At 32.2% G+C, this 72089-nt stretch overlaps 7 protein-coding genes and 1 long non-coding RNA gene across 11 annotated transcripts in view; 5 read left to right on the top strand and 3 right to left on the bottom strand.

Moving 5' to 3' along the window:
• LOC109346353 (chaperone protein dnaJ 15) overlaps positions 1–5143 on the top strand; it is a 5696-nt gene extending 553 nt beyond the window's left edge. The window contains exons 3-12 of the mRNA XM_019585864.1: positions 725–848; positions 1888–1970; positions 2047–2158; positions 2245–2349; positions 2459–2509; positions 3225–3314; positions 3391–3499; positions 3601–3749; positions 3829–3882; positions 4641–5143. Coding sequence (XP_019441409.1) covers positions 725–848; positions 1888–1970; positions 2047–2158; positions 2245–2349; positions 2459–2509; positions 3225–3314; positions 3391–3499; positions 3601–3749; positions 3829–3882; positions 4641–4841 — 1078 coding nt within the window. The 3' untranslated portion in view covers positions 4842–5143. The remainder of the gene's footprint in view (positions 1–724; positions 849–1887; positions 1971–2046; positions 2159–2244; positions 2350–2458; positions 2510–3224; positions 3315–3390; positions 3500–3600; positions 3750–3828; positions 3883–4640) is intronic.
• Positions 18137–19211, top strand: LOC109346352 (zinc finger protein 6-like). The gene has a single exon (XM_019585863.1). The coding sequence runs from the start codon at positions 18228–18230 to the stop codon at positions 18942–18944; it is 717 nt and encodes a 238-aa protein (XP_019441408.1). The 5' UTR covers positions 18137–18227; the 3' UTR covers positions 18945–19211.
• Positions 26327–27047, bottom strand: LOC109344885. The gene has a single exon (XM_019583610.1). It carries the CDS (start codon positions 26942–26944, stop codon positions 26495–26497), a length of 450 nt encoding a protein of 149 aa, XP_019439155.1. The 5' UTR covers positions 26945–27047; the 3' UTR covers positions 26327–26494.
• LOC109346351 lies at positions 28957–30797 on the top strand. Of its 4 annotated transcripts, none has more exons than XM_019585861.1 (4): positions 28957–29735; positions 29766–29895; positions 30018–30095; positions 30431–30797. In XM_019585861.1, the coding sequence occupies exons 1-4, from the start codon at positions 29206–29208 to the stop codon at positions 30434–30436; spliced, it is 744 nt and encodes a 247-aa protein (XP_019441406.1). In that variant the 5' UTR covers positions 28957–29205; the 3' UTR covers positions 30437–30797. The 4 variants fall into 4 exon arrangements, with proteins under 4 accessions (XP_019441406.1, XP_019441407.1, XP_019441405.1 ...); XM_019585862.1 differs by having other exon boundaries at positions 28965–29373; positions 29407–29895; XM_019585860.1 differs by having other exon boundaries at positions 28997–29895; positions 30431–30439; positions 30474–30797.
• LOC109344884 (A-agglutinin anchorage subunit-like) lies at positions 33165–34297 on the bottom strand. Its single transcript, XM_019583609.1, has one exon. The coding sequence runs from the start codon at positions 34098–34100 to the stop codon at positions 33291–33293; it is 810 nt and encodes a 269-aa protein (XP_019439154.1). The 5' UTR covers positions 34101–34297; the 3' UTR covers positions 33165–33290.
• On the top strand, positions 44186–52909 carry LOC109346349 (glutamine--tRNA ligase-like). Its single transcript, XM_019585858.1, has 23 exons — positions 44186–44508; positions 44599–44649; positions 45030–45101; positions 45272–45371; positions 45605–45700; positions 45980–46041; positions 46146–46244; positions 46357–46449; positions 46688–46840; positions 46949–47004; positions 47651–47741; positions 47815–47901; positions 48164–48361; positions 48492–48590; positions 49941–50072; positions 50175–50311; positions 51133–51232; positions 51315–51410; positions 51606–51706; positions 51784–51889; positions 51984–52073; positions 52168–52297; positions 52450–52909. Exons 1-23 carry the CDS (start codon positions 44368–44370, stop codon positions 52542–52544), a joined length of 2385 nt encoding a protein of 794 aa, XP_019441403.1. The 5' UTR covers positions 44186–44367; the 3' UTR covers positions 52545–52909.
• LOC109346350 lies at positions 52624–53062 on the bottom strand. The gene is made up of 3 exons (XR_002107510.1): positions 52863–53062; positions 52821–52822; positions 52624–52781 (listed from the first exon to the last, which is right to left on the bottom strand). It is a non-coding gene; the product is annotated as an uncharacterized LOC109346350 (long non-coding RNA).
• LOC109346348 (glutamine--tRNA ligase-like) lies at positions 53147–55952 on the top strand. The gene is made up of 8 exons (XM_019585856.1): positions 53147–53301; positions 54123–54222; positions 54305–54400; positions 54596–54696; positions 54774–54879; positions 54974–55063; positions 55158–55287; positions 55440–55952. Exons 1-8 carry the CDS (start codon positions 53219–53221, stop codon positions 55532–55534), a joined length of 801 nt encoding a protein of 266 aa, XP_019441401.1. The 5' UTR covers positions 53147–53218; the 3' UTR covers positions 55535–55952.

Here is a 72089-nt window from a genome sequence, read left to right as displayed (position 1 = left end):
TGCTAGGTCCTTTTGTTACTTTATTTTGCAAATGAGATGCTTAATTCTCCACATATTTTGATTCCAGAAGTTTTTTTATTTTTAAAATGTGGCTTCAAACATTATCATAGTATTCTTAAGTGAGGTAGAATAATTGAAGAACCTTTGAAGGTGATTAACATTGTTAGTTGATAAAGCATTGGAAGCAGAGTTAGGATATTGATACGCTATGACATGGAAACAGGGATACAAAAATTTAGAAATTGCAGGACACAAAATGGTTGATACAAAATATAAAATTAATAGAGTTAATATAAAAGCTCAATCTTAAGGTAGAATAGAGGAATTATGTTTTCAAAGTTAGCATGGGTTAGTGTTACAATAACATGCCAACAAATTTCTAATTATTGTGGTATTCTCGTTTATAACAGTATAGAATTCAAAATTTAAGGTAGAGAGTTAAAAACTATATTTACGAGTGTCTGATATGGCTATGTTTGTGAGCAACTATTTTGAAGTGTCTATGCTTCATAATAGAACTTCGTGAAGGGAATCAGGTGCCGAGAGGAGGATCAAATCAGTTAAAGCAATATACAGATACTCTAGTCAGTTTTCTGTTTTGGTTTTGTAGAATCAAGGAATTTGTGTAGTTATCTAATGCATAAGAAAGACATTATGAAAATGATGATAATGAACATATGTTTGATGACTTTGATCTATTTACAAATATTTGCATTATTGATAGGTATCACCCTGACAAGAATGCCAGCAATCCTGAGGCTTCAGAACTATTTAAGGAGGTTGCATATTCTTATAGCATCTTGTCTGACCCAGAGAAGAGAAGGCAGTATGACAGTGCAGGATTTCAGGTCACTTTTTTCCTATATGAACCCAAAGCTCTGTTTTCTCTCCTTTTTTCTGTTGTTCTTAACCGATTCTTCCTACAATATAAAAATGAAGAATATGTCTCTGACATTGGAGTATTTGGCTGGGCAAACATATAAGAAATGCATTACTTAACTGCATGACTTATTTTCTATGGGGAGCATGCCATTTTATCATCTTATTTTTCTGGTGTCCTAAAATTGAACCCATGTCTCATGCTTTTCAACCTATGAAGCATGGAGACTGCAAAAATTGTCACTGTGTTTTTGGATATTTCTGACACTTCAGTAAACTACTGTATATATTTTCACCTTTCTATTGTGAATCTTTATACCAATATAGATGATGTTGGGTTTATTCAAGTGTGAAGTCCCACATTAGATATGCGGGGAGGACTGAAAAAGTTTAAAAGTGTAAAAAGCCCATGGAACTAATGTCTTAAGGTTTTGGTTCAAGACATAGTGTTTTACTTGTAGCTCCTCACTCTTCCCATACCCTGTGACAATGGAACTCCCCGATCGCAGTTTGATCCAACAAGTGGTATAAGAGTTGATGGTTCGGCTGGGACATGGTGGACTTAAGGGGGAGTAGACCGGTAAGTGTGTGGTACCCACACTTGGAGGAAGATTGTTGAGTTTATTCAGATGTGAAGTCCCATATTGGATATGCAGGGAGGAGTGAAAGAGTTTACAAGTGGAAAAGATCCATGGAACTAATGCCTTACGGTTTTGGTTCTAGACATAGTGTTTCAGTTGTGACTCCTCACTATTCCCATATCCCGGTAACAGTGGAGCTTCCCGGTGTTTGGAGACTCCCCAGTCGCAGTTTGGTCTAACAGATGAAAACATCACAGTAATTAAAGAAATGGTCATATTTTATTATGGTTACACTGGCTCATGCTAAATTTTAAAATGTCATTTCTTATTTAATTTTAGATCTGTGTCTTTATGTTAATTTTAGTTATTATACTATATACCATGTCATGTCTAATATTCTTTAAGCTATTGGGCAAATACATATCAGGCACTTGATGCTGATAGCATGGACATGGAAATTGACTTATCTAATCTTGGGACTGTCAACACAGTGTTTGCAGCTTTATTCAGGTATGAATGCAGTACATAGCCACTTGATTTTCAAAATTGTTTATTTTTGCTTTGTTTCTTATCCACATGGTTATAGCAAGCTGGGTGTCCCTATAAAGACTACTGTTTCAGCCAATGTACTTGAAGAAGCTCTTAATGGCACTGTTACAGTCAGACCCCTCCCCATTGGAACATCAGTTAGTGGAAAGGTTATTACTTCCTCCATGTTGAATAAAGCAATAAAATGGTTTTCGTGGTGGTGTATTTGTTTCACTTAAGTCACAATTTGTTGCAGGTAGAGAAGCAATGTGCTCATTTTTTCGGCGTGACAATAAATGAGCAGCAAGCTCAGTCAGGGATTGTGATAAGAGCTACTTCTACTGCACAAAGCAAATTCAAGGTATTGCTGATGCCTTTATTATAAGAATTTTTGTGTCTGTCCATCACTTGCAAATGTGCTTTTGGTTAATATGGTATTGGATTGTATTATTGAAGACTGATTTTTGCAGTTGCTCTACTTTGAACAAGATGCAAATGGTGGTTATGGTCTGGCATTACAGGTAGTTTTTATTCTTCTAGTGCTTCTACATTTACATTCCCTCCCCCATTGACATGTTGCTTTACCAAACTAATGGATAATAAATTGAAATGACTGTGGACTTGGTATTATTAATTTTTTCCTCAATTGTGATTGTGTCTCTAGGATGTTGGATTATGAAAATATTATCCATTAACATATAGCTCAATTTGTCTATCTCTTTCTTCTCCTTGTCCCTTGTAGCATAATACTGATAGTCTTCAGCATAAATATCATTTGCTGTGATGTGAATTTAGAATAAATCTAAAATAAAATGGGGTATGATGGAAGGAGTTTCAGTACTATGATGGCTGCTATTAAGCCTTTAACCTTGTGGTTCCTTTGTCTCTCATTTCGATGAAATCGAGTAATCAACTCCAGATGATTGTCAAAAAGTTTGCAAAATGTCTTGCAGCTGGATTATGTAAACTAAGTGGCTGCTAGGCTCAAAAGTCAAAGAAACACATTAAACAAACATTAGGGGAGTGCAGTTGATGTGGTCTGCAACCTGTAACCAGTCATTTGTATGTAACTGTGTATTATGTTCAGATACACTATTTAAGTTGCTCTTAAGCTATTTTTGATTGATTTGTACATTGCAGAAATTGCAATTAGTCATTTGTTCATGCAGTACTTCTGCAAATTACAATTGGCTGTGTATTCAGTTCATGTTGTATGTAATTAATGTTTCTGTACAGGAAGATAGCGAAAAAACTGGCAAGGTGACATCGGCAGGAATGTATTTCTTACATTTTCAAGTGTACAGAATGGATTCAACTGTGAATGCGGTATGGGAATTATGTTAATTTTCCTTTGTTGTGGGATTTTTGGAAAGTGGTATTTACCTTTAGTTTTGTGGTGCAGTTAGCAATGGCCAAGGATCCTGAAGGGGCTTTCTTTAAAAGGTTGGAAGGTCTTCAACCTTGTGAAGTCTCAGAACTAAAGCCTGGCACTCATATCTTTGCTGTTTATGGTCTGAATGATTTATTCTATTGTTCTTCTGTTTGTTGGGCTATTTTTTCACATAAAACTATGTACATTACATTTGCACTTATTTAAGCTGATATTATTTAGGGGATAACTTCTTTAAGACTGCTAGCTATACAATTGAGGCAGTATGTGCAAAATCACATGAAGACATCACCCAAAAGCTTATGGACACTGAGGCTCAAATTTTAAGAAAGAGGAGTGAACTACGCCAATTTGAAACAGAATATAGAAAGGTTAGTGTTGGTTTTGGTTGTCCATGGCTTAAAGTTTGCTTAGAGGCACTTACAGTGATGTTTCTCTTAATACTTTCAGGCACTGGCACGCTATCAGGAAGTGACAGATAGATACACAAAAGAAAAGCAGTCTGTACGTTCTTTTAACTTGTGCTACAGTTACAACAAAAGTACACATCTGAAAATCCACACACTAGCATTTTTTTCACTACTTAAATTTTGCCCACAACTTGGTTAAAAAATAGTTGGAAATATCGTATATGTTATTGAGTCCATAATCTGTACCCATCACAAATGTATATAGCTTAAAAGGGGAAAATGAATATGGTTCAATTACATTATCATGTGAATATGATGCCAAATGTCAGAGAAACAGCTATTCTAAAGGATAACCTATTAGGTGTAGGTCCAAGAATGGTTTAAATCACTAACCCTCCCTTCATACAAGATTTACTTAGCTTGATGAAACATGAGTAAAGAACATCAACTGAAACCTTGGGCGCAAAAATTTATCCAAAAGAATGGGGTGGCAAGTGTCAGTCTCAATCCCTTAGTCATAGAGACTGCAATGCCATGTTAAAGAACCAATACTCCTAAATACTTACGAAGCTCTTTGGGTGCAGGCCCATGAATGGTTTATATCTCTAGCCAGAATTAAATTGTCTAGCACCATCAGTGAGTGACTGACCCAGATGACTTGTAGATTCTCACAAATGCAATGAGAAATTAATACTTTTGCAGGCTATGCTTATGCATCCTTGCAACAAAGTTTTCTTCAAAGCTCAAAAACTTCTATTCTTTAAAGAATGTAATTAAATGGTAGCTAAACTTGTGTTTGGCTCAAGATATAATTTATGTTTGTGACCATGTTGAGTTTTATTTGCTACTCAGGTAGATGAACTTCTGAAACAAAGGGATAGTATCCATTCTTCTTTCACTGTTGTCAAGTCAACCACTAGTAATTTAGGCAATGGAAGTTCTAGCAAAATTTCTGGCGAAGGGAGCCCCGAGGATGGAGGGTCAGATGGAAAGGATAAATCCGCCAAAAAGAAATGGTTTAACCTCAATCTTAAGGGTTCTGATAAGAGCTAGATATAAAATTCACTTGATTTCTCTGGTCTCTATCAATTACAGTCATGACATCAAACTTAGCACCCAGCAGATTTTCCGCTTGCATTATATGTCTGCAATATTCTCTTTCTTTGCTTGGTTCCACCAAGGTTGTAAACTGGTTTGTTAGTCTACAGTATATGGTTGCACTCTAAGGTATATGTCTCTTCATGTTTCAATTTTTTGTCATCCAATGATACTCATCCAATTCCCTTGTAGCATTCTGAACATAATATAGTTTTGATACTGTAATGATACATTCATTCTTGTAGCAGTTTTGTTCATCATTGCTGTATCATCTATGACGCCGCTTACTCAACTTTTGAGGATATTTCATTAATCTGCATGTGTAATAATTTCATAACCTTAGGATTGTGGTGTTTTTCGAGCCGACCTTACCTAGTGGGATAATTGTTTGATTGCTGGTATAATAATTGCATAACCTAAGAGATTCATTGAATATTCGTTCAGCTTTACTCGTTAGGTTTTGATTGGGCCTAAGGCGATCTTTAAAGCCCGACCTTAGAGCTTGGGAATTATCCCTGACCCATAAAATTTGGAATGGGCTCTTTATGCAACAGGAAAATTATAACTATAAGTAGATCAGGTCTTTTTTAATTACTAACATGTTTACCATCGGTTGAATGGAATGAATAAATGTCTCTTTCATTATATTTCATTTATCACAATTGCTTCTGAATCCTGCCAAGCTAGAAAGAAGATTTTAAGTTTTAAAATAAATGAAATAATTAGATGGATGTCATTTCAACTTGTAGTAGTATTCTGAGAAAGCATCTCCATGTATAGAGTTCACATAGTTGTGGTTGGATTAGGTTTAGGTGGACATGAATGGGGTTGCACAGAGATGAGTTGCATATAGCTTCGTGCAACTTATACATAAAAGTATCTTCAATTTTTTTCGGTAAAGAAAAGTATCTTCAATTGATTAGTGTTGTGCAAAGCTTTTTGCGGTTATTGCACAAAGACTTGCATTGTTAGACAAAAAATACATTAAGTTATATGCATCTATTGTATAGCTAAACAACTGTTACATAAAGTTATATACAGCGACGGAACTAGGTTCAAGAAAAAGTGGTTGTCAACTGAAAAACAGTCTTGCCATATGTAACTTTTTTTGTACTACTAAAGATATTTTTTTATCATTTAGATAAGTAACTAATCATTTTCGAAGTGCATGACTATTCAGCACCTCCCAACAAGTGCTACTCCCAATCATAAATAGGAAATTTAAATTTTATTTAGCTGTGTTAAATTCTTGCGGCTCATATCCATTCCCCCATCCGGCCATCCCAATGCAGGCATAAGTATACAAACATCATTTTCATAGAAATTTTTTGAGCCTATAATTGCATAAATGAGAATAGCGACAGAGTTATATTTATAAGCAAATTTGGTTGGATCCTACAATTTATATAAATGGTAAACATTTATTGAATAATTTAGAGTTGTATAAAGTGACTACTAAATCTGAAAAAGACTTGTAAGTTATAAAATAATAAGAAATGATATCAAATAATCAAACTTTTATTTCATTATGTGAAGTGTGTAACATAAACGAAATGATCTAATAATGATCTATCATATAGTGCCTATTGACAACAATGATTTTCCTAATAATTTCATATATATTATTTTAATTGATATAATATATTTTTATTGTTGCGAGACAAAATTTAAGACATGATTTAAGAGAGTGTATTCCAACTTTAGTATAACAAATAAATAGGAAGAGTCATCATTTATCCAACTATTCAAATAAAAACTTAACTTACTTACCAAATAATAAAGCGACACAGTGCGCTAGTCCAATTCCACTTGGGATTGAGAATCTAAATATAAAATGTAACATTTTAGTAGTGTTAGAAGGAAAACAACAAGAAAGGAAAATGAAGAAGAAGAGTGTATGGAGAAGAGGAGAAAAAGAAGAATATTGAATGCTATGAATAATTGTGTAGAGAGGAATGAATTGAATCACTTAAATTCTTACACAAACTAACCTTCCTTTTATAGCATAAAGCAATTACCTAACTTTCGATAATCATAAAGGATTGCAACTAAACTAACTGAATTACAAAACTATCTAACAATCCTCCTTAATTCAGTTTCCATTCAGCCTTAGAATTCCCATCTCCGATCTCAGTTTTTCAAACCTCTCCTTCTTCAATGGTTTGGTAAAAATATCAGTAAGTTGTTCTTCACTTTTGCAGAAAAACATCTTCAATCTTCCATTGCTCACTTGGTCCCTTAGAAAATGAAATCTATTCTCAATGTGCTTGCTTCTACCATGTGCCACTGGATTCTTGATAATATGTATAACTGACTTATTATCAAGCAATGACAGTAGGTTGTCATCTTCTTTCTTCACCTTTAATTCTGCCAACAAAGTATTCAACCAAAGAGCTTGACAAGCTACCATACACAAAGGTATATACTCTATCTCACAAGAGAACAAAGCAACCACATCTTGCTTCTTTGAGCACCATGAAATTGGAGCATTACCAATCATAAACAAATACCATGTTGTGTTTTTCCTATCAAGCTTATCACCACACCAATCAACATCACTAAAACCAACCATGTCATGACCGAAGTTGCTGATTTTATTTGGTAATAACAGGCCAAAATCCATGGTTCATTGGACATATCTGAGCAATATTTTTGCTTCTAGAAGATGAGACCTTTTTGGTGCTTCCATAAACCTGCTAACCAGCCCTACACGATATGTAATATCAGGTCTAGTGTTGCATATATACCTCAAACATCCAATTATTTGTCTATAGATGGTTTTATCTGCCACTGATTCATCTTCAATTATTGAGCTTCCTACTTCAACAGGTGTTGAAGCATAATTGCATCCTTCCATGTTGAATCTTTCTAAGACATCAACAATATATTTCTTCTCATGTATGACAATTCCCTTCTTGATTCTAGTAAACTATATCCCTAAGAAGTAGGACAAGTTTCCTAGATCACTCATGTCAAACTCATTCTTCATGTCTTGCTTGAATGAGTTGATTTCATCAACATTTTTCCTATTACCAATAGATCATCTACATATAGATAAACTGTTAGTAATTGTTTATGCTCTACACCTCCTATGTAAACACCATATTCAGCTGTGCATTTTGAGAAACCAAGCTTCAACAGAAAACCATCAATTCTTTTGTTCCAAGCCCTTGGTGCTTGTTTGAGGCCATAGAGAGCCTTATGCAACCTGTACACCAAGCTTTCATTCCCTGCTACTTCAAATTTGGGTGGATGAGTAACATACACTTCTTCTTCTAATGGACCATTTAAGAATGTTGACTTGACATCCATTTGGTGAATACACCAACCCTTATAGCTTGCCAATGACACCACCAATCTTATGGTTTTCATTCTTGCAACTAGGGCAAAAACTTCATCATAGTTTGGGCCATGTTTCTGAAGGAAGCCCTTTGCTCCAAGCCTAGACTTGTACTTGGTCACTTCTCCCTTTGGATTTATCTTTACTTTATAAACTCATCTTACATAAATGATCTTCTTTCCTCTTGGTAACTGAGTGAGCTCCCAAGTCTTGTTCTTCTCAATTGACACAAGTTCTTCCTGCATAGCATCAAACCAGTGACCCTGCTTGACTGCATCTTCAAAGTTTATTGGTTCCATTCCAGCCAAAAGAGTCATGTGAACTAGTTCCCCTTCAACAGTGATCTCTGAGTCTGGAAAGACTTCATAGTCACTCAATCTTGATGGTGTTTGTCTAGATCTTTGTGATCTTCTTTGGTTTTGATTTTCTATAGTAGATGGTTGATCAACAAGCAATGGTTCTCCTTCTACTAACCCTTCATCAAACTGCATCATTGTGTGTTTTTTTGAGTCAGTGCTTGTTCCTCTCCAATTCCAGCCTTGTGTTTCATCAACTTTCACATCTCTACTCAACATTATCTTTTGACTTAGTGGATCATAGTCCCTATATGCTCTTGTATGGTGGTATCTAAGCAATACAAATTTCTTGCTTCTGTCATCTAACTTCTTCCTCTGAACTTCGGGAAGATGAACATAGCAAATCGAACCAAACACTCTGAAGTGATCCATCTTTGGTTTTGAACCTGACCAAGCTTCTTCAGGAATAGAATCACCAAGCCTTCTGGTAGGACTCATATTCATGATATACATTGCTATTGAAACAACTTCACCCCAAAATCTCTTTAGCATTGACTTTGTTCTAAGCATGCTTCTTGTCATGTTAAGAATGGTCTTGTTCTTTCTTTTTGCAGTACTATTGTGTTGTGGTTATAGGAAGCAATTACTTTATGAACCAGTCTTTCTTTAGCACATAACTCTTTCAATTCACTTGACATGTATTCTCCTCCTCCATCAGTTCTTAGTGTCATCAATTTTTGTCCACTATGTCTTTCTACTTGAGCTTTGAAGTTGATAAAAACAATGAATACCTCACTCTTCCTCTTGATCAGATAAACCCAAGTCTTCCTTATGAAGTCATATGTAAAGGTCACAAAGTATTTGTTGTCTCCTAATGATTTTTTTTCAAAGGGTCCACATACATATGAGTAGATCAATTCAAGTGGCTTTGTTGATTTAGTTGGTACATGTGACACAAAACAGTTCCTGGTTTGATTACTTGACAAACACTCATCACACAGCTCACTAGGACTACTAATTGATGGTAATCCAATTACAATTCCTTTTCTACTCAGAAGTTCAAGGCTTTTAAAACTCAAATGGCCATACCTCTAGTGCCAAATCCAATTCTCATGAGCTACCTTAGACAATAAACATTTGTGATTGTTTACTTGAATCCCAATCTTGAAAGTTTTGTTTTTGGATAGTGGAACCCTCAAGATCAGATTCGTGTCACAATCATATACATTCAATAACTTGTCTGCCATAGTCATTGCATACCCTTTCTTAAGTATTTGACCAAGGCTAAGTAGATTGTTATTCATCTTTGGAACATACAAGACATTCTTGATGCTAACATTCTTTCCATCTTTCCTCTTGATTGAGATGTCTCCACGTCCTTCAGCATTGATGGAGCTATGGTCTGCAAACTTCACTTTACTCTTGGCATTCTCATTAAGTCTCTCGAACCAATCCTTGTGATCTGACATGTGATTAGAACAATCAGTATCAAGATACCAACAATCATCTTTGACCTCCTTTTCAGATGTGACTATGAGCAGAACCTATTCTTCCTCAAATTCTTCCCCTTGAGCCAATCTAGCGTCAATTTCTGGTCCATTGCTATGAGCAGCCTTGAATCTACACTCAGATGCAAAGTGCCCAAAGTTCTTGCAGTTAAAACATTGAACTTTCTTCTTATCAAACTTCTTCTGACTTCTCCTTAGCACCTGATCTTGTCCATTGCCTCTGTTTGCTGAGAAGGAGTTAGATTCTTGTCTAGTTCCTTCACAGTTCCTTCCTTTGTCATTCTTCCACTTTCCTTTAAACTTCTTTTGGGGAAGTTTCCTTGGCCAAATGACCTTCTGCTGGACTGTGCTTGGAATGCTTGATCAGAATTTTTATCTGAGTTTGTCTCCTTGATTCTTTGTTCAGGAGCCTCTAATGAACTTTGCAATTCTTCAATCTTGAACACTTCAAGATCCTTAGACTCTTTTATGGCAACAACCACATAATCGAACTTGGGGTTCAAGGTTCTCAACACTTTCTCTACCACCAACTGATCTTCAATTACTTCACCACTTCCCTTCATCAGATTTGTCAATGATCTGATTTTGGTGAAGTAATATGCAATTATGTCACCATCTTTCATTTGAAAGAGTTCATACTCTCTTCTCAATGTTTGGGGCTTAACTTTCTTCACCTTCTCTGCACCAGTATAACATTTCTCAAGATTATCCCAAGCATCTTTTGTTGTTTTGACACGGGAAATCTTTTCAAAGTTGGATTCATTCACACATTGATAGATCATGAACAAAGTCTTGCAATCTTTCTTCTTGTATTCCCTGAAGGTGGATCTTTGAGCCTCGGTAGCATCCCCCCACTGATTGGTACCCATTTTGAACTATCTCCAACACTTCTCGATAGCCAAATAAAACCTTCATTTGAATGTGCCACCTCTCGTAGTTTTAGCCATCCAGTGTAGGTAATGACATAGTGAATATTGTTGTGAATATGGGGATGCACATATGAGTTCTTTCTTCCACAGATCCAAGAATCGAAAAGAAAAAAACAAAGCTCTTGATACTATTGTTGTGAATAGCCTTATAATCAAGCAATGAGTGTGTAACCAAGCAATGAGTGTGTACTTGGTTAGAAGGAAAAGAACAAGAAAGGAAAATGAAGAAGAAGAGTGTATGCAGAAGAGGAGAGAAAGAAGAATATTGAATGCTATGAATAATTATGTAGAGAGGAATGAATTGAATCACTTAAATTCTTACAACAACTAACTTTCCTTTTATAGCATAAAGCAACTACCTAACTTTCTATAAATAGAAAGGATTGTAACTAAACTAACTGAATTACAAAACTATCTAACAACCCTTCACCGACAAACAAAACAAGAAATCAAACAACCTCTCCGCTGTCTATTCAAATTATATATTGTTATGAGGCAACGGTTGAACGCAATTAGCGACATAATATAGGTTGCGAGGGTGAAAGCGATTTTAACTTCATTCTAACGAGTGGTGAAGGATATTGAAGGAGATGCGATAGTTAACTCGTTAGTTGAAAATGAGAATGAAAATAAGATGAAGAAATAGGTCTTACATTTCTAATCAGGAAATCATGGTAATGGTGGTGAGGAGGTCACAATGAGAATAGCAACGTTAAGATCAATGACATTGAGAGGAGAAAATCGAAATCGATAATTAGAAGGAAGAAGGAACAACAATGAATGAGCGTGAGAACGAAGTTATTGAGAATGAAGCGTGGGAAATACGAATGAAGGTGAGGCATCAGTTAAAAATGAAGATGATGTTAAGAAGACGTCCTTTTTTAGATAGGTTAATTACACTCTGTGATAATATTGAAACTAGTGGTTTGCATTTTTTTTGTTTCCCACATGTATTTTCATACTTGAGGTAATCCTATTCGAGTCGGGAACATCTAAAGGTATGTGAGATTAACTTTTCAGCGAGTATTTTTTACATCTATAAGACAAGAACTCGATATCTTACTTAAGGAGAATCAAACATATATCATATGAACCGTAGTGTTGTTTGCATTTCAGGTTCTAGTGTAAGAGGTTTTTCCTTATTTAAATTAAGTTTATTGGACCATTTCTGATTTTAATAGGTAATACAAATTAATGGTAGAAAATAACAAATAATACATAAATATTAAATTATTATAAATTATGCTAAAAGATTCAATATATCATATCTAAATAACAATTGCTAAGGAATATTAACTCAGTCCTGGTGATCTATGTATTTGAGGATTTACAATACATTAGTGTTTGTACCGGTTAGCATCCCTTTTGCTTGCTTTTATATAGTTTCTTTTCCGTATAAAAAAAATACATTAGTGTTATTTGAATAAATATAATTGTATTGTTTCTTTTATAATAAATTAAATAAATTTTATCTTTTACTTATTTTTTATCATTTATTTGTAATGTATGTAAAAAATCATCTAAAATAAAAATACAACTAAAATTTATTAGTGTATTTAAAATAACATTTTTTATTACAGTATTTTTCGTTTTTGGTAGATGAGATGTTTTGACTAATTAGGAGGGATGGTTTTGGATAGAGGGGACAAAGTGGGTTAATTTAGGAGTTTAGATGAAGACTTTAGAATTAAAGAAAGCTTTACTTTTTCCCTTTCATATTTGTATGATAAATATTGGTACACGCAATTATGATTATGATTGATTATGCTTTTTAAGTGGGAGATTTGCAACTTGCAAGCCTCCAAAATGCTCTAACTTTCACTCTCTCCAAGTTAGTCAGATTCAAGGGAGAGATCTCTCTCAAAGGTATAAAGCCAATATAGGACATATAGATTTTAACGTCGATCACGCAAACATCATAAGCAATAATTCATCATCACCGGCATGTAAATGGTGGGGACCCAAAGTCCAAATCCTCCATGTCATCATAACATTAAAATTCCCTTCCATACAAAATGTATAACCATAAAATGATATATCTTTCTATTAAATTTTCTTATCTAAAAGTGATATATGTCATTTTGTAAATCAAACATTAATTATTAATAAAATAAATATCAAAATATCACTATGATAGGTGTTACTTTTCTTATAGGTATAAAATATGCATCATTTCCCAACTATTTAAGGCACGTGTCTAATCTGTTTTCACGTTCGCTTAATAATTTCACATAGCTCAGGAAAAATTAAAAGATTTTATATACGAATTTTCCATCATGGTAAGTGGTGACAGTGTGAGAAGAAGTTCGAATAATGTGAAACATGCGAATCTAACATGAGATATAAGATTGAATATGATGTCGGCACGTGGGCCATGCATGCATCAGTGATTAGTGGGATGGTGTTAGATCTGATTGTCATATCTATTGTAGATTTGTAGCTTAGGATCTAGATGCTATCGTACTATGAAACATGCATGGTATAGTGGTTGAGGAATTAAGGAGATGAGTAGTATATTTTACTATGATTATTAAATCCAGTTAAAGCTTTTTATATGTAGTTTAAAATACTTGCATATGGATGATAAAAAAAGTACATGCATATAAGTTTTAAATTTTTATTTCTTAACTGAAGTAGTATTCATTTCACCTACTAAATAAAAATATGTCACACTTACCCAGGCTACGAAATATTTTACTTCTTTTTGTAGGGTAGCCTTGACATTTTTAGAGTGGTGTTTTTGGTAGGGGAGGGTGTCGGTTTTAGATGATTGAGCCCATGATAACCCGATCTTAAGTGATACTGTTAAATATTTTTTGTATGGGTTTTGCTTTTGCTTATGTTATTTTCTAGTTTACTTTGGGTGGGTTTTGTATAAGAGGTTCTTTGGGTTTTCTTTATTTATTTAGGAACTTTGTACTTTAAAATTTTACTTATTTAAAAATGAGCCATGAGAAATTCATATAGAACGGGAGAGATATATAAATAAAAGAATCTAAAAATGGCAAAGAAGTAAAGTAATTCAAAAAATAAACAAATGGGATGCAATGAAAATTCATTATTGAATATGTAAATTTGGGGTATGGAGACAAGAAATTGCATAATTGCATTTGCTAGTACATTGTATAAGCTGCACAAGTAGTTGGAGTCAGAATAGCCAGGGTGGGGGATAGGGACATGACTAATGAGCTTCACGGTGGTTCATTGATTTTGTCAACAATATAAAGGATGATGGGGATATGTTGTACCTAACACTGTCCCCAACCATGTTCCTAACCAATCACAATGAAACAAAATTGATAAAATTATGAATATTTAATTTTATTAACTGACGTGACATAATATGATTGGTTTGAGACATAGTTTGGTACAGTAAATCCTTGTCCCATTATAAAAGGTATAAAATAAGGGATTTAATATATTTTAAGAACCAAAGAGTACATATATCCATTTGTTATCAAGGGGATTGTTTAGGAAGATCTAGAATTGTTTATTATGAAATAGGACGATATTGTAAAAGTATAAAAAGAAAACATTTATTTTTATTTCGAATGTAGCATTTGTTTTTGTGAGTTAATGTTGTCTTAATAATCTTCACTAATGTAATTTCAAAATTAAAGCTTTAAATGCATTTTTCATCTCTCCAATTTTGTTTATGTTCAAAGTTCATCCTCCAATTCCTTTCCGCTTATGTAATATTAGAGCATTCATCAAATTTTCGTCCAAAAACTAAGAAAAGTAGTGACATAGTTTGAATTTGTTAGCTTAAAAAAACTACAAATGGACTAGCACCGCATAATAATAACAATAAGTTTGAATCAAAAATTGCTTAAAACGTATTTGGATATCAAACTTTGCACCAAAACAAAAATTGATGGAGAAAAAGTACATTTAAGCTAAAAATAATGGGCAACATTATAAGGGAGTCAAAAACTGTATTAGAGAGGAAAGTAACGTGAAAAAATTAAAGAACAAACAAAATGTAATTAAACTTATACATTTCTTATTTGCAGTTGAATGATTTTTTTTTTATCTTTTCAATAGTGGAGATGATTTTGTTTCATTATAAGGAGGGGTAGTCGTACATGACTACATTTTATGCAATAGGTTTGATGAGTTAGAACTTGCTTCAGCGATTGTTTAATAGATGATCAAGTAATCCACTAAGCTTCTGATTGGCCATTTCACGCCAAGTTCAAATGCATGAAAAGACTGAAACCAATTGCTACGTAAACATTCACGTACTTTTCTAACCTAGTGGAAAATTCTTCCACATTATTTATCAAACAAAACACTCCATTCAACATTATTATTTTTGACAAGACACTCAACTCAACATTAAAACGTGTGTGCATGTATACTTTTATTTTTACATAATTTTTATTTCTATGAAAATTTGTAACTTTTACATATATATTTTAAAGTTTTGCTAACGTCGGTATGCCCAACGATAAGGATTAAGGAGTGTTAGGTGTGTATTATAATATATATTATTATTGCATCATTTCTCAACATAAAATTACATATTTCTTATTCCTATTCTTCACCCCCAAAATCTTATATTTAGTGTAAACTAAGGGGCCTATGAGCAGTGCGCAATTTAAAATTTTAAGGGTTTTTAACTGGTGTAATAGGATATATTTTAAATTATTCATATTTCATTTGTTTTGCGGAAGTTTAAACTGCCACAAATTATTTATTGCCATAGTTTATGTTGTTTTCTGTAGTAATTTGTGAATACATATTTATTAATGCACATATTCTATAAATACATCTAATTTTTAATACAATCTTTCATTTTTTTTTCTTTCAAAACCAAGTTTGCATAGAGATTCCATTGTCCTCTCTCTCTACTTGTGCGTTGGACTATCAAATAAAACGTTTTTGATGGGTTGGAATGACATTTAAATTAATGAGTGGGTCCAACTGATTATTAGATTTTGAACCGGGCCATTAGATCAATCACAATGGTTATTCATAAGGTTGTTCGTAACATAATAAGAATATTTTTATTCTATTATTCACTGTGTCATTCTTATTTTCTGAATAAGAACAATTTGTTGTTCTTGACCAAAAGAAAGTGAGAGATATATATGTTGTAAAAGAAGGTAGATGTTGTGAGACCCAAATAAAAAAAAATGATGTTTGTTATTGTGAGAAAAAAGTATACGTTATTTTTATTTCATGAGAAATTATAAAATAATATGTAAGACCCAAATAAAAATGAAAATATTGATCTCTCGGATGCTCTTAGTCTTCTAATATAATGGTTTATGCTCATAATTCTGTTGGGAGAAAATAGTTCATAGGTGTAAGCTTTCAGCTAGAACTGGTAAAAATTTGAAAAGATTTTTTTGTTAGAGGTAACTGATATGATTTTTAAATATTTTGAAGCCTAAAATTGATAGATCGAATATTAAAAGTTAATTTTATTTTCTGAATATTATTTTAACTTGATTTCTGAAAACTGACTTTCAAAACCAATAAGCTCATTTTCAAAAGTTACAAATTCATTTCAATTTTTTATACTCCATTAATATATATTAACTAATTCAAAAGGTACAAACTTTACGAAAATTATAATTTAATGCATGTAATCTGTATTTATTTTTCCTATTTTACAAATAGAAATTGCAACCACATTTTTGTTTTCAGAAAAAAAAAAATATATTCACAGACACTAAACATTATATTATCTATTATCCATATTTAATTATTATTAATCTTTATAAATAAGTAATACATATTAATGATTTATCACTTATATATAAATTTTTACAAGTATATAGATAATAAATTTTAGCAGTAAGTCATAGTTAAAATTTGTAATAGTTGATAAGACTAGAATCTTCTACCTTATTATTACTTTTTTTTTCCTAAAATCATTCTCCCTATCACCTCTATAATAAAAAAATGTACTAGGTGTACACTTCGAAGAAAAACCATTCATGAAAGCACAATATTGAATATATAAATATATAGGACAAAAATAACAAACTATTATCAACTATAATAAAAAAAAATCAAATGGGACATAGACCCACAATGCTATATGAAGTTCATCCCTGCTATAGGCCCCTTCCTATACCTTATGCGTGTTCAAGGGTTGTAATATCTTTAAAGTTAATTTCAAAATCAAATTATAGCAATTTTACATAGTCACTTGATTTGACTTTTAGATGATTTTTCAAAATAATTCTAGAGATAAAGAAACAAATTGAAGAAATAAAAAAGTTTAGTTTTTTTATAAAAGAAACCATTCAATTTGAGTTGTTGAAGTAATATCATTTGAATTTTCACACGCTTTCTTCTCTTAGCATGTGTCCCCAAATACCCATCTTCCTTTCTTTATCTTCACTGCAGGCTGATTTATATACAACAATAATAATTCTCTTGTCCAAAACACACTCAATCTTGTTCTAAAAAAAATATGTATTTAATTTTCGATTAATCAAATTTCCATAACTAATATAAAAATATTTATTTAGATTATTATTATTTAATTGAGTGTTACACAAATATAATTGGAGACACAAATTAGGGACAAAAACTGGTGAAATCTCTATTTTTTGATTTTTATATACAAAGTATAAAATTTATGTACTGATAATGTAAAAATTTATACTTAATCAATATATTATTGATCATATTTATAGCAATTTTACGTAGTCACTTGATCGGACTTTTAGATGAGTTTTCAAAATATTTTTAGAGATAAAGAAGAAAATTGAAAGAAATAAAAAAATTAGATTTTTATAAAAGAAACCATCCAATTTGAGTTGTTGAAGTAATATCATTTGAATTTTCACACACTTTCTTTTCTCAGTATGTGTCCCCAAATACCCATCTTCCTTTCTTTCTTCACTCCTTGCTGATTTATATACAACAATAATAATTGTCTTGTCCAAAACGTACCCTATCTTAAATAAAGATTTCATGTTCCAAAAAAACATATATTTATATTCTTTATTAATTAAAACTTCATAAGTAACAAGGATAAAAATTGGTGAAATCTCTATTTTTTATTGTTATATATAAAATATAATGTTTATACAATATATCAGTGATTATATTTAAAATATTTTTTTCGAAAAATAAATGATAATTGAAAATAGACGAGAAGAATGATAGAGTAGTGGTTATACATTTTTTTTCTTATATATATTGAGAGAGACCCCAACACATGCAATAACCTATACAACTCATTATCATAAATAAACACACCCAACCTGAAACATTCACCACCCTTCTTTCTTCACCACACTCTCATGGAGGACCCACAACTTGAATTCCATACTAAAACCACAAACTCCACTTCCCTCAAACTCTTCGGGTTCAACGTCCAAGAAGAAATCTTTGAAAACAAGGTGCTCCATAATGATGCAGCAACAGATTCAACAACTCAAAAGACCACTTCAACTTCAACCTCCCCTCCTTCTTCCTCCTCAGGTGAACGGAAATACGAGTGCCACTACTGTTGCAGAGAGTTTGCAAATTCACAAGCACTTGGTGGCCATCAAAACGCGCACAGAAAAGAGCGTCAACAACTCAAGCGTGCTCAGTTACAAGCCTCTCGAAACGCCCCCGTTTCGTACATCCGGAACCCCATCATCTCCGCCTTCACCCCTCCGCCGCACCTCCTCACTCCGCCACCGGGATCCGTAATGGTCCCGGCGGAAATGCCCTCGTGGGTGTACATGCCGCCACGTGCCGTACCACACGGTTGTGTGTTCTCTTCGGCGCAAAGCAAAACCATGTGTAATAATAGTAGTAGCCGTAATTATTATAGTGGTTGTTGTAATAGAGCAAAATATGCGGGTACAGAGTTTTTCCCCTATGTCGACACTGTAGTGGATCCCTCATCTGTAACCATGGGGTCGCAGGTACAGGCCCGGGCCCACCGCGGTAGAATTGATGATGGGCCCAATTTCGATGATGCATTGGGCTTGGATCTGCACCTTAGCCTTGCTCCTGCTGCGCCGTGATGATTTGATCACTGGCTAATGTAAGCCATCTCTAGGTTCAGGATGTTGTTTCACATCTTGTACATTTTACACTTATTTTTTTATTTTTTATATTAAGAAAATGATGATTTCACTTAGCACACATTCAATTTTTGTAGTTTTTTTTATTTATTAAATTTGATTTTCCCCCTATCAATTTTACTGTTAAATACTTATATTAAGCCATGGGAAATGCATAGAGTGGCATACTAACTTGTACAATTTGTGTAAGAAAGTTTCATAGTTAGATAGCGGTTGTTTTTTAAGATGCGTATGAATGGTTGTTTTGGCTAGGCACGTGTTGCTTGGAAATTTTATTAGCCTTGTTAATCAATGATTTAAAAAGATAGCAAAGTTTAAAATTTTTAATTCATGTTTATACTTTCTAATTTTTATTGATCAACTTTTAGGTGTACATACATAGAATGAATAAATACATTCAGATGACTTAAATGGTTGGAGTAAATATGTATTTAAGTTACATAAAATGAAGAAATATGAGATGGCTTATATGAACCATTGAATGTAATTCTTTTAAATTCCATTACATGAACACTTTGGATAAGGGGCAAGTGACTCAGTTATATGTATATGGTTATTGGATATTCCAAGTGTGAAGAAATTTTATATTATTTAAGAAAATAAGTTGGAAACATATAAGTAGATGGATTTATAAAATACTTATATGTTTTTTTTACTTACCTCATTAAAAGAATGTTATAATCAATATAGAACTCCTAACTAATTTTGATAACAAATCAAATGTTGAAGGCATGAAGTTTGGCTTGGCTTGTATACAAAACAAGGGTAAAACAGCTAAGATGTTCTCAGACGGGCAAAACACGGTTCACTATATAAAAACCAACAATGTTTAGACAAGTGGGAGACATGCAGAAAGTACAATCAATGTGAATATATTATGGCGTTTGCTTCGTATTTTCTGCCGGAATTTATGTTATGATCTATGTATTATATAACTATACATAAATGAATTGATGGCTGTTCAATTAATAAGAAGTTGACTCATATTTTATAAAAACTTGAAATTTGATGAATTTCGTTGGTGACACATATTTGTATAATATCTAAATGCTTTATAAGTGTTTGCTGTGATACCTACCCTAATGTGGTGTACATGCAAGCTAGACTGATCAACTCGCTTGCTGAAAACTATGTGATGACTATTATTTTCTTTTAACTATCTTCATTCTACGGTTAAAAGAGGGGTTGCGATAGTAACATTAGTGTTAAAATCACATGACTATTATTGAGGTTTCTGGGTAAAAAATGTTGTATAATTTATAGACAACAAACACTGTTTTTTTCTTAGATTTGGCGAAGAGGGGCTGTCAACATGTCCCTTTCTTCTATGGTATGTCATTAGAGATATTTTTATATAATTTTCTATAAGCCAATACATAATCTATACTATTAATAAAGGGAAAACACAAAATAACCACCTACAATGGTGTAATTTGTGTTTTCCTATTTTGCCCTCAATATCTTTTTATTTCTACCAAAAAACCATATAATAATATTTTCTTATTTTATCCTTATTATCTTCTTATTTTAAAAGTGTATTTACAAAATTGAATATAGACCAATTGAATAAATTCAACTGTAAATTTAGCGCAAAAAATTATATTTGAATTTATAAAATATAAACTATACATTACAAACGATAGAAAAGCGGGTTGACAGGCACGACAGTGCATGTCAACACGCTAGTATATATAAAGCCAAAACTTGAAATAACTTTCTTCAAGGTGTAATTTTTATTTCCTATTTTGCCCTTCACATTATTTAATTTTTACAAAAAAACTATATAATCATAAGCAACCACCACCAATACATTAATTAACCACACATCTCACCTTAAATTAAACATTATGATAAACACAAAAAATATAATATAAAGTACATCAAACACAAAAAATACATTCTAATTTAAAAAAAATGAAATATATAAAAATTGAATATGCAGTATCACACAATATTCACCGGTAGGCACAAAGTGCATGTACACACTAGTATTAATAAGAGTAATAGATGTACTTATATAACAAAACAGTTCAAACAATAAATATAAATTGAATGAGATAAATAAAATAAAAAACTAATAAATTTCTTATTCTAAGTACACGTAAATTAAGTATCTCTCATTTAATACAAATTTAGCAATGAAAAATTTTATGTGAAGAAATTTTGATAACTATCATAACAGATATCGTATGGTGAGTTTGTAAATGTTTTGTCTGATATAATACAGTATAAGAGAGAGAAATATAAATAAATATGTTAAAATATAAAAGTATAAATTTTAAGTAATTGCTTAAATCAACACAAATATATACATATAATAACTACCCGAGTGGAGCTGCATCAAGGAAACATGCTTACTAATTCCTCTAAATGCAATTTTGAAATTTGAGCTTGGTTACGTTGGATGGAGTAAGACTACTCTCTATTAATGGAGAGGCAAGTTAGGAGAAAATACACTAAAAACTCAATAGACAATAACATTTATGTCCTTTATTTTTCCTTGAAATTGCAATTTTGGCCTTAAAAATACACTACAAATTCTAACTTGCCTCTCCATTAAGAGTCTTACTCCGTTGGATGAGCCAATTACAAATCAAATGATTGAGTCTAACACCATTATCTTTCACTGTCTCTCATAATTTATTGATTTTTCTTGTGCAAACACAAAGAGTTGATAGGGAAAGTATTTGTTGAGAAAATAATAACTTCTCACTTAGAGAGTAAAGAGTCACCTAATAAGTAGTAAAAAGGCTTTTGGATTAATTTATTCTGAGAATTTTCTTTTCAACATAAACTGATGAGGTTAACATTTGTATATAATTGTATTGGCGAAAATTATGTTAATATAAGTCTTTGTTCACTATGTATTATGCTTAGAAGAGAAGATAGATGGGTAAAGAATATATTTCATTGATTGATTATTTAAGGATACAATAAAAGTTCCTTATATACACGATGACTTGCTAGGCAAGTAACTCAACAAACTAACTAACCATCATAACAAACTAAAGGCACATACTCTAAAACAATTAAGCATGTGCTAAATGTGTGATTAGGAAAACTCTACTGCAACCATCATTCATTACTTAAGCAACTAGCCAATCTGTTCTGATGCACGTGGTCCATTAAGCCAAGATCTGGTGCACAATTCTGACCGAGATTCCACAGCATCAGATGCACATTCCTGACCGAGGCTCCAAGGCACCTGATGCATGATTCTAACCAAGGCAGCTCTGCACCTGGTGCATCTAGTCTAAGCCTTCATTGCTTGATTCATGGTCTGCAATTACCAAAGAGAGTTCAACCAGTAAAATGTTCACATGAACATAAAGAGTGCAACCAATTTAAGTAATGTAATTTAATACTATGTACGAAAAGAGATATACAAGACTCTGAAATAATAATTTAAAGCACCAAACTCAATACCCAATTTTTTTTAAACAATCAATTTAATTATATATATTACTTTCTAACAAGAGAATCGAATAAACTTTTGGGAAGAGGTTGATAATCTGCACGAAATGGTCACGGAAAAAGGATGGTTTGTAAGTTAAACATAAACTCATTTTAAAGAAATTTTATCCATGGTGTGACTGGTGATGCATATTAATCCGACAATGAAATCCTTGATTAAAACATGTCCAACCCAAAGAAAGATTTTGCCACTTTATTTAAACGTTAGATATTATCTTCCTACCTTAATCACAAGTTTGGTTTTCTTTTTTCGTAGTTGGAAACAGATGAAGTTGGTTTCCACAAGGGAGGTTATAGTAGAATATGAATATTTGAAACTTTTAGTTTTAACTTTTTTACCTTGTTTTGATTGATTGAAACTTACTGGTAGTTTTGGTTTGATTTAGGGATGAACCAATAGGATGGTTCATGATTCATTGATTGAAACATGATTCTTATCTTAAGATATACTGTTACTAGTCAAATAAGGTTTCTGGTCCACAAGATGAAATTTCCAATTACATTATTCAAGATTCCATGACTATATATCTTAACTTCGTGGTTTAAAGTTTAAAGTACTAAAGCGAATATAGCAAATGAAATTTAAGAGTAAAAGAAGCAGTGACGCCTTCTGTCACATATTCTGTGACTTAAGTTAACAAGATAGCCGCTCATAGAAAGTATCTATATTCTATAGTATCACAAGATACAGATACATCTCGAGAAACAATAGTTAAAATATATATAGATAATAAAATATCAAAAACACATTTTAACTCATTCTCTATCTCAAATCAATTAGATTTTGATAATCAATTTAATTTTTTTATATATTATATGATAATATCTTTGGTAGAAGTGATTTTTACTCATTCTCAAGTATAGGTGCTGTATAACTTAATAGTAAGACAATATCTTCGCATTTTATATCCAATTCATTTCGTTTTTACTACTTCTTTTCAAATAGAGAAGAAGGAAAAGGGATAGATAATCATGAATGCTTCTGAGGAAGTAGGGAACAGAACTGTTTGCACTTGATCTTTTCTAACTTTTATTGTTCCAAAAGCTCCTATAGTCATGTTGGAGACAAACGTTTGTGGTGCATATCAGATTAATTTTCAGAAAAAGCGATTTTAGATCTCTGATCTAGGTTCCTCATGTACTTGCATTCTCTAGTGGCTTTTATTTTCCTTGAAGAGATAAAGATGGGACCCAAAATTGTTCTTTGAAAAATAGCTAGCTTAATTGATGACCACCACGTTTGACATGATTTTGATATGCAGTAGTTTCTAGTTACATTACAACCAAAAAGAATATGCAACTCACACCACCACTAACATTGTACATCATGAGCTTTTTTAACTTTTTTAAAGCTTAAATATACATTTTTGGCATGTGCAAATTTCACAACTTAATTTTCTTTTACCTGTTTTGAACCTTGAAATTTTTATGTTATGTAATATTAACCTTTCATCAATGATTTTTTGTACAATAACTAATGGGAAGAATGTGGCTAATGGTTGGCATAGCCAATCATGACTTCAATTAATTTTGACAAAAAAAAAACATGATTGAAGGTTTAGCATTTATGCTAAGCTAAAAAAGTTTGAAAATTAAAACCGTCCAAAAAAAGTTGAGCGACAAACTTCGTGCTTGAAAGGCAAAAAAAATGGAAATCTTTTTTAATAATCTTATCTACAAGTTTTCCATCACTCTCTATTCATGTCTTTTGTGTAAGCAAAAATGGTGGTATCCAGTCCTTTAGCCAGAACAATGTTTTATGCGTTTTGAAGAAAATGTGGGTGACCCCACTAAAGCTTTTTCCTTTTCTGGCAATATATATTTATTTTATATCAAGATCTTTGGTAATATGTAATTCAATTAGCTTTAACAAAGGGGACAAGTACTTGAACGGTATTAGAGAATTGGGTGGCCCTAAAGTCTGAAATGAACGGTGGGAAAAAGTGACCCAGATGTGAGACATTGATGGTGTACTTGAACTATATATATTACCATGTTTTATTTACTAATCGAAAACCTATAATAATATAAAAATTTATACACAATAAATACATTTATTAAAAAAATTAATAATTAATAATAATATAATATGAATAATAAATAATATAATAACAATGTAAAAGTTTGTTATATTATGAGTGTATATCTTTTTCTCAACATATATTATCTTGTAAAGTTTAAAATCCAAATCATCATTCCCTATAAAAAAAAAGTGACATATATAATAAACTATCATTTAAAAAATATTTTATGACACATAAAAAGATGGTTAAGTGCATGAACCACTTAGTGAAGTTAAGTTGGTGAGGGTAGAAATATATTTTATTAACATTTTAGCAACAATTATTTTAAGAAAAACCTTTAAATCAGTTCCCTCCTGTAACTTCTGTAGATTTATTATCTACCACAATTTGTATCACTCCTTAAATTAGAGTGTTGTGGTGGGTCCAAACAATACAATTATTCAACAACAACAAAAGTTAAATCAAATACCCCTTTGACCAAGAAGTGACAAAAAGTGTGCCACATGTGTTATTTATAGGAAGGATCACTATAAACAGTAGCAAGAGTTTAAAAAAGAGAAGCACTCTTCACACCAAAATAATAGAGAAAAACTTTTAATATATTTTTGAAATCCATATATGCAAAGAATAAGATAAAAACAAATGATATTTGATGTTCAAATAACACTCAGTCATATAAAAAGTATAAATATAAAAATCAATCTCTGTATGAGGCCCTATGTTCATATAATGGTCATAGCCCGTTAAACTAATAGATACATAAACTACAAAAGGGCCCAAAAAGAGAAAATTGTTAAGGATACACGTCCTACACACTAAAGGCTCTTTGTCATAGCCTATAACTGTTATACAATCATGGCACTATGTTGGGACACTGACCCACGTTCATGTTGATGTAGTAAGTGGCCCATTCTGTTGTTGCTCCATTTCTTGATCCAATGAAGGTGTTGAATGTTTTTTCTTCAATGATAGGTACTTCTGCTACAAGTGGTTCACTTGGTATGCATGGACTCCAAATTGTTTCAGTTCCCACATCAATAAGTGCAAAATCTTTGGCAGTTAAATCAGTCCTAATCTTATTACTCTTAGGGAAATCCTTATTGTTCCTTGCTTGAGTTCTTTCTTCTATCAAAATGACAATTATTTTCACTTCAGCTTCCCAAATGAATAGCTATATGTAAATTCTGATAAGTTTCTTTTTTCATCCATATTAAAAAATGCATGTATTTTTCATGAAGATGTGATATTTAGTAAAAGAATAAGTTTTAACAACTATTTATATTCCCCATATCTCAAGCTCGTGGAGAATTCTACACAACTCAATTGTGAATGAAGAGCATATTTGGATGTAATAGTACTAGCCCATTTAATTTTGTTCGTTTTAATAATTATCACTCCTTTATTTTATTTTAAATTTATAATTTTTTATTAATTGGTATATACTCGAGATTTAATTTAAATATATATTTTAAAAATATTTTGTTAATATTTGATTATATTTAAATTTTAATTCTTTTATTTGAATATATTTCTATACGATATATAATTTAGAAAATACAATGTTTTCTTGTGTGATTAAATGTTCTACACGTAAGGCAAGAGATTCATATAGACCTAATTTTGTTCTGAGAATTGGTATCATTCTTAGTAGTTGGTGGATCGTGACACTAGGATAAAACAATATATGTGTAGGGCTTTGTTTTAATTAACCAAATCAAAATTATTCCTTAAAAAATATATAATAACAACAAACTATGTATCATATATGGTCATTCTGTTTCTTCAGTAATAGAAATTATTTTAAGCAAAGCTCTTTGAATTATCACCTGCAAACAATTATGACAAGCAAATGAAACACTCAGAGAAAAAACAACAAATGGAAAATACAAAATGAACGCCATGGTTCCCCAAAAATTATTGCGAAGAACATAACAAATAACAAATAATGAACAAATTTGACACAGAAACAAAAGCATAAACAAAACTGAACAACTATAAAGATTCCCGCCTTTGCATTCTCATTTCCATGTAGAATCTCTCAATGAACTTCTCTGCTCTCTCATCAACTGATTCACTTGCTTCATCCCATGATTCTAACAAACCATCTTCAACAGGTGCAACTGTTATAGCCTCTCGAGTACTATATTCTTCTTCTGCGTTCAAGTTCCCCAAGCACCAATATAAATAGAAGAATGAACACATATCTTGTTCCCTTTTATTCTTGAACTGGGTTCGTTGATAATGAATGAGTGGAGTAGTTGAAGGTGAGAACTCGTACTCGCCATGAAAGTCATAGTTATAATGCCTTAGGAGTTTCAACTCCTTGTGCTTCCTAAGTTTCTTGAGCTTTGAGAATAAGGGTTTTCGCAATTTGTGGAGGAAGAGAGAGATGCTTAGGAGATTTGAGACATTGTGGAGAATGGAACATCTTTTTCTTGCCATTTTTGGATGACACTTTGTGAATGGAGATTGAAGGAAAGGTTACTAAGAAAGTAAGAATCATGTTGAGTGAAGAGTGCTTTAAAGATAGAAAAAAGGTGAAATAAAAAAGAAGGGATCAGAAGGGTGGTGGGGGAGACAAGCTGTAAAAGGCATGGTCGGTTGTGTGTTTTTACTATTGAAGTATTTGTGCAATTTGCAAACTAGCCGTTGAATCTCTCATGGCTCCTTCCCTCCAAAATATATTTTTAGTTTTTCTCCTTTAATTCTGTGACATACTTGTACATATTCTTGTACATTGAACATGTTGGTGTAATGGTGTAAAGTTCTACTAGATCTATAGAATGTTCAAAATATCAAATGTTTGATTTGCATAAGTAACATTAGTATAGATATATTTGCACTTCGAAAATGATTATTTTCTTATCAGTGGAAGTATATCTTTGATAGTAGCAAAAGAAATTCTTATATACACTTTGCTCTTCCCAGAAATTTATAAATCCTGAATATGTAATTATAGAAATTTTGTTTTCTTTCATTTATTTAAGAGAATAGAGTATCATATAAAAAAATAAATTATTTCTTCTAGTCATGATATTTTATTGTCCTGTCATGTATTCTACTTTTAAAATATTTAGAATTTTTTTATAAAATATAATTAAATATAATACATGTCGTGATTTTAATAACGCAGAAGATAACAAGATAATTTATTTATTTATTTATTTCTCATTATCTAATTTTGATTTATAAATAATACTTGGCTGATGGATTGTATGTACAATATTAACAATATGATGTTAAAGAATAGAGGACTTGGTGACTTTTCCCTGGGAAAGAGTAACGGATGTCCTAACTATGTAATTATGATAATATTAAATTAGTAAACATTGATAATATTAAATTAGTTTATTTATTCGTGAACACCATTAATATTTTTTATTATATTAACACATTAATATTATTGACTATTAAGTAAAGAAAATCATATGAATGATTGATTGATAATGATATTGAAAACTTTACATTCTGAATGCAAACATATTTAACATTGATCTGAATGAATAAAGCACCTCATGACTTCTCCCCGAATAGAGTGTCACGTATAATTACAGTATCATTATCTTCTTTAATTAACATATTATATATACAATATGAGAATAATTAATATCCTCATCTCAGGAGATAACTTATCTTCTCTAGCAAGTAAAAATGTGATATGTGCGCTGTTTTGTTTATTTTAAAAATATTTTTATAGAAAATGATAAAACATGTCATGATTTCATTGACAATAAGAAATAATTTTTCTCATTATACTAGGAGATACTTCATTCTCATACACTATTGACATTATATGATCTCAAAGAATAGAGTACTGGTGACTTCTCTCCCCAATAAATAAATCAACCATAATTATTTTTCAGAGAACGCAATATTTAGTATAAAAATTTATATATAATTAATTTATCATCTATTATTAATTGATATTAATTTTTTTGAAGAGTGAAAAGTAATTTCTGATAATAAACTAATAATACATGAAACTTATTCACTTTCATGACATGCATTTTTTTCTTTTTTTTTCTTAATCCCTTCCTTGATCCCAAGAACACAAACCCAATGGTCAGCTTAAATGTATGAGAATCTAGTATCCTCAAACATGTTCTTAATCCTATTTCTGATCAATTAGTAAAAATTGATAAAATTATGAATAATTAATTTTTTTAACTAATATAATATATTATAATTAATTTGAAACATGATTTAAGACAACAAATTCATGTCTAGTGTCACAGAGACAACATCACTGGAATAAAAAAAACATCAAACCAACGGCTTCAATCCAGTCATACGATCTAGAATCCCCTCACATCAACGGCAATGGTTAATCTCACTCATTCTCAATCACCAATTGGCCAATTCTATTCAAACATTTCAAAATTAAAGAAAATAAAATAACACCCAATGTGCATTTTAGCATCGAAGGCTCACCCTAACGCTAAAACCGCCCTCCTTCTCTTTTCCCTCACTCGTATATAAACTTCCATTTCCCGGCGAGTTTGCAACAACAACAAAAAAATCCAAAATCTATCGTAAAAAATTTATCTTTTTTCTCTCTCAATTTCCCAACAAAATTTTCAGCTCGTGAAACTTTTCTTCTATACTCGCTCTCTTTGTCTGACACATTTGCTACGTGTTATTGCTCTTGATTTCGTTTCGTGTTGAATGGTGTTTGTGAATTGTGGATTTTGAATAAGAAGACTATGGCAATGGGACCCGAGAGATCAAAGTCTCTTCACAATTTCATGTTACCTTGTTTGAAGTGGGGGAATCAGCGCCACCTCAGGTGCATGAAGGTTCCCACCGATAACGCTTCCAACGGTGGAGATCACCGATCTCCGGCTCCGTCGCGGAAAAGGGAGTTGGAGCCGGTGACTAATAATGCGACGGTGACGGTGGCGAAGCCGGGAATTGACGGTGACGATGATGGAGGGATCGATGCTGTGAGGGAGAAGCTGATGCTTGATCTGAAGACTGAGGCTCATAGGATGAAAGATGCGATTTTGGGGAAAGGGGTTGCAGAAGAGAATGGTGACGGTGACGTGGCTGTAGCGGCGGCGGCGGCGGAGGAATTGGTGGTGAGTGTCGGAGTGAGGCCGTGGAATCTGAGGACACGGCGTTCGGCGTGTCCAGAGAAAGGGTTGAAGATTGAAGAGAAAAAAACGATTTTTTCTTCCTCTTCACCGTTGAGGACTAATAATAATAATAACAACGTTGGTGGGGTTGTTATGAAGTCACCGAAATTGAGAGGAACTCCTGAGAAGATAGAAAAGGTGAAGTTTTCAGTGCCCTTATCGAGAAAGGAGATTGAAGATGATTTCATGAAGTTGTTGGGTCACCGTCCTCCTAGGAGGCCCAAGAAAAGAGCCAGAATTGTTCAGAAACAATTGGATGTAATTTGATCCCTAACCTAAAACTCATTTGATTATTAATATCATCATTCGAAGTTTCAGTTTTTATTTGTTCTTAGTATTAAAGATTGAATTTTTGAATGGTATGTTTGACTTTTATGCAGACCCTTTTCCCTGGTTTGTGGCTATCAGAGGTTACTGCTGATTCATACAAGGTTCCAGAAGCCCCTGAGACTGGCAAGGTACATATCATTATGCTTTGTAATTTTTTTGGTACACGTGTTAAAACTGAATGAAACAGTAGGTGAATTATTTAAGCAGAAAAAAACAGGGCTAATGATTTAGAAGTATAAAATTTTGGTTCTACCAGATAGAACAATTTTGCCTTGTTCTGTTCACACACCAAACACTACCGTTTGTTGTTTGGTTTGAGGTGAAAAAGGGGACATAACTAAATTTTGAGTTGTCACTTGTATGCATTTTGGTTTTATCTTTTATACTTTGTTCCATTTGCTTTGATTTTAGTTTTTATAGAGTTGTGTGTAAATTAACTGTTAAATGTGATATATTTTTTCAGAGGTAACATTGAGTGTCAATTTTAAAGGCACCTGATAGCTGACTGCAGGAAAATTCTGTGATAACAGCTAATTGGAGGGTAGAATGCATCTGAGTCTGATGTGGATATTTGATGGAAGTGTTGGTTTTTCGCAGCTTCAGCTGATGTATGCCTTAGTTGCTTGGAATGCTAATTTTGATTTAATATAGTTAATTCTTTTGTTTATAAGAATAATTCTCCAAAGAGAGAGATGATTGTGATTCATATCATACGATTCAAGGCAATACTGCAGCTAATGTACTTTCTATTCTACTTTTGCTTATAAAGCTGTGTAGTTTCAAGGACGGAGCTATAATAATATGTCAACTTTAAAATTTCATTTCAATTACTACATCATGGCAATTTTTCTGCATTTGAGTCTAATCTCTTCCCTGTGTTTAGTCTTGTTTACTCACTCTGGTGTAAATTTGACTTTATTAACTCGACTTTGTGTTTATGAGATTGCATTGGAATGTTGTCATAGAATATTGCTTCTTATACTTTTTTCTGCTTTTACCCTCCAAATTCCTATAATCAAAGGCTTTGTATGGCTCATATCATGGAATAGAAACACAGTTCATGTATTTCCTCTGTCGCATGAACTATAGCTGAGCTGTAGATACAATTGCAGTTATTTATGTTGCTCACTTGAGTTGCTATTCTCTTCGCACCAACTTTTTGTTCCATTGCAGTTGAATTTCCAGTTTATTTCAGCTGCAAAACTTGTGTGTCCAATAGCTGTTATTGGATTCACTTATACCAGATAGATGAGCTTGCAGCTAAGTACATCTTGAAAATTATTGTATGTAGGTCAATCCTCCCCGTGTATTTTGCATGATCCCACAACTACAATTGTTCGAGATGTACTTTTAATTTAAGAAACTAGGTGGGTGTGGGCGTGTGGCTATCTTAGTCCATAAAGGTGTCTTCTACTTAAAGGCACGTTATCAACTGGTTTCACTATTGAGTAATTGGAATGTTCAAGGCCTTAGACATGTATGAGGCACGATTGATCATGCTCTTACAAGAGAGTTGTATATCTGAAGACGGGTTTTCGCCACATCGTGAGCATCATAACATGGGTCTAGTACTTCTGGTTGGTGGGAAAAAGGCTTGGGTGTTGTTTTTTAATCACTTTTGTTTGTGTAGTCCTGGCTGATCTTATCTTCTCAGAATTTTGGGAAACAATTGTTCTCCTTGAATAATGCAAATATATATTTTTGGCTAAGAATGACAAATGTTCTTTACCTTTTCAGAGGAAATTAGTGGCAAGTTGTGATTTATAATATGTTCAACCTCCATACAATGACTGGCTTTTATCTCTGGCCTCAAATTATCGACATCATTTTTTTTAAGAACGGAGGCAAATCTATAGTTTTACTTCTTTTATATAACGAGAGCAGAGAGGCACGTAGGAGAGTAACCACTATTTATGGCGCGTGGTGGTGGATGGAGTAAGCTTCTCTTCAGCCCAATTTTTTTTCGGGCTTAAAAGCTAGTGAAAGAAGAAGCTGCAAATAAAGGATTCAAAAATGAAGTTTGAAGTTATTTGATAACTTAAAAAAAAAATTGGCGAAGTTTTTGAAGATGAGTTTGAACTCAGCTGATGTTACTTAATGTCGAGTAACTCTACCAACTAAACTACTTCTTAGGGATTCAATTTTTAACTTAAAAGTTACTTGGTGATGGTGGTTATTGTGATGGTTGTAATGGCGTGATTACGGTGTTGGCAGTGAAGGTGATGCTACTGATGGAGTGATCATGGTGGTCGAGGTGGCAATGACAGTGGTTGAGGTTGTGATCAGGGGTGTGATGACAATTGTGATGATAGAGGTGGACATGTTTGGTTATTGCTAACTTTTCATTTCATGGCTTGTGATAAGTTTTAGTTTTAGTTTCAGTTATTTGAAAATATGTTTTTTAAGTGCTAAAATGATGTTGCCGTAGCGAATAAAGTAACATTATTTATTGAAGATAGAATATGGTTCTTCATTTAAATCTATTAATTAAATCTCACATTCGTCACTCATTTGTAACTAATTCTTTTTCTAACCTATTTCTTTTGACTGAACTGTTTTCTCTTGAAGGCACAATTAAACAAAAAGAACAAAACTGGGGGACCCATTGATCAAGTGACGTATAATACTTGTGAGCATCCAATAATGCAAATATAACACCTAAAACAAGACTTCAATTAGTGTTGAAATGAACAAAACCAGTCACATGTAACTATCAACATAAAATATAAAAAAGCTAGAAGGGGAAACAAGATGGGAGAAAGCATGAAAGGAGGATTCCTTGTTTATTTGTCTCATTGGCCATAAACATAGTATCTGCATGAATTATTTTTTTGTCTATTTCAATCATTCAATTTTTAGTTTCTCTGTGATTAGTTTATTACCTAAAATGATGAAAGATACATTTGGTAGTACAATTTTTTTTTTATTGTTGGACCAGACTACTACCGAGGGAGCATTCAACCACCAGGAAGTTTCAATGTTATCAGAGGTTATGGGGAGAGTAAAGAGCAGAGCACAAGTGAGACACCACGTCTTAACCAAAACCTTAAAGACATTAGTTTCATTAGTTTTATGAGTATTTCCTATCTATAAACCCTATCACTCCTCCCCGCATATCCGATATATTACTTTGAATAAACCCAACATTTATAAATTTAATATTTTTATTTACACTCCTTTCTATTTACTTGAATTTACAGTTCCAGACTCCTAGTCTCACATGATAGCACATAAACTAAAATCATAGAAACTGCAGCAGAACCCATATGCCATTAACGATTTGATTATGAATGAAAAAATATTAGAAAAACATTATATCATATCTATTTCTTCTTCTTTTTAATAATTCCATTACAAAGCAACGAACCAATTCCAAAAAAATTTGTTGTTGCTTTTGGAATATATGCGTGAGGTAGATTCAAAACAGGACTAATCCTAACACCATTACCAGAAGATGAAGATCCATAATTTTTATTTAAAGAAGGTGAACTATAAAAGTAATATGTACTTGAACTTGAAGAGGATGATGATATTGATGATCTTCTACTTGAAATAGAGGACTGTTTCTGAAACATCTGCTTTTGATTTTCCCCTGTAACCTCTTGTTTCTTCGTTTTTGGTGCCGAACCAATTGAATTGCTTCGTGATAGAAAATGTAGTGATCGAATCAAACTGTTTGCACGAGTTGTGTCAAAATTCAAACTACTACTACGCTTGAATTGCCAGAAATATTTCAATGATGGCTTCTCTGTTTCGTTCTCTGTTTCATTAGAGGATGAGGATAAGAACTCTTTGAGCCTCTTCTTTTCAGTAAGTTTTGTTGTTGATGGTTGAGAACTAGGAATATAAGGTTCTTGAGATTGATAAGGTGAATCTGGAGCATTGGAATGAGGTTTTATTTCCATTGGAACAATCTTTCCATTGGAGAAAAGTTCATCAGCTGAAGAGATTTTTTGTGTTAAACCATTGGTGATGCAGAACACAAAGTCGGAGCTGGTTGAGTCCAAGAGACACAGTTTTGATTGATCTTCCATGGAATCTGAATCATTGTCCTTATTCTTCAGATCATTTGAGAATGAGATTCTAGGGCTGATTCCTGTGATTGATATTTCAGACTGTACTTCTATTGCCATGTTTCTTTTTTCAGAACAGAGGAATTCTGTTTTTTGAAAAACAGGGTATGTGTGAAAGTATTGATTTTGATCCTTGTAGCCGCGAAAAGGTTCAAAATTTATGTGGTGGGGTGAGGTTATTGGTGGAAATGGTGATGGGTTCGTAGTCAAAGGAAGTGAAAGAGAGATAGATAGATAGATAGATAGAGAGAGAGAGAGATAGATAGATAGAGAGAGAGAGAGAGAGAGAGAGAGAGAGAGAGGGGGTTGAGAGGTTTGGAAATCAGAAATTGCAGCTTTTGGCTTTTGGTTATGTAGTGTAAGCTAGGAGCATCTTCCCATAATGGAGGGACACTTGTGTAGGGTGAGAAAAATTGGCATTATGGTAAGATTGGACTAGAGATCGCTTTCTCTAGAATCTGATTATGAAAGAGTAAAGAGAAAGCAGGGTAAAGAGAGGGAAAGGTGTTGAAACCAATCACCGAAAGCCTATAAAAGGATATCCCTTAAGAAGCTTTGGAATGAGAGCATCCAGAGAGAGAGAGGGAGAGTGAGTGAAAGAGTGTGTGTGAGCTAGAGAGAGTGAGAGTTGTCTACGTTGGAATAAGATTTGTTCAAATTAATAAATATTTTTGGTATACACAATTCCTTATGAAAGATTGAACTGATTAGATATAAGAATCTTGATTAAGTAAGTACAATGGTAGTTTTTTTAGGCTATTCTTAACGGAATAAAAATATTTTTATTATGTTTTTCAATGTGATATTTTTATGCTATGATTTTTGTTATTAAATAAGAATGAGAAGAGAGAAATAAGAACTCGAGGACAAAAAATGTAGATGTTTGATTAATAATGAAATAGGTTGTGGGACATAAAATAATGCATGAGACCCAAATAAAAATAAAAATATTATAGTTGCTCTAATATTTTGTAGGATTATGTAAAGAATATGCCTAACAAGAGTTACCTTAGAAAATTTCTTTTTTCTTGTTCTGCTTTATTTTAGAAACAGAAAAGAAAATGATGTATATAGTATAAGAGTTTTTGTCGTGTTACTGTATTATCTATTATTCCTTTTTTAATTATCATTGGCTTTTAAGTCAAAGTAATATAAATGAGCGGTAAATTATGCACCGTGTATAAATCTTTATCCTTTATATTATTTTAGAAATTGGAAAATGAGTGAAAAATCTATTGACTTTAAGGCATCAATGATTACATCAATGTCAATTTAACCTCGGTTCTTTAAACCGTGCTTAGAAGACATGATGCACGGGCTGCTTAAGTTAATGATAATTCTACTATTATTACACATGAAATTATTTTCAAATATAGGCAGTCATTATCATCATGGTACTTTTCTTGTGCAATTTTAATTTTAATTTCCTAATGTTCTTGAACAAATCCAACATTTGGACATAAAGCTTAACTTCGGGCATTGATGTTGTCTTGAGTAGTGGAAACATTAGGTTGATAATTCACCAAGTTAGCATTGTCTGGCCAGCCATGTAGGGTCCATTTTAGGACAACATGCATAGCCAAAAAATAATCCTGATTCATAGGAAATTATTGTTGACGACTAGGCACAATCACAGGGACAAGGTGTACTTGTACCACACCTCTAGTACTACTGAATCATGCAATGCTAACCTCATGAATTCCTGATTCAGATTATAGTGATAACAGAATGCTTCTTTTCAGACAACAAGATGAACCATTTTCATATATAATGTAAACAATATGGTACTAGATACTATTTGTTTTCAATATGGAAAGGGACTAGAGGAGAGGACATAGATTGTGTGGATCTTAGTTGGTGTGAAGTTAATTAAGGTTCACAAGCACATTAACCCAGAAAATTATATAATTTTTCCTCCATTATGGAGGTGATCTAAAATTCATCATACAAATGCACCAAAATTTTACTTTTATGATATGAGATATTAATATCTAAAGTAGCACAATTACTAAGTTATGTTGGTAATATGTGAAGGTGATAAGTTCATTATTTTCTATTAGTGTAATGATATAAGAAAAGTGATATATGTTACAAGTGATTGATTTACAATGTACATAGTGGAAAAGAATTCGTATATTGATTATGGAAGAGATATATATCCCTTTTCGTTTTACAAAGATATAGTAAATTTTGATAACATGTGTAATAGGACGCATTATTTACTTCAATTGCAACTGTGTTTGTTTAGTTGGATGGAATCTTTCAGCATGAAATCCTGCTGAGTAACATATTCTAATTATTATGTTTATTGCATACTGTTCATGAGGTTATAACTTATAACTCACATGGAGAGAAAAATAACTGAAAATTAAGGGAATCTGAAAGGTGGGATGGTCTGATATTGTCAGAGTACTATGACATGTGGGTAATGACCATTCCGCTCACATCATGGGTCATGTCAGTTGTTGCTATTGGATTAGATGCATTTGGCATCTACATTTCCTATGATTTTTTTATGGTTTGGATCAATCACACTCTCTCAGCCATGAACTAACATTATTGATTTCTTGTGAACACTTCGAATGGCACATACCTTAAAGTTGAATATGTAGTTGGCTGATTGATTGCTCAGGTTTTCTTGACCTTAGGTTGAATAGTAAAAGTGCAAGAGCAGCAGCTTTCTATTGTTGAAGGTAGGGCCTAACATAACCTATCTCTACCCGTTCATACAGTTTGACCCGATATGGTTGAGTTTCATCACATCTAAGGTCAGACTTGAGTTCAAAAATTAGGCATATACATATTTAAGATCTGGTAAAGGATAAATATAACTTAGTCTATGATCATCTTTTTATCATGTTTGTATATGTTTATATTCAATTCTCTGTAAAAGTAATGACATATCTTTGAACCAAATATCATTGGTTCTCTATTTTTCCATCACATATACATAATTAACAAAATATATCTCTCTCTGTATATAGCATTTCACATGTCAAATTACATATTCATAATAAGTAGTAATATTAAACAAAACTTTATTTATATGAGATATACATTATATTTAATTGGGTCTAAGGTCGAGTTCATGATCAACGATTGATCCGATAGACATTTGAGGTCGGGTTAGCTTTGGTTTAGGGTCCGTCGGACTCAAAAAATACCAACATTTAAAGTTAAGTAAATGATGAGCTTTACAGAGTTCATGCTTACCCCTAGTTGAAGACCTATAACAATAGAAAGCTCAACCTTATAGTTCAAGAAAACCATAACCAAATTTACTATAAGGTTTGGCGAACTCTGAAATTTTTTGTATCATAAACTAGATAACCTGTATATAAACATCAACATGAGATGCATTTCTACTCTTCCCGCCCCTAAACTTCCTTAGGTAAATTCTAGTTGTTTTTTGTTTTTTAGGTGGAAAAAGGACGAATAATCCATCATAATTTTCTTCTTTTTTTCCGTTGAAAACTTAATTATATCTAAGAGCTTCAAGTACCCAAAACCGTTTTAAATCACTATGCACTCAAATAAGCATTATGTTTGCTCAGTTGTTGAGCTGAATGACTAAAACACCAACAATATAAGAAAACACGTAATAAATATACTTTAATATACATCATTTCTCTTTAAATATATTATTTACCAACAAAATGTTAGTTTAGTAATATAAGGTATCGCCATATCACATAACGACTAAAATGGTAAGAGTTAGATTCCTATAAACAACACTTGTTGGTATGAATAACCGTACATTAATTACTTACCAAAAGTAAGATGATATCTTTGGTGATATAAAAAAATATCCATTCTTTCTTAAAGTGTAAAAATGTATACTGAAAAAATATTCGTTTTTTGGCACAAAAAAATAATATAAATTTATTTTCTACAAACATTTTTAATTTTAAATATTGGCAGAAACATTTCGTTACTACCAACAAGACGTTAGTCCGACAGTATAAGACTCACTGTATTCCAAATAGGTCAAAATGTCAAAAATTTATTTTTTAAGATTAACACCAAATAACGTTTCATAATTCATATGATGTCCCGTGCTAATGAATACATGAGGAGAGATCCATTTACCGTAAGAGTAAGTTTTTAAAACTTAATGCTCATCCTAGTCATCAATTCTAGGGAAGTTTAATGGTTTCAAGTAGTATGTAGATCTAAACTATTATATTTCTATAGAATTGATGAATATGATGATGAGTAAGTTTAAAAAAATTACTTTTGGAGTAAGTAAATCCCCACTCTGAAAACATATCATGTCAATTAAAATTTTTAAACATTAATTATTATTGTTGTTTTTTTATTATCATTAGTGCAAGACACCATATAAAACATGATTTGAGATAAAATATCAATATTCTTTATTGGATAGAGTAGCCACACAACCTAAAATGATTAATGTCTTAGGTGAGATCCTTCATTACAGAAAGATATTTTTTACTACACAAACTAGCAGTGTACCCGTGCACTTGCACGGGTCGCTTCTTTGTTTATGCATAATGCAAATATAATATACATATATTTTATAATATCAATAAATCATGTATTGAACCATTATATTTTTTTCTCATTCATATAGTTGCAATATTAACATTGATTTGTGAGTGTATATGTAGAATATTAAAAATTATAAATGTGTTTTTATAAGCGTTTATTTGTTGAAAGTGTGATTATAGAAAATAATTGATTCTAAAATAACTCAATAAATAAAATTCAAATTTTATTGGATAATATCTCACTTCTATATTATCTATATAAAATTATAAATATAAGGATTTATTTTTGCATCATATTTTTTGTGATTACGTTTATAAGTATCATATAAAGTCATAAGGATTTTATAGCATATCTCTTAAATGTTTATGTTTTATTTTAGATTATATTCATTGTGTATAAATATTTGAATATATTTTTAGCATTCAAATATTGTATAATTAAATGTTATTTATTTGATTATGTTTTAGCTAATAATCATTGTATGAAAATAACTCATAAATTAAAAACACATTAAGTTAGGGTTTGACGAATATTTTTTTCTAATAATATCTTCTTTAGTAATTTCAAAATATGAAATAGTCTTAATGAAATTTGTTACTTCAAATAGCTTTGATGAAAGAAGAGTGATCATTTCCTTCAATAATGGTGTCATTAATGGTAGATCCTGCTTGCACAAGAATTGATAATAGAATTATTATGATAATTATAGCCATTGCTATTAATGTTAATAATATCCTCATTGGTAACATGCTTTTGGTTGGTTAGATTTTTAATTTTGTGGGTCACCTTAAAATTAGGCATTAAAGTTGAAATCAAATTATTCTCTTACTGTTAGCTAAGGAGAAAAATGGATTAACATCTCTCAATTTAATTTAATTAATATTGACATATTTTTTCTTAGAAATCTTCTTATGCACATTATTATTCTCTTTAATTTTTTCCTATACAATTATTAAGCACATTAACCAATAAGCATTTAATATTTTGAACACGTTATGTATTCATATTGTAATAATAATGGGTAATGATAATAATAATGTAAATCATTTTGAATTATTGATTGTTAACAGGTTAACAATAGCCAAAATATTAAATGATTTATGCAAAATATTATTTAACCACGTTATAGGTTAACTTTTTTAGGCAATTGTTAATTTAGTCATGTTAACTTTTTGGAAGTTTAATATTTGAAACATTTACACACGTTATGTATTCATATTATAATAATAATGTAAATCATTTTGAGTTGTAGATAGTTAACTTTTTTATAGCCAAAATATTAAATAATTTATGCAAAATATTATTTAACCATATTACCTTTTTGGAAGTTTAATATTATGTATTAAGATTATAAAAGCTAGTGTGTACAGGCACTTCGTGCCTGCCGGCGAATATTGTGTAATACTACATATCCAGTTTTTATATATTTCATTTTTTTGAATTAAAATATATTTGATGTGTTCGATGTACTTTATATTATATTTTTTGTGTTTATGATAATGTTTAATTTAAAGTGAGATATGTGGTTAATTAATGTATTGGTGGTAGTTGCTTAAGATTATATAGTTTTTTTTTAAAAAAAAATTAAATAATGTTATGGGCAATATAGGAAATGAAAATTACACCATGAGACAAATTATTTCAAGTTTTGGCTTTATATATACTATAGATAATGTAAAAAAATAATAACGTAAATCATTTTGAATTATTGATAATATTCTTCTTCATATATAATAATGCTAAAAATCGAGAAACAAAGAACAAAGACATTATATTGTGTTATTGACAATCCAAACAATACAAATTTCTAAGCAATATATATTAAAAATCTTTGAATAGAGAAAATAAAATACAAAACTCATAAGTGAGTAGATAACTAATGATGAAGCCAAAATGAAGGTATCAATAACTAACCATGGTCTTTACCTTATTTTAGAGGATGATACACTCTAGGTGTTTCTGAAACATGCAAAACAAAAAAATAAAATAATGATTGTTTGAATAAAAAAGTGTATAAATAAGATAAGAGATGCATATAGAGAAAATTAATTTGCAGAAATGTTTTTGGGGAGAACCAAACTATAAATAAAGAGAGAAAATGTTAACAATGAGATAAGATGAAGACATAAATATATTATTAACAAAAATAAATAGACAAATAAATGTAATATTGCAAGTGAATACATAATACAATGGAGATTAGGTACATACCATATGTTTGAATGTTTGATCTTCCTTGAAGAAGATAACTTTGCTTATGAGACGCTAAAGGATAAAATTGCTGGAAAAATATATCTACAAAATAATGAAATTAGTGAGAACATGTCTATAAAATAAAGAAATCAATGAAAAAGTATACAAAAAATCAATGATATAATAAGAAAAGATCTACAAAATAAACCAAAAAATCAATGAAAAATGTACTAAAGATCATATTTATAAAATAAATAAATACACTGTAAAGATGATGACTGAAAGAGAAGAAAAAAAGATGATAATGAAGAGACATAACAAATATGAGAAATGAAATTGGAGAAAAAGAAGATTGCTGAGATAAAAGAATGTTGGAAGAGAAAGAGAGAGTCATAAACCTAATAATAATTCAAATGCAATTTAAGTAGTCATAAAAATTGCAATAACTATTTATTAAATGCAATAACTGTTAAGGAAGAACAAATATAATGTGGGAAGGTACATATAATTACCATAGAACCATTAGGAAGGGGAAAACGAAGGATGAGATGACATGTGACAATTGATGAGGTGTCGTGAAAGAGGAGATGTCATGTGACAATTGATGAAGTGGTGGAAGTTTATTAAACAATATTGAGCCAAAATGAGTGTATTAAACAATATGTATTAAAAATCTTCGAATATAATCACAATTCAAGAAGAAATAGGTAGCAATGCAAGACAAATATAATCTAATTAGTGTTATACATTATTGTTCATTTTTTCTATCATATTGAGATTATATTTATCCTAAAATGTCATTTTTGTTTTCATGTTTAGACTATGTTTGTCCTAAAATTTAGAGTTATGACATCTACACTTTAATAGTATTTTCACTTGCTTATTTTACTCTTATAATTAACTATTATTTACCATGTTTTCATACACCAAATGAAAAAATAAGAGGATTATTTTGTATTTTTGGCAGTTTCCAATGGTGCAGTTTTTAAAGTTATTCTCAACTGGCCTAATGTCTCTTTAGGAAGTTGGAACTGTTGGCTATGAAACAAAAGAGGGAAGATCCAATGTTGCTTGAGTTTTCATTAGCAATGGCAACAATTGTTAGTGAAAAGTCAACTCACATTTTATCCAATTGTACAATTATAGATGCTGTGTTTCAATTTGAATAAGTCTTCTATACATGCTACCTTATATTGTTATTATATTGTGTTCCTATAAAATAATTATGTTTAACTTTAACTTTGTTTCAAAGTTTTAATCGAATGACTGTTTTTAATGGAGTTATATTTAAACATGTAACTTTTATGGAGTTAAAATTAGTCAATTTAACATTATTTTATAATGTTCAGATTTATATATGCATAACATCAATTATCAATAAGTATATTCAACTAGGCCTCCTAATAAGAATTGAGAATGAAATATAATAAATTAGAAGCTTTAATCATTGTTAGTATAATGCATTTTTCATCTTCTAAATATTTGCTTGAAAAGTGATTTTTTGATGAAATAAGTGTTGTTACATAAACATGTTCTTTAAACATTTCATCAATGTTTTTCAAGAAATGAATGATGTTACATAAATAGATCAATGGTTTAACAGAAGTTTTTTCATTTGTTTTGTTTGCCTTTTGTTTTCTTGGAGCAAATTTATTCCTTCCTAATCTTCATCATGAGATAACACTTAATTTTTTTTTACTGTTATTGAGGTTCTGTTTTATCTTCATTTTGACTTTTAGTTTTTGTTAGTATCTCATATTGTGCGTCATATAGGAATCTGGGTAAAGGTTGCTGTTGATATTATTAAAAAAAAGACTTTTTTATTTTGATTGTTTGATTTTGTTTTTTAATGTAAACTAACTTTACATTTTTTATCAAATTCTCTGCAGACTTTTACATTTGTTTTGTTGATTGTTAAACGTAGGAATGAAATATAAATAGATTGTCTAAGCTATGGTATGAAATTCTTCTTATTTATTTTAGTGGAAGATTCAAACAATAACCTCTCTTTCTTTTGTGCATTATAGACAATCTTTGATGATCAAAATACTTAAATTTATTGTTAGAAAAATTAATTGGAGATAAATGTCATTGTTTGATTTAGTTTTTTAATGAAAATTAACTTTAGGTCTTTGCTTTATATAATTGCCACCACTATTACAGTAAAATTAAATAAATGTATTTGATGATAATTATATTGTTCATTGTCTACTAAATTGTAAGGATCATTGTCATATGTGGTGGTGAACAAAAATGTATTAAAAAATGAGAGTTATTCTCTAATACTTTTCTATAACTTAAAATATTTTAATGATCGTTTTAGTGAAACATTTATTATTTATCCATCATTTGTCACTGTTAATTTTTATTAACTTCTATTTTTATTTAATAAATTATTATATTTTCCTAATAAATCTACCTAATATTCTCCTAATCACTGTTTTTTATCCAAAGCATTACTCTTAGTAAAAAAATATTGGTAAATTGAAACAAACATTAATACATGTAAATTGTACAATTTAATAATTTGTGATCTACCGGAGATCTATTGGAGATTGATGATAATATTATGTCACATACTCACATATTAATTTTAAAATGTTTTATATTGAGTAACTAATAATATTTAATGCTCATCTGTTTGCAAAATGGAATTACGACATCATAAAATTAAGATCATGATTATGATATATTTTATACTATCAATTTTTTGTTTTATTTTTATGCATACAAAATATAATATAATGCCATTATCCGGAGGTGTTAGTGACATTTAATTGAGCCTTAGAGGAAAACACATTATTTTTTAATTAAAACACAATATGATATGATTATTTACCAAACTCTAGACTACAATAGAGATGAAAATAAGCCCCAAAAAGAATTGGAGTATGAGACTCTATTGGTGATGAACACAATTGTATATGCAGCTATTCCTTAGGATTGAATAATTATCTCAATCGAATTTATTCATATACAAATTACAATATCTAAGATCACTTACTATATATATTTAATATTTATAATATGTAGACTACACATTACAACAATAGAAAGTGGGTTGACAGATACGACAGTGCCTGTCAACACGCTAGTAAACAATAAAGTGATAAACTAATTCTTTTCACATGATTTTCCTTTTAACAAATGTTATTCTAAAAATCGAACTCCCAATGATAAAAACTTATATCATTAGATCAACGTCGTAGTTTTTGGTCAAGTTTGAGGTTTACTATTATTTTCATAATATTATGCTGGTGAAATGTAATACTATAATTTTTTTTATACCACAATTGCTTTTAAAGGAAAAATTAAAATTTTCTTTTGAAGACATGCGAGAGTATGATGTAGTACATCATGCGTAACCAAAAATAAAATACGACATGATTAATGGTCAATCAAACATTCATGTTAATTTACAATAAATCTATTAATCCTAAATTATGAATGCATAATTGAGTATTTTATTATGATTAATGACTATTGATCCATCACAATTTCACATTTGGAATCCGTTTCTCATTCCAGACGCAAAAAAAAAACAGTGATTGCTCTTTTGTCTCAACAAAAATAAACGCTAGAATCAGCAAAACCCTAAATTCCCTTCCATCTCCGTTCAGAAATGCCGGTGAAGGATGAAAACTCCTCCGATAAGGAAAAGTGCTTGGAACTGTTTCTCAAGATCGGATTAGACGATCGCACTGCCAAAAACACTGTCGCCAATAACAAAGTTACTTCTAATCTCACTTCTGTTATCAACGAGGTACGTTTTCCCTCCACAATTTTTCATAAATGAATTATCATTTCTATTTTTGTTACTAGTTATGATTTTGTGTGATTTTTTTCTCCATAGGCTGGTGTTACTGATGGATGCAACCGCACTGTTGGAAATCTTCTTTACACGGTAACATAACTGCGTTCACTTAATTCTGTGTCACATTCCTTCTATTAATTTGTAATTTTGTTTTGTTTGTTTGGTCTTTTGCATTCTGCATACAACATAAACTCCGTGAAATGCACAAATGGTGTGTTTGTTTAAGCAACTAAGTTAAGCACTTAGTATGTAAGTGTTTTTTGAAATGAGTTAAATAGCCTTGTCTGATATGCTTATTAGTATATAACTTAAAAGGAGCTTATAGGGAGGTCGTAAACTATTTTCATAATATATTATTATAAGCTGCTCTGAAGAACGGTAAGCCCAAATAATAGTGATGAGAGATTGCCGATTTTGATGCTTTTTTGGGTTAATTGTTTATGTGGTGATTGTTATTGGTTGTCTGGCAGGTTGCCACGAAGTACCCTGCAAATGCATTGCCACATCGCTCAACACTGCTGCAATATGTTGTTTCTGCAAAGGTAAGGATTGTCATATACAGTGCTGTTTATTTGACGTTGCTATTATATTATAGGGTTCTATATTGTCCTTTTACTCGATTAGTTGTCAAAACTCTCATGATATGTTTTTCCAATGACTGATTTAGTGAACTTTTTCACTTAAATTATTCTCACCGAGATTGTTAAAACAGGTGAAAACAACAGCACAGTTAGATGCAGCACTGTCTTTTCTTGGTGCCACGGGTTCAGAGAATCTTGATTTGAATCAGTTTGAAGAAGCTTGTGGTGTTGGTATACTATAAAGAACTTTAGTCTAATATAAATCTCCCCTTAATGTTCAATCCTTAATTTGATGGTTGTTCATGTGTGTTGAAGTTCACCTGTAGAACTTATTCAACCTGTATCTGCAATCAATAGTTCACTTTGATTGGGTTTCAGTTTTTAGTTTTGGATTTCTGTAGTGTCATAACTTCCTTTTGTAGCAGTTGTCAAACATATCTTAAACCTGTTGCATGTGCGAGCAGGTGTCGAGGTTTCAATAGAAGATATCAAACACGCTGTTAATGAAGTTGCTGAAGAGAATAAGGCTACAATATTGGAGCTACGTTATCGAGTGAACGGTAGGTATTCTATTCACTTTTGGCTGCTAATGGATTTAATAATTTAATTCTCACAGATTTTATTTGTTTGAAATTAAAAATTCTGTAATACACATTTTAAATTCTTATAGACAGGTATTCATGTGTATGATTCATTTGTCTATTCGTTAAACCATTCCTTTGATAATGTACTCTTATCCCCATCCCCCGCTTTTAGTTTGCGATGACTTTCCCTTTTATTTTGGATTACTAATGTTTTCAGCACTTATGAACTTTGATGATTTATTGTTATCTTGATAGTGGGTTTGTTACTTGGGCATGTACGGAAGAGGCTCCCATGGGCTGATGCAAAAGTTGTCAAGGTGATGATGTCGTATATGCAATGAAACTGATGTGATATAATTGGTTTAATTATTTCAGGATTTGTTAATACTTTTAAGTTGCTTTGCCTTTTTCCATGTAACAGCAACTGTTTGATGCAAAATTATATGAGCTACTCGGTGATAGGACAGCAGCTGATGATGAAAAGCCTAAAAAGAAGAAAGAGAAACCTGCTAAAGTAGAGGTGAGTTTGTTAACAGTTCATGTTTCCTTTTAGACTTTAGGATTTATGACATATCTGACACTTTTTCTTATCTTTTTCTTCTTCCCTTTTCCTTCCAATTCTGCTTACCTAGGACAAGGCAGCGCCTGTTGCTACTTCAGAAAAACCAACCGAAGAAGATCTAAATCCATTCTTGATATTCCCTAACCCAGACGATAATTTCAAGGTACTTAATTTCCGTATTTTGGTTATTAATTGCATCTCATTCTATTCTATTCTATTGAACCCATTGTTTATTCTTTTAGTGTGCTCAGCTCATGTTATATGGAGTCATTTCCAGTCTTCTACTTGCTCATGAGTCATGACATTTATAGGAGTGTTTCCACTGAATGGTCTTCTTAGTAAACTTAATGAACCTTTCTGCTCACATGTGGAACATGTTATGTTGATTGTGCTGATTTCAGGTGCATACTGAAGTACCATTTAGTAATGGTAGTATTCTGAGATGTTGCAATACAAAGGCGCTCCTTGAAAAACACCTGAAAGTAACAGGTGGCAAAGTTTTGACCCGCTTTCCACCTGAACCAAATGGATATTTGCATATTGGTCATGCCAAGGTATGTAATATACCGTGTTTCACTTTGTGATCGCTGCACCGATTAAATCTTTCCTCTCTCCGTTGTTTATTAATTTTTATCAAATAATTAACTTAATTTTTCGTTCAGGCAATGTTTATTGACTTTGGGTTGGCGAAAGATAGAATTGGAAGCTGTTATCTGAGGTGTGTATTTATTTGTTATTTCCCTTCATATATTTTTAGTGTCTCTAGTGTCCCTTCATATATTTCATGATACTGGTGACATGAGATATTTAAAGATTAATCTTGGGTGTGTTTAGCATCTTGGACATGCCAAAGTTTAAGTTTGAACTTTAAAATGCTTGCTGACTTACTGATACATAACGAGCTTGTAAAAATCCTTCTAGAGTTCCTTAAAAGAAACCCTCTGAATCTCTTCATCATGCTTTTGTGCATTTCAATCTTCCTTTGGTGTTTTAGATCTACGCTTTTTGGTCTGTACAAGGCAATTCTGTGTTGCATGAATCTGCATACTGCATAGGTTGCAATCTCCATCTTCTGTATGTTTAGGAATAGGACCTTAGAACTTACTTCCCGTGGTTGACTGATTAGAACTTTGTATTAAAAGGCTAAAAGTGATTAAATTGTCTCCAGAATACCATTTTATGACAATTCAAAGGTGTTCATGCAGTCCTTCGATTGTTTAGCATTTTTAGTATATCTTTCAACCAAAATTCCCCCCTTCATGTTTGGATTTAACTGAATTCTATAAATTGCCTAATTAGCCTCCGTGTTAGACCTTTGTGATTGAACATTCAGTTAACCTTTACTGTGGTTTTGGCACTTCCAGGTATGATGATACAAACCCTGAAGCTGAAAAGAAAGAGTATATTGATCACATTGAAGAAATTGTTCGGTGGATGGGTTGGGAACCATTTAAGGTAGCACGGTAGCACCTCTGGCAGTGTTCCAACCTATATTTTTTATGTTTTAACAGCTTTGCACTTTTTGCAGATTACTTACACGAGCAATTACTTCCAAGAATTGTATGAATTTGCTGTGGAACTCATAAGAAGGGGTCATGCTTATGTTGATCATCAGGTTGGTATCAATTTTCATGTGTTACGAATGATTCATTGGTTCTTCTCTGTTGGTGGATGCAATACATGCATTCCGACTCATTCAAAGCGCTAATTCTTATCCTTTTGTGCTGTGAGAATCTTTACTGCATGAACTTAAATCATGTTGGATAAAATAATGTGAAATGACTTATGGAGGATGAGACATTTGCATCAAGTTGTTATTCAATTTGTATTGGTCACAACAAATACAAACATTATTTACTCGAATTATTTGATTGTAGACGCCTGATGAGATAAAGGAATATAGGGAGAAGAAATTAAACAGTCCTTGGAGGGACCGACCAATTTCAGAATCATTGAAACTCTTCGAGGATATGAGATGTGGCCTTATAGAAGAAGGAAAAGCGACACTTAGAATGAAGCAAGACATGCAGAGTGATAACTACAATATGTATGACCTTATTGCATACCGTATCAAGGTAAACACATAACTAGATGTTTGTGTTGGATAACCAGGCATTACAATCTTTTCTTGTTCAGTTGTATTAGTCTGATTACTCAAATTTCCAAGGAGATAATAATGTCTTATGGTAAGCTTTCTGCTTCCAGTTTACTCCACATCCTCATGCTGGAGACAAATGGTGTATTTATCCAAGCTATGACTATGCTCACTGCATTGTGGATTCTATTGAGAATATCACACATTCAGTAAGTTTTCTTGTGTTAAATTTTCTCCAGGTGTTAATGCAATTTTTTTACTGGCAACCTGAGTTCTTTTTCATTACCTACTGGCTATGTTAACTTCCAATTTGATTAACAGTAAATGCCTGAGGTCTCCTTATTTTATTATTATATATTCAATTATTAATATTTAATAGTGGTGGACTGGCGGTTTTCGTGCATTGGGCTGCCCTTTTTTAGTGGTGGACTGGCGGTCCTTGTGGTGATGTCCCTTTAGTAAATAAGATGTTGATATTTAGATATCCTAAGATAATGCCTAGAAAGTTAGACTCCCAAACTCTCTCAGTGTCCATATTTTTATGTTTCAGTTTTTGGTAGTACTAGGGTGGCCCTTGGCGTATCATGGAGGTCACATGTTCAAACCCTGAAACAGTCTCTTTGCTTATGGTGGTAGGGCTGTATACACTTATCCTCTCCAAACCTCACCAGGTGGGAGCCTCATGTGGTTGACCAACATTTTAAAGTTCTTTGGAAGATTATTGAGTTGAAAATTGTGTAGTTCTGCATATAAATCTGTAGTTTCATGTAGGTAGGCTAATATTTTATTATTTTATTTTTAAAGTATATTAATCAGACCAAATATATTTAATATATTGTGTTTGTTCAAACAGTGCATTACATGTTGTGCTAGTTGCTATAGTAGTAAGAGCCTTTGTTGCTACAAGTGTGCTATGCACTTTTAATAACTATGGTCAACACAGTGATGTGAGAAATTGTCACCGGTCTTCATATAGTAAGTATGATCCACCATGTTCGTTTGGTTTGTCTTGTAGTATAGACCTGTTGATTTAAAGTTGGGTTATGTTGGCTATTGATAATCTTGCAGGGTGGCCTTTAATTCCTTGATCTAATGGTTCTAGTTTTTCTGTGTATGCTTTTTATACATGTCTTTATAATTTTTGTCGTGCCTGATTTGTGAAATGTTTCACAACTTTTGAGATCAAGTTATTACTTTTATTTCATTTTGTGCACGACACTCTGGTCTTATCAATTTATTTTGTTTTATTAAGATGATCTATTGAATATTCTCTTGCCCTACCCTGAGCTAGTTCTGAGTGCAATGAATATGTTGTCCATCTAACCATAAAATAGTTTGTTTCCATGTTGGTATTTACACGACTTATTGTATGTTCAACAGCTTTTCTGTCTAATAAGCTTCATTCTTGACAACATTCCTTCAGATTTTGTTATAACTTACCACTTTCATTGATGCATGATTTGTTTGATAACTGTATGCTTGTGATATATATATATATGTATATACATCTATGGATCAAGGGTTTCATTTTTTAGCTAACCTGTGAATATTAATTACAGCTGTGTACTCTTGAGTTTGAGACACGTCGTGCATCATACTATTGGTTGTTACATGCGTTGGGCATCTACCAACCATATGTATGGGAATATTCAAGGTTGAATGTCTCAAACACAGTTATGTCAAAGCGTAAGGTGAGGCAATGATTTGAACACTGTAAACATTTGTAAAAATATACTGTCATAACGCTTATAATTATCCATTCTCTAATATATTTTTATTATTCTTTCTTGAAGCTAAATCGCATCGTGACAGAGAAGTGGGTTGATGGATGGGATGATCCTCGTCTGATGACACTAGCTGGTTTGCGTCGAAGAGGCATGACTCCAACTGCAATTAATGCGTTTGTCCGAGGAATCGGAATCACTAGAAGGTAGTATATGAAATCATATTCAAATACACTAGTCGTGAGAATTGAAAATTGGTTGTTGTAGAGTACTACTTCTAAGCCGTTAATGTAGAAAGAACAAATTCTGCTCATCTGGTCATGTCCCCACTGGAAACATAACTCTTGCTTTTGCCAACTGAGTTTCACTGAAGTTCGAAGTTTCACTCAACTCTTAAAAAGGGATACATGGGTGAAATACTTACAAGTCAGTAAAATACAAATTAGTTTTGAGTGCAGTGCTATTGCTTTTGCAAGTTTAGTTTAAGCTAAAAATAATAATAGTTGTTAAAATATAAGTTAATGAATAAATTAGCTAATGAAATCGAAGTCTTTTTAGTAGCTAGGTATGCTACACATAAACCAATGAAGTTTCTTTTCAAGTCTCCAGCCATTATTTAAGTCACTATCTTCACGATGCTCTGTTCACCTGGTTTTTTGTTTTCATTTTTTATTCTTCTTTGATTGTTTTGCGTGTCATGCCGTGAAGCTTGATATGTAAAGCTTTGACCATTAATTGTTGTTCATGGCCCAGAACATGCACACTGACTTCAAACCAACCAGACATGGTCTAGTAGTAAGTAGTGTATGGCCTCGCTAGATCCTCAGGATGACCAAAAGGTCAAATGTTCGATTCCTAGGAATGACACTTGTTGAGAGGGACAGTCATGCATCCCGAAAGGGATTTGTTCCTTACGTGTAGGGTGAGGGCTACCCTTGGTAGTACCAAAAAAAATTGATAAAAGAAATCTTGATATTTCAGACTAGTAGTGCATGGTGTTATTAACCATTCTTCCTTTTTTCTGTAGTGATGGCACTTTGATCTCTGTGGAACGCCTCGAGTATCATGTTAGAGAAGAATTAAATAAAACAGCTCCTCGCGCAATGGTTGTTTTGCATCCACTCAAGGTGCATTATCTGTTGGCTTTCTTTGTACGCGATACTACCAGATATTGTTTGACTTTAACTAGCTTTGGTTCTTTCTTCTAAGGTTGTCATTACTAATCTTGAAGCCAACTCAGCAATTGATGTTGATGCAAAGAAATGGCCTGATGCTCAAGCCGATGATGCTTCTGCTTTCTACAAGGTGAATTTTTACTTGTGAAAATTGATATCTTTAGGGAGTACTAAGGTTTTAGGAAATTAAACCATCCTTGTTGTTCTACTAAACTAACGTACTTATTTTTAGCTTTACTATTAATGATTTACACTACTCTCTTCATGTGAGGCCGGTACCCTTGTAAATGTCTCTGATTTTTGTTTGTAATATATTTGTTCTTAGGTTCCCTTTTCCAATGTTGTATATATTGAACGTTCGGATTTCCGGATGCAAGATTCAAAAGACTATTATGGCCTTGCTCCTGGTAAATCTGCGATACTCAGGTTAGTAAAAGATACAAATTAATATTTTGCATGAGAAGTTGTAGGTGCAACATTCAATTTTCCCCCTTTTTGTGCAGATATGCATTTCCTATAAAGTGTACTGAAGTTATTCTGGCTGATGATAATGAGACTATTCTTGAAATTCGGGCTGAGTATGATCCTTCAAAGAAGACAAAGCCTAAGGTTTACCACTTATGATAAATATGTTATTTAAGGTTAATGTTGCCAAGAGTTTGTTAGATCAGGTTGGTAACCTATGCAAACAAATTGTTTATAGGGTGTGCTCCATTGGGTTGCTCAACCTTCTCCTGGAGTTGATCCATTAAAGGTGGAAGTGAGGTTGTTTGAGAGGCTATTCCTATCAGAGGTTGGTTATCTTTTATCTCTGGGTTCTCTTTCACATTTATATTCTTGTTTGTAATGATATTTCCCTGTTCCATTTATTTAAATCACTGCAATAGAACCCTGCTGAACTTGACAACTGGCTCGGTGACCTAAACCCTCATTCCAAAGTGGAAATTTCGAATGCATATGGCGTGTCCTTGCTCAAGGATGCGAAAGTCGGGGACAGGTTCCAATTTGAAAGATTAGGTATTTTATTTTGGCAAATTATTGTTCTTGATTTGATCTTCAGAGGTGCATATTTGAGCAAAGATTGAGTAGTTCAGAATGCATGGATGCTAGACGATGTAATTTCTTGTCTTTGTTTCCTCAATAAATGATCCTTTTATATGCCATTCCAGGATATTTTACGGTCGACCAGGACTCTACGCCAGAAAAACTTGTCTTTAATCGGACTGTCACCCTAAAAGACAACTATGGTAAGGGCGGTAAGTAGGGCTCATGAATGGAGTTCGAGAAGTAAAATCAAGGTGGGAGGCATGTCGGCAGGTAACTTGTTCAAATAATCACTTTTGATATAGAATCATTTTTTGTTGATGGATATGCACAAACACTCTGTAAATCTTTGTTGTCCCTTCTGTCATGTACATCGTTTAAAGGGTGCAATCAAAAGTTTCCTAGATATGTAATTACCTCTGGTGTGGTTTTGTAGTTTGATAATTATTTTTGTTTACTCAGTGCTGTAATACTGACATTACTGTTGTTCTCATACCACTTAACAGCATTTCAATCCCCCAGGCCCCAGTTCCTTCACAAGGAGAATGGTTTAAGACTGTAAAATTGAATCATTCCCTTTCCTAAGCATATATTTTACACATTTAAGTAAAATTAATCTAAGTTTTGGACTGTGTTCACCGGACAGGATATATGTCATTCCGTGATTAACAGTTGTTAATCCAAATTGACTTCAAATGGATTCAGCTTATTTTGCCAGTATAAGTGAATATTGATATACCTCAGCAATGATTTGAACACTGTAAACATTTGTAAAAATATACTGTCATAACGCTTATAATTATCCATTCTCTAATATATTTTTATTATTCTTTCTTGAAGCTAAATCGCATCGTGACAGAGAAGTGGGTTGATGGATGGGATGATCCTCGTCTGATGACACTAGCTGGTTTGCGTCGAAGAGGCATGACTCCAACTGCAATTAATGCGTTTGTCCGAGGAATCGGAATCACTAGAAGGTAGTATATGAAATCATATTCAAATACACTAGTCGTGAGAATTGAAAATTGGTTGTTGTAGAGTACTACTTCTAAGCCGTTAATGTAGAAAGAACAAATTCTGCTCATCTGGTCATGTCCCCACTGGAAACATAACTCTTGCTTTTGCCAACTGAGTTTCACTGAAGTTCGAAGTTTCACTCAACTCTTAAAAAGGGATACATGGGTGAAATACTTACAAGTCAGTAAAATACAAATTAGTTTTGAGTGCAGTGCTATTGCTTTTGCAAGTTTAGTTTAAGCTAAAAATAATAATAGTTGTTAAAATATAAGTTAATGAATAAATTAGCTAATGAAATCGAAGTCTTTTTAGTAGCTAGGTATGCTACACATAAACCAATGAAGTTTCTTTTCAAGTCTCCAGCCATTATTTAAGTCACTATCTTCACGATGCTCTGTTCACCTGGTTTTTTGTTTTCATTTTTTATTCTTCTTTGATTGTTTTGCGTGTCATGCCGTGAAGCTTGATATGTAAAGCTTTGACCATTAATTGTTGTTCATGGCCCAGAACATGCACACTGACTTCAAACCAACCAGACATGGTCTAGTAGTAAGTAGTGTATGGCCTCGCTAGATCCTCAGGATGACCAAAAGGTCAAATGTTCGATTCCTAGGAATGACACTTGTTGAGAGGGACAGTCATGCATCCCGAAAGGGATTTGTTCCTTACGTGTAGGGTGAGGGCTACCCTTGGTAGTACCAAAAAAAATTGATAAAAGAAATCTTGATATTTCAGACTAGTAGTGCATGGTGTTATTAACCATTCTTCCTTTTTTCTGTAGTGATGGCACTTTGATCTCTGTGGAACGCCTCGAGTATCATGTTAGAGAAGAATTAAATAAAACAGCTCCTCGCGCAATGGTTGTTTTGCATCCACTCAAGGTGCATTATCTGTTGGCTTTCTTTGTACGCGATACTACCAGATATTGTTTGACTTTAACTAGCTTTGGTTCTTTCTTCTAAGGTTGTCATTACTAATCTTGAAGCCAACTCAGCAATTGATGTTGATGCAAAGAAATGGCCTGATGCTCAAGCCGATGATGCTTCTGCTTTCTACAAGGTGAATTTTTACTTGTGAAAATTGATATCTTTAGGGAGTACTAAGGTTTTAGGAAATTAAACCATCCTTGTTGTTCTACTAAACTAACGTACTTATTTTTAGCTTTACTATTAATGATTTACACTACTCTCTTCATGTGAGGCCGGTACCCTTGTAAATGTCTCTGATTTTTGTTTGTAATATATTTGTTCTTAGGTTCCCTTTTCCAATGTTGTATATATTGAACGTTCGGATTTCCGGATGCAAGATTCAAAAGACTATTATGGCCTTGCTCCTGGTAAATCTGCGATACTCAGGTTAGTAAAAGATACAAATTAATATTTTGCATGAGAAGTTGTAGGTGCAACATTCAATTTTCCCCCTTTTTGTGCAGATATGCATTTCCTATAAAGTGTACTGAAGTTATTCTGGCTGATGATAATGAGACTATTCTTGAAATTCGGGCTGAGTATGATCCTTCAAAGAAGACAAAGCCTAAGGTTTACCACTTATGATAAATATGTTATTTAAGGTTAATGTTGCCAAGAGTTTGTTAGATCAGGTTGGTAACCTATGCAAACAAATTGTTTATAGGGTGTGCTCCATTGGGTTGCTCAACCTTCTCCTGGAGTTGATCCATTAAAGGTGGAAGTGAGGTTGTTTGAGAGGCTATTCCTATCAGAGGTTGGTTATCTTTTATCTCTGGGTTCTCTTTCACATTTATATTCTTGTTTGTAATGATATTTCCCTGTTCCATTTATTTAAATCACTGCAATAGAACCCTGCTGAACTTGACAACTGGCTCGGTGACCTAAACCCTCATTCCAAAGTGGAAATTTCGAATGCATATGGCGTGTCCTTGCTCAAGGATGCGAAAGTCGGGGACAGGTTCCAATTTGAAAGATTAGGTATTTTATTTTGGCAAATTATTGTTCTTGATTTGATCTTCAGAGGTGCATATTTGAGCAAAGATTGAGTAGTTCAGAATGCATGGATGCTAGACGATGTAATTTCTTGTCTTTGTTTCCTCAATAAATGATCCTTTTATATGCCATTCCAGGATATTTTACGGTCGACCAGGACTCTACGCCAGAAAAACTTGTCTTTAATCGGACTGTCACCCTAAAAGACAACTATGGTAAGGGCGGTAAGTAGGGCTCATGAATGGAGTTCGAGAAGTAAAATCAAGGTGGGAGGCATGTCGGCAGGTAACTTGTTCAAATAATCACTTTTGATATAGAATCATTTTTTGTTGATGGATATGCACAAACACTCTGTAAATCTTTGTTGTCCCTTCTGTCATGTACATCGTTTAAAGGGTGCAATCAAAAGTTTCCTAGATATGTAATTACCTCTGGTGTGGTTTTGTAGTTTGATAATTATTTTTGTTTACTCAGTGCTGTAATACTGACATTACTGTTGTTCTCATACCACTTAACAGCATTTCAATCCCCCAGGCCCCAGTTCCTTCACAAGGAGAATGGTTTAAGACTGTAAAATTGAATCATTCCCTTTCCTAAGCATATATTTTACACATTTAAGTAAAATTAATCTAAGTTTTGGACTGTGTTCACCGGACAGGATATATGTCATTCCGTGATTAACAGTTGTTAATCCAAATTGACTTCAAATGGATTCAGCTTATTTTGCCAGTATAAGTGAATATTGATATACCTCAGAACTATCATAGTCATATTCGAGTTGGATTGTATACATCAATAGTTGTTAGTATGGTGAACGGCGTTGTATCGTTTTCATAGTCATCTGGCGTAGTATTCTATCATATATATATATATTACCATAATTTGATGAAGTGTAATCTAAAATAGAATTAATATCTGTGATAACTATATCTTCTATTTTTACTTAATGTTTTAACATGATGATCAAATTACTCTTTTTTATACCATCAAAGATATTCTCATCTTTTGGGTAAGAAATTAATTAATCTCTTTCGGGGTGCATAACTGTTCCTCCAACAAGTGTTGCTCATAGGAATCCAATTTTTAACCTTTTTGTCTTTTTGGGGTTTAATGAGATCTTACATCACTAAATAAATTCATTGTTGGTATCTATCAGTTACACTTGGTGAACTAGACTGTCATCATTGTCAAAAATGGGGTGACAGATGGACTTTTTTACAGTAATTGTTTAAAATAGTAGCGTATGGTCGGGTGATATTGTTAAATACCTAACTTGTTACATTCCAAGTGAAAACAGAGAAACCATTGTCGTTATCATCCAAACAACTTTTAAGGTGATAAGAACACTAGATTAATTCTAAGAGGCAATTATGAAAACTTATGTGATAGTAATTGTGAGCGTGTAATGTGGAAGTTGTGGCACTATCATAATTCAAAATTTGCTTTTTACTTTTTTCGACCAACAGCATTCAAGGTATTATCACCAATTTAACCCTGACACACTGGTTGTCTCCTTCACCGTTGCTACGACCACTAAAATAAGATTACTACGCTAATTTCATCAACAGTAAAAATCGCTATTTCTACTTTTTACCTAAAGCCTGAAAACCTGTAAAATTATGAATAATGAAGTAAAATGATGTGATTCTTAGTAAACAAAAATTATGTTAATCATGTCTAGCACATGATTCTCCTTATACAGCATTCTATCAAAGATTTCATATTTTAAAATTGTATTGCCTTTTGATTCATGCCATTTTTAATAGTTTAAGGCCCTACTAGATTAAAAAAAAATCAAAAAGTCAATGATTCAATTATTGGAAATGATATTGTTTGGATGAGGAACTATATATCTTGAAAGTAATTAGTTTATTACCTATAGAGTGAATGGATAGCCTTAATAGTACCAAAAAAATGTTAAAATAAAATGGAAAATATTATTATTTAAAATGTATTAACTAATGAGTTGGTTAAGGTCGGCCGAAGGGAGCACATCTGCTGTCCCACACTTTGTGCCACTCTATGTACCATGAGTTTATAATTGGTCAGAAAAATATTTAATAATTAAATTTTAATTTAAATATTTTTTTTCTGATCAATCATAAACTCATGGTACATGGAGTGACACAAAGTGTGGGACAGCAGATGTGTACCCGTCGGCCGAAAGGCAAGATTAGATGACTTGTAGTGACTGGGATAGTTAAATAGAAAAGACATAATAAAAATAGTGATAAGCAAATTTCATTTTGTTCTATTATTCCAAAAGTTGTTTTGCTATTCTATCACTATAGGGCATCTTGAATCGTATACCATCACCTAGAGAATATAGTGGTGTATCAGTTTCTGTTCAGAATTTCGTAGTTCATCACATTTAATTATTATAATGTGATATGTATCAGTACTTCTCACGATCACGATCCCATCATAAAGTGGGCACCTTTTAAAAACCTTATCAAAATCAGACAATTTAATATGCTAATTCATGTTCTTAATGTAAGCTACTCAGAGAACAACCTCAAACTAGTTAGTTGTAAACAAAAAGTTGTTCCTGTTGCGAAGTGAAAGGATGATTTAATGCCTTTCGGTCTTTCCCTTCAATGCTAATACGTCCACATATACTAATTTAAGTATTATAAGTGTTTGCGATGCTATTCCCTAGGGAAAACAGATAAGTGCCGGTGTCACAATTTACCAAGATATTGCAAGTGTGAAGTGTCTTATTGTCATGGAAGAAAAGACCACAAGCAATATAGAATAACAGTTTAATATTGAGTAAATTATGATATATTGTGTAGACAAGTCTAAATAATATACAAATCAATATATCTTTATTATTTTTGGTTACAAAATGCATTAAAAATTCTAAAAAAATATTGACTCATATATTATTTGGACTTGTCTCTACAATATATCATGTTTTATTTAACTTAATTGCATTTATCATATTTTTTGTTTAAAATATTACACTTATTTCTTATGTAGTGTAATGAAAATATAAAAATTAGGGGAGGGTTGTGTATGTGTAAAAAAGTGAGGGGTAGTTTGTGTAATTTCACTAAAACTCAGGGGGTGTCAGTGTAATTTACTCTTTAATATTTATTCATTTTCGGTATAAAAGTTTTTGTTGGAAAAATGATGTTCTCAGGTGGTTTTAATGCACATTAATGTGACCATTTATGATGACTTTTGAGTTTGTGAAATGAAAAAATTCATTAGTTTCACATTGCTTGAGGAAGGAAGTTGAAAGGCTTTATAAAGCCATAACTTGCAACATTGGGGTGTGCTCGATACAATGAGTTTTATGAGTGGGTGGGGACTCACACAAACAAAACTCCTCCACACGCACACACCGTCGTCGTTCAGCACATCCTCTCTAGAATTGACACAAATAGCCACCTATTGTGGGAATTCGAGATTGGCACGGGTAGCCACACTAGTAGCCATATTATGGGAATTCGAGAATTGACACAAATAGCCATATTGTAGGCGTATTCGAGAGCCACACACGCACCACCACCACCGCCGTCGTTCGGCACATCCTCTTTCTTTCTTTCCGTGACACTTGAGAATTAGCAATTGACACAAATAGCCATATTGTAGGCGTATTCGAGAGCCACACACGCACCACCACCACCGCCGTTCGGCACATCCTCTCTCTTTCTTTCCGTGACACTTGAGAATTAGCACAAGCAACCAAAGTGAAAATTTCGAAAACTAACACTAGTAATCCGTATTGTAGGGAGAAGAATTGACAAATGTAGTCATATTGTAGGAATTCGAGAATTGGTACTGATAGCCATATTGTAGTGGGTTCAAGAGCGATTCTTACAGTGCAATAAGAAATTGTGTAATAGAGAACTGAACTGTTTTATCCTGGGGACGACGTGGTTGATAGTCTGCTCGCACAATTTAGCAGTATCACAAAACAACTTAAAGAGAGCGACCTGATTGTGCCTCAATCATCAAAGATTATTTCGTGTCATTTAGAATTGTTGCGAGCTATGCAAACAACAGTTTATATGCTACATCATCTATCATTTATATTTAGAAGTTAATGATAATTAAATAGGATTTAATATTTATACACTGACATTGTAACTGTTTTTTACACTGTCAGTAAATCATCTACCAATTAATTTATTAACTATGATTAACTCTAAATAAAAGTAATACAAATAAATTGTAGATGACATGCTGACAGTATAACAGCTTTACACTGTCAGTGCATAAATTCTAAACTCAATTAAATATGAATAGTAAATAATACAATGATAATATAAAAACTCTTATATTATCACCGTAAACATTTTTTTTCTCAAACAACCATTTTGGGCTATACTAAAATGTGTATTGGCTAACTCTTCACAACCTCTTCTTATATTTGGGGTCGGTGGCTTTTATGCTTAGGTCGTCCTCCCATGACCTTTAGAATAGGATTGGTTGAATATTTTTTATCATTAACATTGTTAGTTAAAATTTTATACATAAATAATACATCATCAATTATTATGAGAAAAGAATGTATGTGATGAAAGTGTAGAACAATGTTGTGAAACCCAAGCCGAACATCATACTAGAAGAAGTTTTATATTAAGTTTAACCGGTTTAAATAATTAATTTATTGAGTCGAATTGTTATTTTGATTCAACCAGGTTTAATATGATCGGACCAGAATTTATTCGATTTAAAGTGGTCCAGCCACTCATTCGGTTGTTACAATATTGGTGTAGAGTATTATGCACTGTCAATGCATTATGCACCATTCGTACTTAATTATCCTGAACTATTTAAAAAAGTACTACAAATGAACGGTGAATGATATAGTGATTGTGTATTAATCACTATAATGATATGAATATATATTATACTCATTTGATATGAATATATATTATACTCAGTATTTATTTGTATTACTTATATTTAAAAGTCAATAATAATTTAATATGAATGATGAATAATGCAATATTTTTTAATTAGAACATTTGAAATTAAAAAGTCATTTTAGATTTCAATTATTTTGATTAGAGTTGGGATTCGCTTAAAGAGATTAAACTGTATTTATTCACAAGAGTTGGGATTCCCTTAAGCCTGAAGGGGATACAAGTCTCTCTTATCTCATTCACCAACCTATAACGGGATTCCCTTAAAACTATGGCTAAGCAAAATTAAGTTCCTTATCCCATACACCAACCTATCTTAGTTCTCCCATGCAATTTTGAAAGTACTGTATGAAAATTTTAGTCTTGAAAAATGTTTTGTTCCGGTGCAAAATGTAAATGAAAGGTGTAGTATAAAGTTTAATCCCTCCTATTAATAACTGCCATCTGCAATTCATTTTGCGACTTAAAGATTCCCAATTCCCTACACTTTAACTATACTGAAAATTTTGAGGATAATCCTCAAATTAAATCAGCTACTTATCTACGTATAAAATAACCAATAATTCATTAGTAATCAGACTTATATAAGAAAATGATATATTTTCCTATTAATTCTCCTATCTACAAGAAAATGATATATGTCATAAATTGATACTTTACTAGTGATTAGTTTACAAGTGACATATGTCACTATCTTGTGGACAAAAGAATTTGTATGAGAATTTAATAGGAGAATATATCATTACTGGATTTTATTACTGGATTTTATATCAAGTCACCTGAACATCTCATAACCTAGAATCTCCCTTGTATTCATGGCCAGCAATAACCAATCAAATAAAACAAGATCTCACTTCCAAAGCAAGATAAAGTAAAAGGCTCCTCCTAGTCTCATTCTCCCTATGAGGGAGTTTGGTCTTGTCACGCTTACATTTTGATAGTGAGAGTTTGATTTGATTCAAAGTAAGGGAATGAGTATTATTTATCCATCTACCAATCTAATCTCTTTGTCTTTCAATGATTCCAATTCCCATGAATAATTAAGCACAAATGGAGCACATGCTTTGTTGCCACCTTTTTCTCCAAAAGAGTTTTTATCTTAACCAACTAGCTACGGAAGCTGATAAAAATAATAATAAGTAATAAAGGAAAAGACAAAGAGGGGTGTGTAAATGGTGCTGTAGACTTATTAAGTGGCTGAAAAATTAGCACGTTTGGTAAAGAATCACGCACAAGTAGTAAGCTTGATATTTTGGTGGCTTTGTTGCGTAAGTAAAATAAATCATTTATGTCTTTTGTTAATTTTTTTTGTATTATCCCCTCACTCCTTTAAATAAGAAACTAATCCCTTTCGAGTGTGTGGTTACCTCTCATAATAAGTGTCGTTTCCAGAAACAAACATTTGATTTTTTGATCATCTTGGAGATCAAACATGGTCTTATACTACTAGACTAATACCTTGTTCATTTTTTGTTTATTGTTTTTTACCGTGCCCTTTAATTTCCTACGAAGACATTGAAAAATAATAATAAGCACAGTACAACTGTATTCAACAAGTGTAGTTCAATGATTTGTGGATGTTTCTTTTCTTGGTTCATAGAACAGAACAAAGAACGTAGGAGACAAGAACTTTAAAAGCATTCTTTTCTCTATGGTTGAACATAGAAACTGAACCCTTTGGCACCACAAAAATCATAGTGCAATTACCAAAATAGCTTCATGTATGTTGCTTTCAGATCATATCAATGCTCCTTTTCAATCACTATCTTAATAACATGCGCATTGCAAGCCTTTGATCTTAGTTTTCCAAGACTTTAACTGAATGTATATCTACCACTCCCTATTATATGCGCCAGCTATATTTGCCTCATTAATGAACTTCGTGGCACCCTAACCGCTAATTTAGCAAAAGATAAGGATTTGACTGAGGTTACTGTTTTAAGGTCGTACAATGAGATTGCCTTTGATCAGTCAAACTGATAAGCCTCTCACAACTGGAAATAATTAATAGGGGAAAAAGTATTAAAGACACAACTTATAGATTTTAAATTTAATAAAAATATCATCATACTATATATAAAGAATGATACCATTTATTCTAAAATTATGTCCCAAATCATATCTTATATGGTAAAATTTTGATATTTATTATAAAAATGAGTAGTGAAAAATAAAATTAAAACTATATTTATTATATGTCAAAATTTTATTGAATGAGACATGTTTATAGATGTGTGATCTTCTTGTATTTAAAAGTTAAAAGTGATACATTATACCATTTTTTATTTTATTTTTTATGCACTTCTCTTTCGGTGTGCCGGAGAGGTATTTGCCTTCTACTACAGAAGTGTGCTCTCAAGAATTGTTGTAAAATTGCATACTCATACTTTAATAATTAATCAAAGTTTTAATTTAAAGAAACTATCGTTGATCAAGGAAGAGCGTGATGAAATTTAGGAATGTCCATAGTCCTATGCAAATCGTAAAAGGGGATAGAAATTTGGTCCTAAATTAATCTCATTTTGTGGATTCATCTCAATTAATAGAGAACTTACATGTGGAGGATAATAGCACCAAGACTATTCGTTGGTTTACTTAGCCCACATTAGTCGTTATTACACAACATAAAATTGATTAATTGAACCCCCCATTTTCCCATAATCTTTTCACCCTATATTTCCATGAATATAATAATCATGTGATTAAAGAATATAAATATTTTATTTCCTTTATTTACTACAAAAAAAAAGTCAACTGATTTGAGGGTAAAGTATTTATTGCTTTTCTTGAATCCGGCAATAATATTTATTTTATCAGCTCGAATAAAATTACGTTATATAAGAATAAATGTTATTGAGACAAAAAAAACATAATAGAGAAATTAATTTCATGATGAAATAATAATTTTTTGAGAAAAACTTGTAACATTATATATATATATATATACTATTAATAAAGGCAAAATCCAAGGTAAAAACCCTACAGAAGTTGATGAAGATCATTGTTTGTTGATGGCTACCACAAAGAATGAGCAGACAAATGATGGTTACATTGATTTTTGGTACCTAGACATAGGTTGCTCAAACCACATGACATAGAGAAGAATTGGTTTGCAACACTTTATGAACCAGTCAAGAGCAAAGTGAAGTTTGATGATAATAATTCAGTCTTAGTAGAAGGGGTTGGCAAGGTGATGATTAAAAGACTAGATGGTAGAAAGTCCTACATATCTAGTGTCCTATATGTGCCTAGAATGATGAACAACCTACTAAGTCTTGACCAATTGTTGGAGAAGGGATAGAGGATGGTAATGCAATATGGTTAGCTGACTGTGTTTGATAATGACAATCAGAAGGTATTGATGTCACAACTTTCATCAAATAGAACCTTCAAAATTCATATTCAAGTTGGTGAGCAAAGATGTCTTAAGGCTGCTGCAGATCAAGACTCAAGACTTTGGCACCAAAGGTATGGCCATCTAACCTTTGGAAGTTTAGAATGGTTAAACAAGAATGGACTGGTGGCAGGATTACCACACATAAAGTCACCCGAGACATTGTGTAATGAATGCCTAGTTAGCAAGCAAACAAGAAGTCCATTTGTCTCTAACATTCCCTCAAAGACAGAGAAGCCTTTGGAGTTGGTATATAGTGATGTGTGTGGACCTTTTGAAGTAGACTCAATTGGAGGAAACATATACTTCTTAACATTCATAGATGAACACACAAGAAATGTATGGATCTATCTATTGAAAAGGAAGAGTGAAGTATTTGAGAATTTCAGAAAGTTCCAAGCTCAAGTTGAAAGGGAAAGTGAGCTGAAATTGAAGCAACTCAGATCAAATGGTGGAAGTGAATACATGTTTGATGAGTTTTGTAGCAAAGAAGGAATTTACCATAAGGTAATAGCCCCCTACACACTACAACACAATGGCACAGTTGAAAGGGAAAACAAGACTCTACTCAACATGGCTAGAAGTATGTTGAAAACAAAGAATTTTCCAAAAAGGTTTTGGGGTGAGGTAGTGTCAATATCAACATACATCCTAAATAGAAGTCTAGCAAAAATATTGGGCTACAAGACACCCGAGGAAGCTTGGTCTGGCCTTAAACCAAGTGTGAGCCATCTCAAGGTATTTGGTTCAATCTGTTATGGCCATGTACTTGAGGTAAGAAGGAGAAAACTTGATGATAAGGGTGAAAAGTTTATTTTCTTGGGCTATCACACCACTGGTGCATACGAAATTCTTGACCCTCTAACTCAGAAGTTCATGATTTTTAGAAATATGAGGTTTGATGAAAGTCAAAGCTGGAAGTGGAACCAGGAAGATAATAATATTGGTGTTAAAACAAGGCTGCAACTTGATAAGACTGGGCTGCAACCTGGTGAAAGTGAAGTGAGAATGGATGCCATTGGTGAAGAAGACTCAGTTGGTGAGGAGGGCTTAGTTGAGGCTCAACCTTCAAGCACTACAGTAACATCTCAAAGGATGAGACAACCATCATCCAGACTCGGGAACTATGAGGTTTTTTCAGACTCCACAATCACAACAGAAGGTGATTTTGTACATATGGCTTTGTTGGCAGAAATTGAACCACTATGCTTGGAGGATGCTCTTGGATAAACACATTGGATTGAAGCTATGGAAGAGGAGTTAAGATCCATTGAAAGAAATAAATCATGGACCTTAACAAATCTACCAAGTGGAAAGAATAGCATAATTGTAAAATGGATTTTTAAGACCAAACTAAATCCAAATGGGGAGGTCTCCAAACATAATGCCAGATTGGTAGCAAAGGGTTTCTGACAGAAGCATGAATTTGATTAAGATGAAGTCTTTGCTCCTGTTACCAGAATTGAGACAATAAGACTTGCGATAAGTCTAGCTAACTACAATGGTTGGGAGATCCATCAAATAGATGTGAAGTCAACATTTCTTAATGGACCTATTGATAATGAGGTATTTGTGACTCAACCACTAGGGTTTGAAACTAAAGGCAAAGAGGAAATGACATACAAATTGCATAAGGCTCTCTATGGGCTAAAACAAGCTCCTAGAGCATGGAACAGAAGAATAAATGCTTTCTTGCTGCAACTAGGATTCACAAAATGCACAAATGAGTATGGCGTGTATGTGAAGGAAAAGCACACAACAGACCTTCTCGTACTATGCCCATATGTTAATGACCTTCTCATTACTGGTGGAGAACTCAAGAATATACAAGCATTCAAGCATGAGATGCAGGCTGAATTTGAGATGACAGATCTAGGAGAATTGTCTTATTTCCTAGGCATAAAATTCAAAAGAACTAAGCAAGGAATCTTCATGCACCAAAGTAAGTATACCTCTGATGTATTGCAGAGGTTTCAAATGATGAACTGCAATCCCTATTGAGGTTGGAATTGTGTTATGCCAAGGAGAAACAAACCAAGAAGTGGATAAGACAATGTTTAGGTAAATGATAGGCTCATTGAGGTATGTGTGCAACTTAAGGCCTAACATCACATATGAAGTTGGATTAATAAGCAGGTTTATGGAGTCTCCTAAACAAAGTCACTTAGGTGCAGTGCAAATATTGTTGAGGTACTTAAAAGGAACCATTGGTTATAGGATTTGGTATCCTGCAAGTTCAAACAGAAGCAACAATAGGTTGATTGACTACTCTGATGTAGATTGGTGTGGTGCAAATCAGATAGGAAGAGCACAACTGACTACTTATTTCATCTAGGCAATGCTCATGTGAGTTGATATTCCAAGAATCAGGATGTAGTTGCCTTATCTTCATGTGAAGTTGAGTACATTGCAGCTATCATGAGTGCTTGTCAGGCTATGTGGTTAGATGCCTTGATGGAAGAACTAAAACTGAAAACAGAAGAAGGAGTGCAGATGATGGTGGACAACAAATCTGCCATTAACCTGACAGTGAATCATGTGGCTCATTAAAGAAGGAAACACATAGAGACTGAAATTCTGCACTTCAGAAAACCAATTGGCTGATGGGTTTACCAAACCATTGAAGAAGGGAAGGTTTGAAGAACTCAAACACAAGATTGGAGTCATTAGTCTAGCTAGTATGAATTTAGGGAAAATGTTGAGAATAATGTAATTCATTTAGCTAGTTTTGTTAATCGATTAATAGTTTGTATAATCGATTAAACAAACTGTTATTTTTGTTATAAAAGATACTGTGCCTGAAATAAAAAGTGTGATGTATTATTTAATTCTCATTCGATAATCGATTACCTCATCTCTTAATCCATTAATTTCTTTCTTTCTTTCTTTTCTTACATAAAAAAATTTCTGGATCAAACCTCCAACAATACTGAATTTATATGGATCATTGGCAAAATAATAGTTTTAATCACCATAGCCATCAACCCCGATTATTTGGTTAGAGAATACAAACCTTTAATTTTTATACGACTTCCTTACCATCCAAACTGAAACCATCAAATGTGAAATGCATTCTCAAGAGAAAATTATTATCATAAAAAGAAATTATCAAATAATACCATCTATTATTTAGAAGATAACAAAAGGGGCATAAGGTTAAGACATACCTCTTTTCTCAGCAAAAGTACGAGTGGTGCTTTTGATAAATCCGGTTATTGACAAATAGCATGTCTTAGTCCTACACGCGGGGTCCTTGGTTTTTTTCAGCGTGTCAAATTATTATCATGGAGAGTGATTGGAGAGCTTATAACACAATTTTTATTTTATTTTCTAAAAAGATCTTATATAAGGGTGTATTTTTTTCTTGTTTTTTTATTGTTTAATGCAAGTATCCTTCCCTATCCGATTATTTTTGTCTATTGTTAACGACAGAACTTGAAACTGAAGAAATTATTGGAAAAAGCAAAACCCTAAATTAGTCTCAGGCATGAGATTTTTCCATTTCAAGATTTGATCTATAATATGAAGATCATCATACAAACCACCTAACTGTTGCCTAGAGGTTCACCTGCGGATTGAGAACACCAGTTGCAAACAATAACAAAAGCAACAAGTGTACAATTATTAGTATATGACCTATAAATAAAAGGATTATTGTATTGTTATATGAACAATGATAACATGTTCTAAAAGATTCTCATTTTCATATCTCAAATCAATCACATTCCAAAAAATAATATAAAAAATATTTTCTATTTTTATGATTTTTTTTAATTATGTGACATTTTTTAATTGGATTCAAGCACAAATGAGACCCAAAAAATGAGATAAATAATCTCTATTCATTATTGTATAAGTGTGCTACTTCATGTGCTACACAATTTGATTGTTTTAAGTATCATTAAGTTATCAAGTAAAACAACCAAATCTTAATCTCACTAGTTAAAGTCAATTATATAGAGGAAACGATATTATTTGACAATATTATATTTTTTTCCTTGAAAAATCTACCCTATCTATACTTATATTTTACATAATTGACATTAAGCTTGAATAAAAGATACATCTTATGTCATACAGTCTATAACTAACATAAAATTTCTTTATGGAATTTGTATTATAAGTTATTAGGTAATTCAATTAAATAATTTTAACAATTGATTTTTAACAATTAGATTACGTGATAGATAGTGTGATATATATGATAAATTAAATTTAAATTTAATATCCAAGTATTATTAATGTGAATTTTCTTTACACATTTTAGTATATTATGTTACAAACTTATAATTTTTAATTAAGGTGAACATCATATATTTGATACAATGATATCAACTATTTATTTCTGGGGTTACATTATAAGTGATCTAATTACTGGCACCCCTTAGATTTCTAAAAGTTGATAAAAAATATGAGCTTAATGGGTGGATACCATCAGGTTAAACCATAGGGGATAATGAGAACCCTATAAGTTAACGCATAAGGAAGGTTATGGTCCCCAACACACCAAATCAAATTCAGTTTTCTCCTCTCCCCATCAGAGTGAAAACGCAAGTCCCAAGAGAAATCAGAGATTTGGTTGAGGAAGGTCATCATACCACAAAACCTCTTTCAGAAACATAGATCAAAAGAGCACATCAATGAACATGTATTCAGGTATGACACTGCGGTCTTTGTTTCATTCATGTATGTGTGAGAATCATGAGATTCAATATCCTAGGATTGGTATTTCACCAATTATAAGGAATTCCCAACAAGTGGTATCAGAGCATATTTTCTAATTTTTTTATGATTCTCCATTAAGGGTGTTTTCTCAAATCTTGTATGAATCCTAATTTTAATTTGAGGATTATTGAATTATGCTTCCGCTGTTATGTTATAAAGAATTGAGATTTCGTGTGCAGTGTTGAATCTGTGTTAAATATTGTTTTGATTCTATTTGTGGTTACCACATTAAAAGAACCTACATAAACAATGATGTTCAAGGATAAAATTTAACGCATATATATGTTATGTTCTATTATGTTGATGGGATTCAAGATCATCTGTTTATGCTTCTGATTCAAGATATGAGACTTGTATGTGCAACATAATTGCCATAATTTGTTTTTATTTACGTGATTACATTATCATGTTAGATGCTTATAAAGACAATGGATTCTGGAGAATTGCTATTTACTGAATAAAGTGATTTGCCTTGCTTATATATTGCTTTTGTAATTATTGTACATATTCAATTTATTATGCAATTTTGATTTGATATTGACATTTTGCAATATATAAGTATATTCAACTTCCGTCATATATTTTTTTGGTTGCCTGATATATATAGATATATGATTTGCATTGCAATATAATTGAAATATGTTTTAAAATATGCATGAACATATTTGTTTTGAAATTTCGATAATACTTTGTATTGATTAAGATTGCATTTTTTATGCGTTAATATATATGTAATATATTTTTTGATTTAGAATTATATTGTGGGATTAAATTTGATAATCATAGAAGATATCAAATCTGAAAGTTTTAATTCCAAGATTATATTTTTTTGTAATGAACCCATATTGTGTTTTTTCCTTTTGTCTGGTAATTATTTTGAATTAATTAATGCAATATGTTGCCAAAGTAATCTCTATTGTGAAAATTAATTGAAATTACACAGATGAGTATGAGATTATTTATGCGAATTGTGTTTGGCCCAAAGGAAGACACAATTTGGCCAAATAATAACACACATGTGATGATAAATATGTAACAATTATAAAGTTTCTTTTTCATGTGAATAATAGTTGGCCCAAAGAAATACTATTGTTTGACATAACTAATTGTTAATATTTGATCATTACATTGAGAATACCACTTACAAATTAATTCTCTGTCCAAAGACTAGAAATTGATGTTGTGCTAGATATCTTGTGATGAGTCTATTATGTGAACATGTCTTGTTTTATATATATTACATGACTTGTTTGTTTAAATGATTACAACACTTATGGTTTGTTGCATTGGTTGATGACTAATTGCATTATTAAGTAGTTGTTATTGTTGAAACATTGTTTCTGTTAGGACAGCTTGCCCTGCTATGTTTAATCATGTATAAAATGATAATATTTTTTTAATGGAAAATTCAAAAGAATCATCACTATGATATAATGAATATATGTATTTATTATGGATATAAATAATATATGTTTTGGATTAAGTGTTGAATCAAACACAACTAAATGTTTTTTTTCTTTTGAAAAATAAAATTGTTTGACATTTTAAGTGAACCTATTAAATATGAAGTCGCCAAAGTGACATATTTTCTGTGAATTGTTCATAATAAGTGTCAAATGCTAGTGCGTATATGTATCCATGCGGGTATTAACTAGCCCAAAGTAAGATTATTATTTGGCCGGATTATATAAACACATGTGATGGTAAACATGTGATTATTATAAAGTTGCATATGTGAATAACAAATCAGTCCAAATGTGAGTTTATTATTTGACATGCATTATGATCAATGTTTGACCACAAACAAGAGTATCATTAGTGATTGATATGAAATATCAAGCCAATTGTATGTTTGGATTTTATGTGAATAGTGATTGGCCCAAAGAAAGATTATTATTTGATCCAAATTACAAACATACTTGTTGCAATAAATATGTAATAATCATATGGTTTTTCATGTGAATAATAAGTCGGCCCAAAGAAAGGCTTATTGTTTGACAAAATTGATTATAAATATTTGATCACTACATTGAGTGTATCACTTTCAAGTTAATATTTTTGTCCAAAGACTGAATATTAATGTTGTGCTAGGTAACTCATGATGTGTCTTATTATCATTTGAATTTAAGTATTAATGTTGAATGTGAGTTTAATTGCAAGAATGATTACAATTTGTTTGTTCTTATACTAGTGTTGCAAATATTTCTGCTCAAATTAAGAACATCACATTGCTGAATGGGATAAACTTTAAGGTCTATAAGGAAGCCGTAGAAATTAATCTCAGCTGTATGGATTTAGATCTGACACTTCAGGTGGAGAAATCCATTTCTACTATGGAAATCCTCGATGAGGTTAAAATTGAGAAATTGGAAGATTTTAACTGAATGTGTCTAATGATCATGAAATGCTCTATCCTAGGAGCGTTTTGTGGCTCTATTTCCGAGGTTCAGAATGCAAGAAAGTTCCTTGAAGAAAGATAACCATTCTTTGCCAAAAAATGAAAAGGTGGAGACGAGTAGCCTTTTGGCTAAACTCATCATCTCTATAAAGTATAAAGGCAAATGAAACATAAGGGAGTACATTATGGAGATATCTAATCTCGCATCAAAACTCAAGTCACTTAAGTTAGAGCTTCGTGATGACTTGCTCATGCACTTGGTTTTGATTTCGCTTCCTACATACTTTGGGCAATTGAAAGTGAGTTTTAACACTCAGATGGACTATGTGCAAGAGGAAGAGAGATTGCAGAGAGATAAGGCTGGAAGTGCTCACTTAACTATGACCTCTCAGAATAAGATAAGAAAGAACAATAAGGATATTATGAAAGGACTATTTGTGTTTTTTCTCAGAGAATGTTGAATTGTTCTGCAATACGCTATGCTAGGCAACCTAGCATGAAGGGTATCGTTGAGCAATTAAATCGAACTCTTAAGAATATGGTGAGAAGTATGACAAGTCATTCTTCCTTGCCAGAGTCTATTTGAGAATGCTTTAAAGACCACATTTTACATCCTTAATAACATGCAAGTAAAGCAGTTAACAAAACCTCATATAAGCTTTGGACTAATAAAAGACCAAGCTTAAAACAATTGCACATTTTGGGTTTTCCAGTTCAGGCGCGACCTTATAGACAATATGAAAGGAAACTCGACTCAAGAACTGTTAGTTGTTATTTTGTTGGCGATGTTGAACGTTCTCAGAGCTATAAATTTTATGATCCCATTTCAAGACTCTTTTTTTGGAGACGGGAAATGCAAGATTTCTTGAGGAAGTTGATTTTGAGAGGAAGAGAACATAAAAAATGTTGTCTTTGAGGAAGAACCTATCACTAATGGTGAACAAGTTCTTGTGCCTATTACCATTCAATGAATAAATTAGGTAATAGGAGATAATGTTGAGAATATTGTCCTTGACAATATTTTAGAACAAGACAACAATGAGCTTCTCCCTCAAGTACCTATAGAACAAATTCAACAACCTCAAGAAGTAGAAGTGCCATTAAAGAGATCCACTAGAGAGAGGAGAAGTACAATTCATGATGATTATATTGTATTTCTTCAAGAACATGAGGATGACATTGAGTTAACACAAGATGATTCATTGAAATTTTGTCAAGCCATGAAAAGTTCTAACTCTCAAAAGTGGATCGATGCCATGAAGGATGAGATGAAGTCTATGCATGATAATGACGTTTGGGATCTTGTCGAATTACCTGAAGGTGCGAAACCTATTGGTTGCAAATGGATATTTAAAACCAAGAGGGATTCGAAGGGTAATATCGACAGATA

The sequence above is a fragment of the Lupinus angustifolius genome, chromosome LG04 (assembly GCF_001865875.1).
Source record: "Lupinus angustifolius cultivar Tanjil chromosome LG04, LupAngTanjil_v1.0, whole genome shotgun sequence".
Lineage (NCBI taxonomy): Eukaryota > Viridiplantae > Streptophyta > Magnoliopsida > Fabales > Fabaceae > Lupinus > Lupinus angustifolius.
This window is presented reverse-complemented; position numbering and strand designations above follow the sequence as displayed.

Excerpts from the sequence above, each read along its gene's own strand:
- LOC109346348 (XM_019585856.1), top strand. The coding sequence starts at position 53,219 with ATGACACTAGCTGGTTTGCGTCGAAGAGGCATGACTCCAACTGCAATT. Across the intron at positions 54,880-54,973 it reads CAAAGAAGACAAAGCCTAAG|GGTGTGCTCCATTGGGTTGC; the intron begins GTTTACCACTTA and ends AATTGTTTATAG. Across the intron at positions 55,064-55,157 it reads AGAGGCTATTCCTATCAGAG|AACCCTGCTGAACTTGACAA; the intron begins GTTGGTTATCTT and ends TCACTGCAATAG.
- LOC109346352 (XM_019585863.1), top strand. The coding sequence starts at position 18,228 with ATGGAGGACCCACAACTTGAATTCCATACTAAAACCACAAACTCCACT.
- LOC109346351 (XM_019585860.1), top strand. The coding sequence starts at position 29,206 with ATGGCAATGGGACCCGAGAGATCAAAGTCTCTTCACAATTTCATGTTA. Across the intron at positions 29,896-30,017 it reads TTGTTCAGAAACAATTGGAT|ACCCTTTTCCCTGGTTTGTG; the intron begins GTAATTTGATCC and ends ACTTTTATGCAG.
- LOC109344885 (XM_019583610.1), bottom strand. The coding sequence starts at position 26,944 with ATGGCAAGAAAAAGATGTTCCATTCTCCACAATGTCTCAAATCTCCTA.
- LOC109344884 (XM_019583609.1), bottom strand. The coding sequence starts at position 34,100 with ATGGCAATAGAAGTACAGTCTGAAATATCAATCACAGGAATCAGCCCT.
- LOC109346349 (XM_019585858.1), top strand. The coding sequence starts at position 44,368 with ATGCCGGTGAAGGATGAAAACTCCTCCGATAAGGAAAAGTGCTTGGAA. Across the intron at positions 45,372-45,604 it reads TGAAGAAGCTTGTGGTGTTG|GTGTCGAGGTTTCAATAGAA; the intron begins GTATACTATAAA and ends ATGTGCGAGCAG. Across the intron at positions 48,591-49,940 it reads TTGAGAATATCACACATTCA|CTGTGTACTCTTGAGTTTGA; the intron begins GTAAGTTTTCTT and ends TATTAATTACAG.